The 72,089-nt window shown below is 40.0% G+C and overlaps 2 protein-coding genes across 3 annotated transcripts in view; both read left to right on the top strand.

The window, feature by feature from the left end:
- The first annotated feature begins 18,826 nt into the window (after nt 1-18,826).
- LOC142203348 (uncharacterized) lies at nt 18,827-41,632 on the top strand. 2 transcript variants are annotated; one of them, XM_075273988.1, is made up of 8 exons: nt 18,827-18,904; nt 26,549-26,647; nt 31,639-31,806; nt 32,823-32,862; nt 33,005-33,153; nt 33,560-33,715; nt 36,685-36,802; nt 39,948-41,632. In XM_075273988.1, the coding sequence occupies exons 1-8, from the start codon at nt 18,881-18,883 to the stop codon at nt 41,117-41,119; spliced, it is 1,926 nt and encodes a 641-aa protein (XP_075130089.1). In that variant the 5' UTR covers nt 18,827-18,880; the 3' UTR covers nt 41,120-41,632. The 2 variants fall into 2 exon arrangements, with proteins under 2 accessions (XP_075130089.1, XP_075130088.1); XM_075273987.1 differs by lacking the exon at nt 18,827-18,904 and adding an exon at nt 22,528-22,655.
- Nucleotides 41,633-52,138: 10,506 nt separating this feature from the next.
- The window catches only part of PROSER2 (proline and serine rich 2), a 22,032-nt gene continuing 2,081 nt past the window's right edge, over nt 52,139-72,089 (top strand). The window contains exons 1-2 of the mRNA XM_075274014.1: nt 52,139-52,194; nt 65,683-65,881. Coding sequence (XP_075130115.1) covers nt 65,750-65,881 — 132 coding nt within the window. The 5' untranslated portion in view covers nt 52,139-52,194; nt 65,683-65,749. The remainder of the gene's footprint in view (nt 52,195-65,682; nt 65,882-72,089) is intronic.

Raw genomic sequence — 72,089 nt, forward strand, 5'->3', positions numbered from 1 at the left:
TGTAGGAGGATTGTACTGTGTGGGAGCACATGATAAATGAATGAGAATGGGTGGAATCAACAAAAGTGGGTGGAGCCAAATTTGCCGCGGCGCGCCGCACATTTTGCTCCTCTTTCTTCTCTTTAAAAATTGGGAGGTATGGCGTTGGTGACGCCACACTCCTGCATGACGTCACTCGCTTCATCTGCGACGCACAGTGTCTCGACTCCCCCACCTCCTTTACAAGGGGGCCCACTGAGGCTCTGTCGCCCAAGGGCCCATAAAAACCTGGAGCCGGCCCTGATTATAGGTCTCTAACCTGTCTAGTTCCTGCGTGGGTTTCTGTTTTCTGTCTATTTGTGTATATCCTCTGGCTTGTTCTTTGACTCTGTTCCCGCTTGTTTGCCCTGATTTCTGTGTATGAACTCTGCCTTTCCCTAACCTTTGAACCTGAGCTGCCCATACTGATACTTTGGCTTGTCTTTCGACATTGCACTCCTGCTGCCTGCCACACACTTTTTGATCGAACTCTACCATTCTTTTGCTTGAATCTCTGGGGCGTTCGCAGCGGCTTCTCTCTGGATTCCAGATTTTGGGTCCTGTCCTGCTGTCCCATTCTGCTCCTGTATGCTCTGGCCCCAGAATCTGTAAGCAAGATGTGATGACATTACTTACATCGCGCCTGCAGCTCCCTGAAGCCTCTGAGAAAAAGACATCTCAGACAGAGCAGCAGGGAAGAGAGGAGAGGTGAGTATAAGTGTTTTTTTATGTTAAACTTTCGCAGATGTAACCTTCTTAATAAAACTGGTGTGGCAGATAAAAATATACATTAAACACAGGAGCAAAAGAGGAGGATTTTGAAGTCTAAGATTACCTTGTCCCCCAGAGTGCTCTTCCTGTCTCTGCCCACGTCCTCGTTTAAACCTTCCAAAGATTTACTCGCAGCTCACCTCTTAGCAGCGGCTAAGTCTCTGATACCTAGATTTTGGTTGCAGACTTCACCCCCGGCCATATCCTTATGGTGGGAAAAAGTTTGTGAATTGTCTCGCTTTGAAGAACTCCTCAGCAAATCACGCCGCTGATACGACCTTTATGCTAAGGTCTGGTCACCCCTCAAGGCCTATTTAGATTCCAATTAATCTCAGCCCCCTTCCTCTATTCATTAATATGCCCACTGTTGAACCCACACCCCAGATTTACCTCCTCGATTAGCCTCCCTATACTAACCTAACCTCTTGTCCGCCTGTCTTTTCCTCTCCCCTTCCATTCCCCCTCCCTTCTGCTTCCCCTCTCTTCCTCACCTCTCCTTCTCCGCTATATCTTCTATTTCTTTCCATTCTCTCTCCTAGCCTACTTCTTTCTCCTAGTTCTTGGGTCTCTGGTTTTTTGATGATTACTAGACTATTATTTATCTTTAACCTTTCCATATTTTACCTAACTTACCATTACAAGTACTGTTATGTAGCTAATTCAGAGAGCTATTGGCTTGGTCGACTTACAACCTTTAGTTTTTTGTTATTACCTTTGTTTTGTATCTCAAGCAATTTCAATACTCTTTGGACATTCTTCATCGCCGAGTCGGATGGCGTACAAGTTCTTTAGATATTTGTTTGGACTTTGTTATCACCCATTTGACTCCATGTGTTCAGCAATGCTATGCTACATTGTTGTATTCCTTTGCTGTAAAATGGAAAAGCTCAAATAAAACAATTGAATTAAAAAAAATATATACATTAAACGGGGGGGGGGGGGGGGGCAGATAGAGGGGGGCATTAAACTGTGGTCATTAAAGTCCCCCTCTAATTGCCCCCAGTTTATTGTTCCCCTTCATTAACTTAAAGAGGACCTTTCATAGGTTTGGGGACAGGGAGTTCTGTATACTGGTGGAAAGCCGACAGTGCGCTGAATTCAGCGCACTGTCGGCTTTCCCGATCTGTGACCCGGGTAAAGAGCTATCAGTACTGGTACCATAGCTCTTTACAGTCAGAAGGGTGTTCCTGACAGTCTGTCAGGTACGTCCATCTTCACAGCAGCACCTATCACTCTGTACAGTGTGAGCGGGGAGGAAGGCCTCCTACCTCTGCTCACAGTACCCGTCCATAGACGGCTTTCCAGCAGTATATAGAACTGCCTGTGTCCAAACCCCTCTTTATCTAGGGGACATGAACCAGCAATTCTTTGATTGCTGGATCAGTACTATACACTGCAATATATGTGTATACATGTGTATTGCAGTGTAAGGAGGAAGTATGCAGGCGCATAGGCTGACTTCTTCCCATTCTTCTTCCCTATTATCAGAACCTCCCACGCTCGTATACAAGACTTCTCCCGAGTTGCACCACTTCTCTGGAATGCTCTACCCCGGACAATCAAATTAACTCCCAATTTCTACAGTTTCAAACGCAAACTAAATACACATCTTTTCAGACAGGCCTATCACATGTCCTAATGTAAACCCTTCCGTACTATTATTAGAATCCCCAAAATTTAACCTTCCTCTGTCCCCGCTCCCACATTACCCCACATGATATGATGTCTTTTCAGGCTAACTTTATTTGTCCAAGCTCCATCCACATGTTATAGGACACCACTAGTGATGGCTCATAAAGTTTTGTTTGTGTAATGACAGTAACCTCTATTACAAAATTGTCTGAATACTGTATAAGCAATGCCGCCCCTGCTACCTCTTGTGTCACCCCCTCTACCTCATAGATTGTAAGCTCTTGCGAGCAGGGCCCTCAGTCCCATTGTGTGAAATTACGTTCTTTGTTATGTATCTTTCTGTCTGTATTTGAACTCTACAAATTGTACAGTGCTGCGGAATATGTTGGCGCTATATAAATAAAATTTATTATTATTATCTTGGCAGTATCAACCAGGTGTCCCGAAAATACATATCGGCACCCCTGTATCTCACCATAATCTCACGTTTGAACATGGCATCCAAGAGGTTGAAACTCCCGATCGGAGCTGAGTTCAGACCGGGGGTTATGGAGCAGTGTGTTAGCTGTCAGTTACATCTGAGAAGACGGGAGGCTGCCACTGTAATAGTACGGTGGCTGTCCTCTAGATCTAGACAGCAGCGCTGTAATAGTATGGCATGCACAGTGGTCTCCTTTACATTCTTGGCCACTGTAAGCAGCACCAATGGTATGTCACCCTACTGGTTCTGCAAGGGTTAGCTTTCCAGGCAGTCTGCATCACTTCTCACTGTGTGAATTTGAGGCAGAATCTGCCTTAAATTCTGCCTAAAATCTGCCTTACATTCATTTCAATGGGAAACAGTAGCTGATTTTTTCTGCTAGCTGATATTTTCAGGTAGTGGAAACAATAAGCAGTACTACCCTATAAGGAAAAATCTACAAATATAACAATCCACACATTTTCTTTATAAACAATACATAATTTTATTATTGATATCCAAACATGATCAAAAAGTTTAAAAAACTGGCGATAGAGAACAAACATGTAGTGGTTAACATAAAAAATATGCATCCTGCTCATTGTTCAGGTGGATTTTGTCCGAGAACTCCTACTGAAATGAATGGGTGACAGATATCTTTCTAATGTGGTTTACAATCAATAATCATTGTGATTGACAAACGCACTGTTAAGGTCCCTTTCCACAGGGAGGACTGGCAAGCAATGATCTGGAATGGACATCCCTAGGAGACTTCATTCCAGATCATTCCTAAGCCTCTATTATATTAAAATGCAGCAATCACCAAATACTGTATATGGGTGAACAAATTGTTCCTCCCTGTAACGTTTGCATTAGTTTAAATCATGTCACCCGGTTTACACTAGGTGATGTACTGCCAACATTCTATCATCTTTTTATGTTGCATATAAGTTGAGATCACCCGGCAAACAGGTTTTTGCTTCTTTGTCAGGTTGTCTTATGCATATTTACACATGGGCCAGTTATCTGGAACAACTGTTTCTAGGAGTGGTTATTTCTGATAGCTGACCCCATAATAGGGCCATGTAAAGGGACCTTAAATCACTTCATATCAGTTTTCTAGCAGATGAGGCAATGTCACTCACTTCAGTTAGACATTTACATACACCAGTTCAGTGTCCTTTTAGGTTGATATAGGATGCGGTAGTGGTGAATGCACTGTTCTATCTGATTCCCTATCCACATACAGTGGCCAATGGCTGAATTATGTTGCGAGTAATGAGACCACAACAGTGTACAATCATTTGTTATAACATTTAGGCAGGACTTTGGAGACAATACTGGATAAAAGCTGACTGTATCTCTACCCTTACATATCTTCACTAGAGAATCTCAAGATTCGTTTTGTTTCATGTTTGGATGGCTTTGGTTCCAGATTCAATTTAGGTTGAACAGGTTCAGTACCTTAAATTGGCTTAAGGCTCAGGCCTCGTTCACATCTGGGTTGGTATTCCGTTCGAGGGAGTCCGCATGGGACCCCCCCCCCCCCCCCCCGAATGGAATACTGAACACATTTGCAAGCATCATAGACTATAATCGGGTCTGCGTGCTTGCTGCCAAATCTCCACAGGGAACATGCGGATGGGAAAGTAGTTCACAATCTACTTTCCTGTACACATGATTTGTGTGGGCAGCTTGCGGCAAGCTCACGGACCCTATTATAGTCTATGGGGTCCACGTGCTTTCACTGCACACCACTTGCAAATGAGTTTGGTAGTCCGTTCGGGGGGTCCCCATGCGGACTCCCCGAATGGATTACCAAAGGCAGATGTGAACCAAGCATAAGGCCACAAGTAGCGAAAACGATGAGGAAAAAAATGCAGTGGAAATGCAAACTAAAAAAAAGTATTAAAAGTTCAAATCACCCTTCTTCTCAGAACACATATAAAAGTACTTAAATACTGTGAAACACATATACACTGGGTATGCCTGTGTCCAAAAACGCCCTGTCTACAAATCTATAAAAATATTTTTCCCATACAGTAAACGCTGTAGCGGGACAAAAAAATCAGAAGTGTCAAACCGCTGTTTTTTTTTCACTGTTTTGCCTATGATAAAAATTTGAATAAAAAGTGATCAAAGCAATAGCAATTCCCCAAAATGGTATAACTAAAAAGTACACCTGGTCCTGCAAAAAAAGATGCCCTATGTATCCCCCATATATGGAAGTATAAAAAAGTTATGGATTTCAGAATATGGCAAGTTATATAAAAAAAAAATTGGGGCACAGTTTTGGATTTTTGTTAAGGGGTTAAACTGTAAATAAAATCATATAAATTTGGTATCCTCAGAATCGTACCGAAATATAGAAATACAGATGTCATTTTGGCTGCACAGTGAATGCTGTAAAAACAAAGCCCCTAAGAAAGTTGTACAAATGCACTTTTTATTCAAATCCACCCCATTCTGAATTTTGTCTCCAGCTTCCCATTACATTATACAGAATAATTAATGGTAACAATCATGAAGAAAAATTTGTCCCACAAATATTAAGACCTCATATGGCTCTGAGAGCGAAAAAATAAAAAAAGGTGTCAGGTTTGGAATGGGAGAGGGGGAGGAGTAAAAATTGAAAATCAAAAAAATGCCTGTGGCAGGAAGGGGTTAAAACACTCCAAAAATTACCCTTTTATTAGATTATCCCATCATGAGAGCAGTTGTGAAATTAAGGCTGGGGCCCCACAGGCTGGAAAAATCGCAGCATTTTACAGTACAGGCAAAGTGGATGGGATTCAAGCAAATCCATGCCCACTTCGCGGTAAAAACCACGGTGCGGATACGCCATGATATGCAAAACCAGCATGGTTTTGGAAATCACAGCATGCCAATTATATCTACAGAAACACCAGCGATTTCCCCATATATGTAACTGTAACAGAAAGTCCGCGGAGGAAAACTCTGCAAACTTTCTGTTTAAAGCGCTGCAGGAAGAACCACAATGCGTTGCCACCACGGTTTTTGGCTCCGGGTTGTCCCGTGGGGCCTTAGCCTAAAAGGGTTTTGTTTTTTTTATACCAAAACTGTGGCACCTACAGTGTAGTATAGTGAAATTTGATGAACCAGGCTGTAGGACATGTCTGACTGAATGGTGGCAATGGTGGTAGCTGTTTAGTAGTAGCAGGCAGCATTAGCAGTATAGTCAATGAAACATGATGATAAAAGGAGACAGTAGCACCATTATTTGGAGACATCAGCTGAAGGAGGTAGAGCACTGGCTGCGTGAGATTACATTTTGAAGGGGATCACACTATTTAAATTAAGCCCCAGACATGGTGATCTTAGTAAGGCTGCAGTCACACTAGTGTTCTGGGACTCCATCTCCCGTTCCCACATTTGGGTATAAAAAGTGGTCATTTAAGCCGTCTAGGCTCAAAGATTGTAATCTATATATCATTTAGCTTCTTCTTGTAGAAATTTCTTACGCTAGGTTCATACTAGCATTTGGGTTTCCGTTCTTCGGGTCCGCTTGGGGACCCAAAAAACAGAAACCCTATTCACTTAAAAAGTGGTTACCTGTAGATCCCATAGACTATAATGGGGTACGCCGGGTTTCCATCCAAAATTGGCAGAGAGAAAAGTCTTGCCTGTAGGACTTTTTTCTCCACATATTTTAAGAGGAATGGGGGACAGAGTCCCTGAATGGAAACCGAGTGCTTGTGTGACCGCAGCCTTAGACTCAGGTTGCCTCATGGAAGATGTACCTATGCAGGGGACTACCAGGGGATTCACTTGCTGCCCTGTGGGTCTGTCTGCGATTGTGTGTAAAGCTTTCTGAGAATAACAAGCAGAGATGGAGTGTGACAGTCTTGTGGAGACAGCTGGTGGCACAGTGCAGAATGTACATGTCACTCACAGAATCTGTGCAGGATGCTGGCATCAGGTACAGAATTAGATGACCTGAGGAGTAACATAGAAAAGTTAAGGGATGGCACAAAACAATGTAGTTGTCCTCTTAGCATGGAGCCCTGTGTTGTGTCAGATGACAGGGCGAGTCTCCGTAAGCCTATTGTATGCCTTATAATACTGCCTGACAGTGATTATACAGGGATTATTTTATTATAGTGACAGCAGTTTCCCAGTCATCGGTTGCATTGTAAGGTTATAATCCACAGTAGAAGTGAGTTCATGTGTGAGTCATATCATGGAGGTCACATAGTTTTAGCCATTTTAGGACAATGGCTTGTTACATGAAGGCTAGAAAGTGTGTAATATAATTCTGCTTCCATTGCATGATGCACAGCACAGATAGATGTACCCTTCATGTGTACCAGCTTTGGTGGTATGGTACTGAATTTCTCTATTGCCATTAAAAACTATGCTACTAGCTGACTATAAACACATTTAAAAAAAAAAAAAGCAGCGATATTTTGAGGATCGTGAATCTGGCCATCTCCTGGTTACCATAATTAGAACACAATTGGGCCTGGCTCACATTTTTTGTCTCCAGGAGAACGCTAAGGGAGTACAGTACTACATGACTGATGCTTAATTGTGTGCCGATAGATTTTAGGGAGAGGAGCCAGCCTTGAAGGATTACATAACCCACATTTTTATGTCCAGTCTATCAGAGTCATCCAAGAATAAGCTAGAACAACCATTAACATTAAAGAAACTTAAAGAGGCTCTTCAGGCTCTCGCCATTGAGAAGGCACACAGTCCAGATGGCTTGCCAGACAAATTCTATAGATGCTGGGCCAGTACCCTGCTATCCTACTTACTCAGGGCCTTAAAATGGATTTCATTCTCCAGCTTCCAAAAATAATCCGCAAATACATCTACTGCAGTTCTGCTAAATACTCATTCTTTCCTTGTACATACTTTTTTTTGGCTTTATTTTACTTGAGACCTCTTGTACTACTGTTATTTACATGCAATGAAACTGTGGAAAAACTACATTTCCCATGATTCATCTGCTTGCTCTACGTCTCTGTGTTTACTGCTACAGGGGAGAGAGAACTTCCAAATGAAACATCACAGTATCATGTGACCTCAGATGTGTGAGTGATTTATTACCTGTGATTTCATTGGATGGGAGAACAGACAGGTGCATCACAGGAAACATCGTTTGATCACAGATTCACTGCTTGTAAATAACAGTGATACAAGGAGTCTCAAGTATAATAAAGCCAAGGAACTGCTAAACAAGGGAACAGTGAGTATTTAGCGCTGCAGTGGATGTATTTGCAGATCATTTGTTGGAGCTCAATTACCCGTTTAAGTGTATAAAGGAGAACCAGGAGATCTGTGCACAATGGGACGGATACCCATTACTCGTTTAAAGGAAACATTGGTAGTGAGGATGTTGCCCCTGTCCATGCTAGAAGCTATCATTGTGGTATTGACCACAATCATCAATTGGATTTCATGCCCAACTTGCAGCTCTATAAGATAGACGTGGGGTTTAGGGTCATTCTTTCTCTTGAGGCTACCAAAGTCTTTGCCAGTGAAATTAATGCAAATATTAGAAAGGATGTGATTTGGGTTGGAGCACCTGTATTCTGTACCAATGGCCCAAATATCGGCTAATGGTGGAATCTCAGGCGACAGAGCCATTAATATGCTTGATAAGGACTTCCCCAAATATTAGAGGTTTTTGATGGGGTGTCTTACAAGAGAGAGTTTCAATGTATTAAACTCCCTGCCAAGCCAATAACGAAAGAGTTGGGTGCATCGACTTGCCTCCTTGTAAACTGAGATAATTTGGTTCTTCTACTTGTGGACCCAGTTCCCCAGTCCCTCTCTTTAGAGCACATCCAGTTGTAGGTAGTCAAGGAGTTTAAACATGTTGGTGTACAAGCCCTTGCTGGATTGCTCCCAATCTAAAACCTAAAAGTGGTGTCGCCTTCCAAAGTCAGTGGTGGGTATGAGTAATCTTATTAAAGTGGTATTGATGCCACTGTTGATGTACATATTACACAATACACTAGTATGGATTCCCCTTAAAAGTTAACTATATTTAGATCAATAACTAGCAAAAATCACTGAAGGATCAGGCTAGAGTATTTACAGAGAGATAAAGACGATCAGGGGTTTGGTGATATCAAACCCATGGTTATATTATTTTGCAGCAAAACTTGAGCAGTTTGCTTGAATGGGGTCAGGAGGAGGATTTGGGTTTAATTGTACGGGGAGCCCCTGAAAAATTCCCCCTATGGTATTGGAAGCTCGAGGAGGAGTGCAAGATTGATGAATTTGCCCTAAATTACAGCTTTTATATAACATTTGGAACAGAGGGACATCACAAGGTCATAATAAATTTACTCCCACATGGCATAATTCTTGCCTTCTTGAGTTCCTCATATTGGAGGAGTTTTAATTTTGGGGGAGCAGAGGTATTTGCACATGGACTGACATCCATTGTATAGGATTATATTCATACTTATCCGAGAGAGCAGCATCCATCATGCCTTTATGACACAGACTCAAACACTGCCCCTGACTCATGGTTTTAGAGTGCTTTTCCAGAAAATGAAGTATTTCTCTCAGAAAATTTCAATTATACATGTTTTGTTATAAACATGTTTATTTCCTTTGTGTATATTGGAACAACACAAAACTGAGGAAAAAAAAGGAAAATTGGATATAATTTTTCAGAAAAATCCAAAAATGGACCAGACAACATTGTTGGCACCTTTTCAAAATTGTGGGTAAAAAAAAAAAACAGTTTCAAACATTTGATGTTCATTCAAACTCAGATGTGGCAAGTAACAAGTGTGGGCAATATAAAAGTAACACTTGAAACCTGATAAAAAGGAGAGAAGTTGACGGTTATGGTTTGATGCAGGGCCACAATAAAAGCAATAGCAGGAGCTTGGCTTATAACTGCAAGCAGTAAAGACAACTATTTAAAAGTAGCACACTTCTGTGAGCAAATGCCTTCAACAGAGCTCACCACGAGTTGAGGTGAACTTGCGCTGAATCTGTGAATCTGAATTGTCACCAGTTAGATGTATCAATAATAAATGTACTGCTGCAGAAACCAAAGCAAAGTTAACTAAAATTACACCATGGTGTGGAGACAAGAGAAGTCGTACAAGCAGGGTCAAAACCAGGAGAGGACAAAATAGGCAGAACAGGACACTAAAGCAATATCTGGGAAACAAGCCAAGGGTCACAAATCCAACCGAGGATGTTAATGCAGAATCAGGAGGCAAATAGGGTACCCAGGGAGCAAGCCAAGGGTCAATCAGCAAACAGGTACACACACACGAAATGGACAGACAAGCTAGAAATAGAAAACGAATTAGTCGGTACCTCTGTCAGGAGAGCGAGGTCTTATATAGACCTCCTCAGGTAGTAACTGAACCAAGCCAGGAGGCCTCTGAAAATGCAAAAGTTTCTTAGGATGGCATGGTAATGTTAAAGATGCAGTAGCCAGATAGAGAATCCTGACATTGCTTCAATCTTTGCATTGTCTGTCTATGTGTACCACAGTATTACAGTCATGGATGTAAGTGTTGGCACTCCAGAAAATTATTGCAATTACATGTTTTGTTAGACACATTTATTTCCTTTGTGTGTTTTGGAACAATACAAAAAAAAAAAACTGAGAAAAAAAAAAGCCAAAATTGAAATAGTTTTGTGCAAAAATCTAAATTTGGAGCAGTTTGCAAAAGAGGAATGGTCCAAAATTCCATTTTAGAGTAAGTTCAGACTGAGTTTGTTGGTCTGGAACCTGAGACGGAGGCACTGCAACGGCATCCAGCCAAGCACTACACTCTGGATTAGGTTCAATGAATGGGCCTAGTCCAGAGAAAGGTGTGTCTTCAGGCCGAATCGCGAGGCAAAACGGCCTGAAGAATGAGTATCTTGCTTCTTTTTTCTGGGAGCCAGAAGAAACAGCTCCCAGAAAAAAAACCTGAGCCGCTCCCATTGTGAAATTGCAATAATTTTCTGGGAGAAATACTTCATTTAGGGTGCCAACACTTACAGCCATGACTGTAATAGCGGAGATGACTGCTGCTAAGGGAATTATTTCTTTGATTTATCAAAGGTTGCTCTAGTCTAATAAGTGCAAATTCTAATCTGGTACCTTATTGGCTGGATGTGTTATACTATTATACTCTGGATTTATCCCAGAGTTTGTCTCCTTGGCCTTTTAGAAGATAAAATGAAGCACACCACTAAAGTCACAGGAATATTTTGCATATTGTAACAGGTCAGGAAACTGATAGTGGCCCATTGAATTCACATATTGGCTACCACAAAAAAAACAAACAAAAAAACTATGCACTAGACTCAATTCAATTATTATATACTAAGTTATACACTAAGTGTAAGGTTTTACCTAAGCTTGAATGGGTGTGGGGCTCCTGATTGAATACACCAGGTCTTCCTTAGAACATGATAGACAGAAGCTGCATGTTTACATGGTTTCCGGCTCCCCCCACCCTCCATGTTTGTATTTGCCTTCTCCTCTGTTTTCTTTAATCTGGATTGGAAGTGTATTGTCAGCATTTCCTCCTTGGAGCCTAAAGTTTATTTTCCATACAGGGACCATGATGAACAGAGATGTGGTTTGAGGTTCAATTTTAAAGAAGTGTGGGTTTCAGATTTGGGAGACATTTCTGGAATAGATATATATCAGACATTTATGGTCTAGTCTGTGGATAGGCTGTAAATTTATATCTTGGAACAACCCCTTAATATGCATCCCAAATAAAAGTAGCATAATATAAAACTGCTGTAGTAGGCCTGGGCGATTAATCAAAAAATAACTGAACATCAACCAGAATAGCCAATGTGATTTTCATAACGGTTATTTCGGTTTGATTATTACAGTATTTGCAGTATTGTTCGGACCTTATTAATTATGTAATGTATAGGGAATTACACTGATTGGTGGGGGACCCATCTTCCATATGTACCCTATATAAATGGAACAGCAGGTTGTGTTTGTGTATTACCACTTGTAGATACAGGTGTCACGTTCGTGTCTATGCCCAGACCCAAAATCCGGACTGCAGACTGCACCACTAAGGGAACAGGGGAGGAAAACGTTCCCTGACGCTACGGCGGCTAGTTAGGCCCTGCCTGCGGGTGGTGGTCAGCTGTTCTCAAGCTAGCCTTGGCCCCGACAACTCCTGGCTCTCTAACACGAAGGCCTAGCCGACAGATAGGGCAAGAGCTACAAGAGGGTTAGGGACTGGGGATACCAAGGTGCAGCTGCAAACAACACAAACAGGATGGGAAGTAATGGACAACAGACATGCAGCACAACACAATACGCAACAAGAGAATGAGGAAAGGGAAAATGGAGAGGCAAGGAAAGGGGTTAACACAGGACTGGGGCAAAACAAACTGGAACCCAGAACCTCACAAACAACCAGATAGTGTCAGGCAAACAGAACTGAAGGACAGGGCAGAGTAGAAGTGTGGAGGTGAAAACCACACTCACACACAAGGCAACACTCACACCACTTCCAAGTCAGCTATACAGTCCTATGAAAAAGTTTGGGCACTCCTATTAATCTTAATCATTTTTTGTTCTAAATATTTTGGTGTTTGCAACAGCCATTTCAGTTTGATATATCTAATAACTGATGGACACAGTAATATTTCAGGATTGAAATGAGGTTTATTGTACGAACAGAAAATGTGCAATATGCATTAAACCAAAATTTGACCGGTGCAAAAGTATGGGCACCCTTATCATTTTATTGATTTGAATTCCCCTAACTACTTTTTACTGACTTACTGAAGCACAAAATTGGTTTTGTAACCTCAGTGAGCTTTGAACTTCATAGCCAGATGTATCCAATCATAAGAAAAGGTATTTAAGGTGGCCAATTGCAAGTTGATCTCCTATTTGAATCTCCTCTGAAGAGTGGCATCATGGGCTACTCAAAACAACTCTCAAATGATCTGAAAACAAAGATTGTTCAACATAGTTGTTCAGGGGAAGGATACAAAAAGTTGTCTCAGAGATTTAACCTGTCAGTTTCCACTGTGAGGAACATAGTAAGGAAATGGAAAACCACAGGGACAGTTCTTGTTAAGCCCAGAAGTGGCAGGCCAAGAAAAATATCAGAAAGGCAGCGAAGAAGAATGGTGAGAACAGTCAAGGACAATCCACAGACCACCTCCAAAGAGCTGCAGCATCATCTTGCTGCAGATGGTGTCACTGTGCATCGGTCAACTATACAGCGCACTTTGCACAAATAGAAGCTGTATGGGAGAGTGATGAGAAAGAAGCCGTTTCTGCACGTACGCCACAAATAGAGTTGCCTGAGGTATGAAAAAGCACATTTGGACAAGGCAGCTTCATTTTGGAAACAAAAATTGAGTTGTTTGGTTATAAAAAAAGGCGTTATGCATGGCGTCCAAAAAGAAACAGCATTCCAAGAAAAACACTTGCTACCCACTGTAAAATTTGGTGGAGGTTCCATCATGCTTTGGGGCTGTGTGGCCAATGCCGGCATCGGGAATCTTGTTAAAGTTGAGAGTCGCATGGATTCCACTCAGTATCAGCAGATTCTTGAGAATAATGTTCAAGAATCAGTGACGAAGTTGAAGTTACGCCGGGGATGGATATTTCAGCAAGACAATGATCCAAAACACCGCTCCAAATCCTCAGGCATTCATGCAGAGGAACAATTACAATGTTCTGGAATGGCCATCCCAGTCCCCAGACCTGAATATCATTGAACATCTGTGGGATGATTTGAAGCGGGCTGTCCATGCTCGGCGACCATCTAACTTAACTGAACTTGAATTGTTTGTCCAAAATACCTTTATCCAGGATCCAGGAACTGATTAAAAGCTACAGGAAGCGACTAGAGGCTGTTATCTTTGCAAAAGGAGGATCTACTAAATATTAATGTCACTTTTCTGTTGAGGTGCCCATACTTTTGCACCGGTCAAATTTTGGTTTAATGCATATTGCACATTTTCTGTTAGTACAATAAACCTCATTTCAATCCTGAAATATTACTGTGTCCATCAGTTATTAGATATATCAAACTGAAATGGCTGTTGCAAACACCAAAATATTTAGAACTAAAAATGATTAAGATTAATAGGGGTGCCCAAACTTTTTCATAGGACTGTAGTTCCAAAAACACTCCTCCTCCCTGAGCCACAAATTCTATGTTGGATACAACAAAAATCAGCGACAAGTGAAGCCAGCCCTCCTCCTTATACAGGCCCCAGAAGCGTCCGATAGGGCAATGGTAACGACCAACACCTGAGGCTCAATCTAAAGAACCTCAGGTATACTCCGAAGGCTGATACCAAATGTACAAATAGATGGCCCGATGGCAAGGAAAGCACCAAAAGACCACAGAACACCGAATCAAATCCCAACCAGAAAAACACACAACTTAATCACCAGAATTCAGGTCATGAAAATAGTATAATGAGTAATTACTGGAATACCCCATTAATCTTTACAAGTCCAGAAACTCTACTCTTTGAGGTTTACACTGCCAAATCTTTACCAACCATTGGGGAAAAAAAAGTCTGTGGTATATATTGCTTTATGTCACAAAACAGATCTGGTTTCAGAAAGACAAGAATGACAAAAACATTTCTATATTTTAAGATGTTGCACAAAAATTTTCAAGTAAATGACTTCAGTTTCTATTTTATTGTTAAGGTGATATTAACATAATGTGATATGGCAAAAGCTTAGTTTCCAGAAGTCATCCAAGAATTACATTTTTTTTATGAAATACCCCAGAGTAAACTGTCGTGTCTTCAATAAAACATTATTGCTACCACATACTACTTCTCTTGCTCTCATAGAAAACATAAGTACCGAAAACAGATGAAGATTTGTCCATAGAGTATTTACTAGTTTAATGGAAGTTGCTGAAGAGAAAATGTGGATAGCAAACTAAATTAGACTGAAACATGCTTCTTTCCCATCAACAGTATGAGTACGCCTTTCAGATGTCCATAGCAATTTTCCTTGTTATCAAAGAAATAGTTATAGATCAATCTGAAAACAAAATTTAAAGAGACTGTGATATTTAACCCCTTATCAATCAAACAACTGGAAAATGCCCCAAATTGTCCCTTTTTTATTGTAGAAAGAAGAATTTATTAAGACTGGCACTCCTTACACTAATTTTAAAGGGGTTTTCCTAGAAACATAGCCATATTTTAATATATAGACAATTAAAAGATCAATATTTTGCAAATATAAATAATTAAAACATTTGTAGAGTTTTAGGCTAAAGCCTAAAATTGCGGAAACACAGCATATTTCTTGGTGTTGGGACACTACGTTTCACAGTACCAGCAAAGTGAATGAAATTCTGGCTAATCCCATCCACAAATTGTACAAAAATAAATAAATAAAATGCTACAGAAAAGCTACATTTTCAAAAACACACTTGTTTTTAAAAAAAGGCAACCTGTCAATTAAATGTGTGGAAATGCTAATGTTAACCCTATAGGTTTAATAAAGGACGAAAATCCGCAGACCAAAAAAATCATCAAAAATGCAATGAAAAAGCTTAGAAAAAAATGCAATACATTTCCACTTTCACCCAGTCCCCAGCACTGTTGTCTTTAGGGGGTCCTACCGAATCCCCACTGCTTTTTCAATAGGCAGTGGAGATCCAATAATGCCCTATTAACTTACCTATTCCTGCTCCTGCTCGTGGCCTCCTCTTCCCTTTTCAGCCACAAGGGGGCACCATATGCCATGCACTGTATCATTGCAACCAGATACGCGCTGCACAGGTCCTATTGAAGACTGAAGAGGAGGCTGTGAGCAGGAGCGGGGAGCAGTAAGTGAATGCAGCCTGGTTCTCCTCAGTTCTGCCGATATAGGTGTTAATACCAGATTGATAGAACCAGGAAGAAGTGGTTCCAATGCGCGGCATGTCCTGATATCCACTGATCAATGGGGGTGCTGTTGATAATCTATGCTAAGGATAGTTCAAGAATAGTAATTTGCCAAAACACCCCTTTTGAAATTACTTGTCTATCCATCAATATTAAACCAGTGAGGATCAACCCCTCCACCCCCACCCCCACCCCACTGATCAGCTCATTACGGGGTCTATGCAACGTAATAAATTCCACACATAACTTAATTATAAAAATATAATTCATTAAATATAAAACAAATAATTACAACAATTACATAGAACAGAGACACAAAAATGCTAGTGCATCTCAATAAACTAGAATATCATCAAAAAGTAATTTTTTTTTTAGTAATTCAAAAGTGAAACCCATATATTATATAAGAAAAATGTATCTTTATACCGTATTAGCCAGTGGATATGAAATATAAAGATTGAGAGTTCTCAGTACTTGATACCTTTTTTAATGGCCAACAGAAAATGATGACATATTGCAAGGAGTGTGTCAAAGGTCGTTATTAGTTTATATTCACACATACGCCGATCCTTTTTGCTTTTGAAATTTCATTTCATTTCAAAAGCAAAAAAGATCGGCGTGTGTGTGTGTGTGTTGACCTTTGACATACTTCAAGGGGGGTTAAACCAGTCACACAGTTTTATGTCCTTTTACAACAACTAGTCACCAAGTCAATGATCAAGGGAATCATAAAACTCAGAGAGCCTTCCTCTGAACTGACATATTTTTTGGACTTATGTGTTTATTTGCTTGTACTGCTTTCAATCAACTGTGCATCAAACACTGTATTCCTGTATAAATGTGCTTGCTTTCAGACATTGTGTTATAGCAGCCTGATGAAGGAACCTTATAGCAGTTCCAAAAGCTTGCAATATGTCATAATTTTTTGTTAGCCATTAAAAAAGGTATCAACTACTGAGAACTCTCAATCTTTACATTCCATATATTATATTGAGTCATTACAAACAGAGTGAACTTTTTCAAATGTTTCTTTTTGTTAATGTTGATGATTATGGCTTACAGCCAAGGAAAACCCAAAAGTCGTCATTTCAGATAACTAGAATATTATATAAGACCAACTGTAAAAAAATTATTTAACACAGAAATGTTGGCCGAATGAAAAGTCTGTCCAGTACATGCCTTCAATACTTGTTCGGGGCTCCTTTTGCATAAATGACTGCATCAATGCGGTAGTGTGGCATGGAGGCGATCAGCCTGAGGCACTGCAGAGGTGTTATGGAAGCACAGGTTGCTTTGATAGTAGCCTTCAGCTTGTCTGCATTGTTGGGTCTGGGGTCTCTCATCTTCCTCTTCACAATACCCATAGATTCTCTATGGGGCTAAGGTCAGGCGAGTTTGCTGGCCAATGCAGTGAGGACAGGTGCCTGCTGGAAAATGAAAATTCCATCTCCAAAAAGCTTTTCGGCAGAGGGAAGCATGAAATGCTCTAGAATTTCCTGGTAGACTGCTGCACTGACTTTGGTCTTGTTAAAACACAGTGGACCTACACCAGTAGATGACATGGCTCCCCAAACCATCACTGATTGTGGAAACTTCTCACTAGACCTCAAGCAGCTCTCAAGCAGACCTCACACAGCCTCTCCACTCTTCCTCCAGACTCTGGGGCCTTGATTTCCAAATGAAATGCAAAGTTTACTTTCATCTGAAAACACATTTGACCACTGAGCAACAGTCCAGAACTTTTTGATGATATTATAATTTATTGACATGCACTAATATATCCACATAAAGTATTAACATGGTAGTAGAACTCTGTCTCAAGATAATAGTATAAATGGAATGTGACCAATATATTCAATGTAAAACAGTCATATGTCTGAAAAGTGACCAAGAAAACTTCCTCATATCAAATATCAAGTAATCTTCCTAAAAAGGAGATGTAAACGCTAGTGATAGCCTAATGTGCAATATGATGAAAGGGCAACTGGTCAATGTATTAGTATATAGAAAGACATACCCTAAGCAACATCCCAGCCAAAAAATAAATAGATGAACTATGCTACATACCATGTTGGAACGCGCCCCAACGTGTGTTTTGCCAGAAATGGCTTCATCAAGAGCTTCATCACCTACCCTCTGGTGCCTGTGCAGGCACAGTATGCTCGTGTTAACAGACCACTGCAAAATGGCGGACCGAGCATGAGCAGTCAGCTCTGCCTGAACCCAAAGTGGCAGAGCAGACTGCGCATGTGCAGGATTTCAAACCCGTATAGTGCAGCATCAGATGCCTACGGAAGACAGAAGATCAGCAGAAGATGAAGAGGGGTGAGGAGAAAGAACTAAGGGGCAGGGAGAGGCGATGACACGGCTGTGCTCCCTGAGCATAATTTGCATATTGCAAGAACCAGATTGTTATAAAAACGGTGGGGAGCAGAAGAGTATGTAAGTTAGGAGTAGAATAACCCTTTTAAAGGCTATTCCAATGTGAAATTACTTCAAAAGGTGATTTTCTAATGACAGACTCCCTTTAATGAATTAGAGGATTTTTACTGCTTCTCACTATCCACAGTTGTCAGAAATTTGTAACACACAAGTTGGAGCTGGGGGTTTGGCCTACTGACTCCACAACCCTACTGCGTTGTCAAATTTGTTACTTCTGAGGATGCATGTTGTGCTGCACTGTGGGATATGTTTGGTGTTTCTGACAAGGATTTTATGCTGCACTGGCATTCTTTTAGCATTTTGGGGAGATATTTTATGCTGCACTGTGGTATTCTTTTGGTGGTTTTGAAGAGGTAATTTAAGTCACATTATGGTACGTATTGTTCGGGAGGTATGATGTGTTGCATTCTGGTATATGGTGGTGCTAATATGATGAGTTGTGCTGTCCTGTGGTAAATGATGCTGTTAGGGTGGTATTATGAATACTCCATGGAGGTATTTCGTGCTGCTTGGTAGTAGAATTTTAAGAAGTCCCAATCTATTGAATGCTAAGTTTGTAGGTTGGACTTGACGGACTTGTGTCTTTATCTAACTTTATCAACTATGTTACTACATACTTACTTATACTCCTTGTTCCCTCAGTTCCAAAGAGTCCAGGTTGTAAAGTTTGGCAAGTGCCCGGATTTATGCCACTTGAAAGGTATGAAAAGCCATGGAGAAAGGAGGGTAAGTATTGATCCTGGTCCTAATCTTTTCCTTGGATATTCTCCCTGCTGCTTCTTTGTTCATTAGGCCTAAGGATGAGTCCACATCTGCACTCAGGGATTCTGTTCACCACCCCACTTGTTAAAAAAATGTGGATAAAAAATTCCTGCAAGCAGAACTTTTCTCTCTCAGCATTTTTCAGGCGGAAACCAGGTGGACCCCATTATAGTCTGCAGGGTCTGCGAGTTTTCGCAGGTAACCACTTTGTAAATGGATCAGATTTCTGTTTTTAGGGTCCCCAAGTGGAGCAGAAGAACAGAAACCCGAGCGCAAGTGTGAACTTAGAATAAGAGTACATACAGTTGAGATGGCATAAAATCTCTTTACTTTAAGTGGTATGCTGTCTTTAGGGTTTTTATCTGGGATCAAATTTTTTTTGTGTTGAAGTGATTAGAAGCCATCACAGCAGTCTGGGCTGGGTGGAGATGAAAAGGAAAGACAGGAAAAAGAAAGATCTGGAGTCACAGAATAAGATACAAGATTTATGGAGGAGTGGTCAGCTTTCCTGACATGTCTGTTATGCAACTCTGAAAAATCTTTACTTAGAATTCTGTGCTGTGAACATCTTCTGTTATCACTTCTAGAAATGTATGAATAAGTCCTGAGAGAGAGAGAGAGAGAGAGAGATATTTTGTGAAATGTAGCTAATTCATTTTAACTATGGAGCTACAGTAACCTGTAATACACACCAAATGAGATGTATCAAATTTTGTGGACAACAGTTGTCCCTTGAGTTAAAATCAGTCAGTAGCACTACAGAAAGTGTTTGTGTAGTCCAACCCAGATTAACTTGCTAGCCAGACAAACGGTGTGAAAGTGTGTGTCTGGAAGATCTTCTGGGCATGGACTACATTGGAAACATGAAGTAGTTGGGAGAAAGGCTAAGATTGCACCTATGCTTGCTGCATATTATTATCTGCATATGCCAAAGCGCCCTTGATTCAAATTGTGCTGCCTGTAATTATCACCTAACATCTCTACATTAGGATGGACTCTGAGGTGTACTAAAATCTAGCATAGGGGTTAGCAAACATGACTTTATGATTCTTTACTTGTGAGAATATTGTGATATGAGGGGGTACACAATTTGTAGTATCTTCACTGATCAGCATCTCACCTAGTGGTAGCTCAGTTCTTATGTATGTTCAATGCCATGGTCAATATTTTCAGTTTATTACAATTCTCACTGCATTTCATACTGGGCCAATATGTACCTGCCTAGCATGTACTTATTATTATTGGACCAATCATGCTTGAAAACCTGTGGTGCTATTCAGGCATTATTATTAACACTTTGCTGACTGGGGATGAGTGTGACCTGTTCACAACTGTGTAGAGGAAGATGTAATGTATGTAATGACAACAAATGCATTTCACAGACTCTTTCATGCATTAAATACTAGTTTTGGTAAGGGCTGAGCTGTGTAGAAAAGCGCTGTCCACCATTTAACATTAAATGGAACTGACTACATGTACAAATGTACATTGAAAGTTCTGAAAAGTAAATATATTTCTACGCAAATGAAACTCCACAGAAAAAGGTCTCTTGTATGCCATGGTTACATTGAAAAAAAAAATGGAGGGCTCCTACCCAGATTATTTTAATTTAGCCCTAATCACAGTGCTCAGACCACCATTATGTCATTTTTGGTCTTTTAGGTGACCATATGTTGATGTTCTGGCGGAATCTTTGACCACTCAAAATGTACTGGGAAAATCTGTATTTTACAACAGTATAAGTGAAACCAGGCAAAAAGAGCCAGAAGAGAGCGGTGGCTTGTGCAGTGGCAAGTATGTACAATCTGCATTGACTAGGCTCTAAAGCAGGGGTCTTCAAACTGCGGCCCGGGGGCCACATGCGGCCCACCAAGCACTTCTGTCTGGCCCCGCCAACAACACCGGCAGGCGTGCATTTATAATGAAGCTCATGGGGAGCTCAGGCCAGGCCATGGAGCGCACTTCATTTTACCTGTTGGAGGGCACCGCTCCCGATGTCTGTGCGACCTGCTCTGCCTCCGGCCCACTGTTTAAAAAGTTTGAGGACCCCTGCTCTAAAGAATACTCTCCAGATTATTGTAAGGTTTGTGTTTGTGTAAGTGTTTGGAACAATTGACCATATGATTAATCAGTCTGAAAGCAGATGGCAGTCTAAAATCTAATGTGTATGGCCAGCTTGCATTAGGCTACGGTTACATATATTGGGTCTGTTACAGGATGTTTATAGTGGACCCACCTGCAGAAAAAATTGAATTGGATTGATTTTACAACATAACACAATGCATTAGGATTGCAGTATATTGTACTGGTGATCAGAACCTCTAGGATTCAAAACTCTCAAGGATTTAAAAAAATTAAGAAAAAAAATATCAAATTTCATAATCACCCCACTTTCTCAAGATCAGAAATAAAATAAAAAAAATGCATCTCAAGGCAAGGCCTAGGCAACACGACTGGGACAGAGTATACAATGCTTCAAGCAGTGGTTTTCATCCTCTGGAAATTTGTCTCCTTCATCCTGAGTGGTTACAAGCTTGTAGTTGACGGATTAGCTCCTACAATAGGGAGTTGCTAGGTGGCCCTATTGAGCGCTTTAAATAAATCCTGATGTCAAAATGAGGACTGATGTAGTAATCTTGTCACTGAGGTGATTGTTTCAGCACTCTATTTATGCATTATGACCGATGTATTGTATTACGTGACTGGCCGTATGAGCCATATCTAGAGGTGGGGGTTTTTGATTACACTTAAAAATTCTACTGTGTCAGCTGATACGTGGTGGTTTCTGGCTTCAATAACGAATTCCATCAAAGGTCAAGATGCTGGTGGACTCATGTGCAACATTTCTGGCCAAATTTCAGAAAGGTGCTGCTTAGACTGGAGTTGTGCAAGGGCCAGTAAATGAAGCTGTTTTCTTGTAGGGCTGATCGATTTTCTGATTTTATAGAACATTTGTTTCACCGAATATTTGTTTCATGCTACAGTGTGCTATTTTTTGGATAGCACACTTGCTCTAATGCTAATAAAAAGTGTAACGCTACACAAATAGTGTAAATTAACAATGGCCTATCATTAAACAATCCATTGTCAATGATCTGTTAGAAGACTGTGGCTGCATACATGTACATGTGTGTTATGGGTGCACAGCTGCTGCTTTACACTTTGCACAGGCATTGCTTTTAGTGTTTGCACTATATATAAACATAGCTACAGCTCTCCCGCCTGAGATATATGTATGTATGTATGGCTATATATATATATATATATATATATATATATATATATATATATATATATATATATATATATATATATATATAATTATATCCACTACTAGACAAGCTGCAAAGCTACCAGCCTGACTCCTACTACGTCACTGATCACATGATCACGATGTCACCGAAGGTCCTCTGGCTCACTTGTCTTCAAGCTTGACGTCTCGCTGACATGTGACTGGTCACATGGTTATGCCATCCTCCAAGTCCCTGTGCCTCACTGAGATCTAGGCTGCCTTCTTCACGCATGTGACTGATCACGTGGTCATGACCTCATCGTAGGTCCTTTAGCCTTCTAGTCGGTGTCCAGTATCCTTTGTTTTTCCCCATCACTTCCTGTAGGCTTCCTTTCCATGGTGAAATGTGTTGGTTTCTCCAGTGAGAGGCCCGTACCTGCATCCAGTCCTCAGCCTCAGTGCTCAGCGACGGTCTGCAGCCAGGTACGTGGAAGTGACTGAACTTACTGTGAGGTGACTGAGGCAGCAGAATAAGCCAATGCTGTCCTCTGCTTAGCGAAAGGGTTAACTTACGTCACGGCTGCGAATGAACCGTGCTGTAAATGTCTGGGAATTTACTGCTAGTCAAATCCTTTATTCAGCGCTAGCCATGAATAGTAACCAAGCAAGCGGGAGAAGTGTTCTGTGTGCAGCTCATCCTAGTGCTGGGACTAGCAGCCATCACCCCGAGCTAGGCATGAGGTGGAGGTGGTGCACCCCAGCCTTTCTGACAGAAAAGTTTAGGAATTCCTTCTTAGACTACTGCTCCTGCCGGAACCCTACATATGAGAATGGAAATAAAAGCTGAGGAATTTGTATATTCTTTGCTGTGCTGCTAAAGGCTATTCCCACCTAACACATTATGGCCTGTCATGAATGATAGAGATAGGAATACCCCTTTAATAATTTTCCAAGCAGATTTAAAGGGCAGTTTCAGTCATACACATTTGATAGCAGTCTACTGGATAGGTGGTAAGTGAATATTTCTGACTACTGGAACTGTGTCAATCTTACCTGAAGGTGGAGATTGAAAAGGGGTTTTTCTTCATTTGTTTAGGAAAACAAAAGTGTTTCTGCATCTATTTAAAGAGGACCTCCACCAGTTCAAGTGTTTAGCATTTACTAATAGGTACTGATTCCAGCACAGTTGGAATTTTGTCTCTAGCCCCGACCATTCCTAAGCAACAAGCACAGTTTGGAGTTGCGGCTATTAAATGATGGAAAGTACTGGATTTCTTAGAGGTGGTGAAAGGTCTACTTAGCCCTATTATCTAGAGGTATTTTGCTTTAGACAGGCTTACTTTAAAGTCTGTAAGTAGAAAAAATTAGTGTCAGACTAACAACATTATCTTGTAGGGCGGCTTCTACACTTTCCAAAGATGCGTTTCTTTTTCTACATTGCAGCTCCATATTTGTGAACATCACTGATAATCAGAGTTTTATTTTTATGAAAATTTCCTGCTCAGGCTTTGCTACCCTAGATAATCGCCCATAACCTCAGACAAAGTGGAAGTAATGAGGGCTAGAGCTGGGTGGCAGTTAGGGTTGGTTATTTAGAAAAGAGCGTAAAGCCCCAGCATAACAATAAAATCCTGATTTTCGTGAAAATGGAACGCTACAAGGTACTGTCATTATTCTGCTACAGTTTTGTCTGTTGACAGGCTCTCTTTAATATAGACTTTGTGGAGTATTGCAAAAATATTATATTGTGTCAAACGAAACAGACTTTTGCTCAAAACCTTATTTACCAGTTTTCATATTGGTCAGTCTGGTGGTAACAGATCAGCTCTAAAGTAATTGTCACAGCTGAACAACAACACCTGAATGATGGTGAATGGGCATCATGGTGAAGAGTCCAATGGCAATAACCATTAAGGCTGCATTCACATGGAGTTTTGTGGCGCTGTAAGCCGGCACACATTGAAGTGAATGGGATCTGTTTTCATCGCTCACACTCTGATACGTGTCTGAATGCGCGGCACGTTACTCCGTGGGAACAGAGCCTTAAGGATCATTTGATCCACCAACTAACACGAGCAGCTCCTGTTTCTGTTTCCATTATCAAGACACAGGTGGCACTATCAGGCAAGGTTAACACAGAGGAATCTTGTTTTAGGAATCTTTGTTAGGAGGCAGAGATTGTGACAGGACACTGGGAAAAAGAAAAAAAAATCGGTGCCCTGCCTGATCTTGCCGTGGATTCTGAGTGCTCAAAATCCCATTCACCCAGGCCTAAACAGCAGAGCAAAGCCGCATTCTCTGTTGTGACAATCCTGCAGCCGAATATGGCGGCAGAAAATGAAGAGGAATTTCTTTTCATCTTGTACAATATGAATCTAGCCTTACACATCCCTGTATCTTACAGAACTATTTCCAGGCACTTATCAGAAGGCAATTTGATGTCACGACACATATTCCATGTCCTGCTAATATCCAGCCACCATTGCCTTTCAATGGTTTTGTGTGCAAGAAATCTGAACTGCTACGAACTGGAAGTGTGTTGCCTTTAGCGATGAATTCAGGTTCTGTTTGGGATTTGATGATAGTTGGGCTTGAGTATGGAAGCTTTGTGGTGGGCACTTCAATCCTGCCTTTACTGTGGAGTGATACACTGCCCTATATTCTGATGTGGTGATCTGGAGAGCCATCACATATGATAGTGCTCCTGGCAGTGATATGAGGATATGTAAAGGACATCCTGCAGCCACATGTTTTGCCTCTCATTGCAGGGCTTCCAACTCACATATTTCTTAGGATAATGCTCATCCATACACAGCAAGGGTTTTTCAATGAAGTCTCCATCAGATTGCAACTCTTCCTTACCATGACCCATCACCAGATTTATTGCCAATTGAGCATTTATGCTTAAACGGGTTTTATTAAAGATTTTTCAATAAAATACAAAACGAACAAAAAGAAATAAGTCGAGCAACAATGAAGGAGCATATAAGTCAGCAGGCTGGGAAGCCAAAAAGACCCCCCTCCTCATAAACCAAATACAGCCCAACAGGAAAAAGAAAAGGGAATAAGAAGAGGACACGAAACCATCAAACAAACACAAGACAAGGACGAAGAAACCACAAAGAAGACGCAAGAAACAAGGAAAAAAGAGAGACGAAAACAACACAATTGAGCATTTATGGGGCCAGCTGCTAGCTTTGGCAATCCATGAGTTTACAAGATCTACAGGCTCAGCTGCAACATCTGTGGGCAAATGTGCCTCCATTACCAGCCATATCTCATCTTGTATTTAAGCAGTAAAACCAAAAGGAATTTTGAAAGTGTCACTTTCCACAAAAAGGAGTATCTAAAATATGAGTGTCCAAAAATCAAATAATCTGAATCTTCACCCGAAAAAACCACATAGCGGTTCTTCACATCTACACCCTGCTGTGTGCCCAAACAACAGTTTATGCCCTGGGTACGTATGACACTGTTGTACCCAGAATAATGGTTTTAAAAATCATATGCAGGTATAAACTGCAGTTTGGGAACACAGCCGGGCACAGAAGGGAAAGAGCGCTATTTGGTTTTTGGGGCACAGATTTAGATGGTTTGATTTTTGGACATTATTCCAATTTTGCAGTGTCTGAAATGCCAACAAAGTAGTTTCCTTTGACACATGACCGCATGTTGGAAACTACACCCCTGAAGGAATTTATCCAGTGGTACTGTAAATATTTTTAACCACCAAGTGTTGCATTAATTTATTTTCCAGACATGAATGAGCAGGTGATGGTGAAAAGTAAAAATTGCTCGCTACACCAATTAATTAATTAATCAATCCCTTGAGGGTTGTAATTTCCAAAATAGGCTCACTTTTCTTGCGGATTCCACTTTTCTAGCAATTGAAGGGTTCTGCAAAAGTGGCATAACGTCCAAAAAACAAATGGCTCTCCCTCCCTTCTGTGCCCAGCTGTGGCCAAACATCAGTTTAAATCCACATATGACACTGTTAAATACGTTATTCTGGGTACAACAGTGTCATACATGTGGGCATAAACTGGTGTTTGGGTGCACAGCAGGGAGCAGATGTGAAGGAGCACTATGTAGCTTTTGGATGGTGACGACTAAAAGCAAGCAAAGATCTAGAAAACGGAGAGGAATTGTACAACTTTTTATTGCAAAAAACAATATCTATCTATCTATATATATATATATAGATAGATAGATAGATAGATAGATAGATAGATAGATAGAGAGAGAGAGAGAATATTTTCACGAGTCCATTGGACCTGTGGGTAGGGAGTTGTTATGCTATTTTTCGGCAGTGCAGTATCTGTTTAAATACTAAAGACTTTTTTTTTTTTTTTTTTTTTTTTTTTTTACTTTGTCAGGCTAGCAAGATTAAAGGTGAGATGAACAAGGACTTGGTACAAGTGAATGGTCAGCTCTTAACATACAGCTTGGAGATTATCTGTCTACTGACTGGAGAGGTGAGTCTATATGGTATTCACTAATTCACTTGAAGTTTACCAGCTGTCAAGACAGGTATATCTTATAACTGCTTACAGTGAAGACACACTATGTACCTGGATGTAGTTATAACTACTCTTAGTTATGTGGTCACAGGAGTTGTCACTAATAAGTGACACACTGATTAATTCCAGGCTATTCCTCATTACTGAGGGGGTGACACACTATGTACCTATATATAGTTATAACTGCGCTCCGTTCTGGGGCCATAGGTAGCATAACGGATATATAAGTGACGTAATGATTAATGCCAGGATATTTCTCTTTACCGAGGGGGGGGGGACACACACACACTATGTACCTGTATGTAGTTATAACTGCGCTCCGTTCTGGGGCCATAGGTGGCATAACGGATATATAAGTGACACACTGATTAATTCCAGGTTATTCCTCATTACTGAGGGGGTGACACACTATGTACCTATATATAGTTATAACTGCGCTCCGTTCTGGGGCCATAGGTAGCATAACGGATATATAAGTGACGTAATGATTAATGCCAGGATATTTCTCTTTACCGGGGGGGGGGGGGGGGGACACACACACACACACTATGTACCTGTATGTAGTTATAACTGCGCTCCGTTCTGGGGCCATAGGTAGCATCACTGATATATAAGTGACATAATGATTAATGCCAGGATATTTCTCATTACTGTGGGGGTGACACACTATGTACCTGTATGTAGTTATAACTGCGCTCCGTTCTGGGGCCATAGGTGGCATAATGGATATATAAGTGACACACTGATTAATTCCAGGTTATTCCTCATTACTGAGGGGGTGACACACTATGTACCTGTATGTAGTTATAACTGCGCTCCGTTCTGGGGCCATAGGTGGTATAACGGATATATAAGTGACACACTGATTAATTCCAGGTTATTCCTCATTACTGAGGGGGTGACACACTATGTACCTGTATGTAGTTATAACTGTGCTCCGTTCTGGGGCCATAGGTGGCATAACGGATATATAAGTGACACACTGATTAATTCCAGGTTATTCCTCATTACTGAGGGGGTGACACACTATGTACCTGTATGTAGTTATAACTGTGCTCCGTTCTGGGGCCATAGGTGGCATAACGGATATATAAGTGACACACTGATTAATTCCAGGTTATTCCTCATTACTGAGGGGGTGACACACTATGTACCTGTATGTAGTTATAACTGTGCTCCGTTCTGGGGCCATAGGTGGCATAACGGATATATAAGTGACACACTGATTAATTCCAGGTTATTCCTCATTACTGAGGGGGTGACACACTATGTACCTGTATGTAGTTATAACTGCGCTCCGTTCTGGGGCCATAGGTAGCATCACTGATATATAAGTGACATAATGATTAATGCCAAGATATTCCTCATTACTGAGGGGGTGACACACTATGTACCTGTATGTAGTTATAACTGCGCTCCGTTCTGGGGCCATAGGTGGCATAACGGATATATAAGTGACACACTGATTAATTCCAGGTTATTCCTCATTACTGAGGGGGTGACACACTATGTACCTGTATGTAGTTATAACTGTGCTCCGTTCTGGGGCCATAGGTGGCATAACGGATATATAAGTGACACACTGATTAATTCCAGGTTATTCCTCATTACTGAGGGGGTGACACACTATGTACCTGTATGTAGTTATAACTGTGCTCCGTTCTGGGGCCATAGGTGGCATAACGGATATATAAGTGACACACTGATTAATTCCAGGTTATTCCTCATTACTGAGGGGGTGACACACTATGTACCTGTATGTAGTTATAACTGCGCTCCGTTCTGGGGCCATAGGTAGCATCACTGATATATAAGTGACATAATGATTAATGCCAAGATATTCCTCATTACTGAGGGGGTGACACACTATGTACCTGTATGTAGTTATAACTGCGCTCCGTTCTGGGGCCATAGGTGGCATAACGGATATATAAGTGACACACTGATTAATTCCAGGTTATTCCTCATTACTGAGGGGGTGACACACTATGTACCTGTATGTAGTTATAACTGTGCTCCGTTCTGGGGCCATAGGTGGCATAACGGATATATAAGTGACACACTGATTAATTCCAGGTTATTCCTCATTACTGAGGGGGTGACACACTATGTACCTGTATGTAGTTATAACTGTGCTCCGTTCTGGGGCCATAGGTGGCATAACGGATATATAAGTGACACACTGATTAATTCCAGGTTATTCCTCATTACTGAGGGGGTGACACACTATGTACCTGTATGTAGTTATAACTGTGCTCCGTTCTGGGGCCATAGGTAGCATCACTGATATATAAGTGACATAATGATTAATGCCAAGATATTCCTCATTACTGAGGGGGTGACACACTATGTACCTGGATGTAGTTATAACTGCAGTTACTTCTGGGGTCACAGATGCTGCCACTAATAAGTAAGTGACACACTGATTAACTCCAAGCTATTTCTCATTATTGGCCGCAAAATCATATACAGTGCGGCTGGATTTACACAGCGGGTTTTTTGTTTTTTTTTTGCTGTAGAACATTCTTTGATTGCAATAACACTAAGCGCATGTTACTATGCATCTGTATGCTAAAGATCATTAAGCTGAAAACCTCTGGTTTAATGGCTGTTAGCATACACATGATACACATAATAACATTGCTAGTCATTACTGCAATTATAAACCACATGCAGTTCTTCAGCTAAGAAGTTCTGTAAATCCAGCCTAATGTGAAATAACCTGGAATTAATCAGTGTGTCACTTATCAGTGCAATGCAGTTATAACTACATCCAGGTACACAGTGTGTCACCTCTTAATAACATGACCCGGTTATTGAGTCAGTTATTGAACTGCCACATGGTTCTGGCAACCATGTGGTCAATGACATGTTTATGCTTGAGGTGAAGTGAAATTCTGGGTTTCATGCACACTGTTGTTTGTGATTAATTTGTGAATTGTACATTGCCAGATGTGTTGATTTTTTTTTCTGGTTTATGTTAGTTGTTTTATAAATAAAGGGCTAATTATTTTCTGCTGTTAGACATAGTATCCAAGCATATACAAGGTTTTATGTACCACTGTTATTGGCTTCCTCTGTATAACAAAAATTATCTGTACATGGATGTTTTTCATTGAGAATATATAAGAATATTGATACATATGTAATTACTCAGTCCTTTCGAGTGTACTGATCTGTTTTTTTGTTTTTATTTTTAATTAATATAAATATATATTTAAAAAAAAACAAAAAAAAAACAATTGTTTTTTGCTTTCAATTTTAAGTCCATTACTTATCAATTTGTAGGATTTACATAATGTGTATCTTGGGCCAGTGTAATATGGGTGCTTTATTGCTCACATATTGTGGACGGGGCATCTGAAGTTCCTGCGGTTCATCATTACTGCAGTTAAGAAGTCATAAATCTTTTCTAGATTTGATGACTCACTGGAAGTCTGGCTATTTTGTCTGTATTAGGGGTGAAATAAAAAAAAAAAATTAAAAAAGCCGTTTTTATATCCATCTGAAAACTGCCAAAAACTGTTTTTTGTTTTTTTTTTATGGTGGCGCCTCAGTGGGTGAAAAGGTCTTGTTTGACTGATGGAACTTTTTCTGCCTGTCAGAAATGTTTGATACTTTCATCTCTAGTGATGATTGTTATTGCTCTTATTGTAGATTGTAATGGATATCACTAGAGGGGCAGTCACAATGTTTTACTCTATAAAGATCAGGTATGGCTTGAATAGGGACAGTGTCAAATGTAAACTTTATTAATGATTTTGTGCAAGTGTTTGGTGTAATTCTTTTTGTTCCGTGATCTGGACGCTGATAAACTTCTGGGTCACGGCACCAATAAATGGCTTGATTAGGTTCAAAGGGGTACCGTATAAGACTACCTCTTTGACTAGGCTGAGAGGGGTATTACATTAACCCGCTATGTGACAAGCAGAGATCAAAAGTACAGTATGCTCTCTTGTTTGGTATGAGAGGAAATAACATAAACAGAATTCCATGCTAACCTTCCCCTTGGGGTCGCATACAGTTTTTTTATTGTTTTATGCATTTCAATGGGGACATATTATTATTCTCTGCGCAGTTTGTAGTTCATCTTCTTCTGCCGCCCTCATCCTTCTCACTGTCCCCAGATTCTGTCTTAGGCTGGGGGGGGGAGAGGATGGAAACACTTTATAGCCCAGTATCTCTGGATCTGCAATATTGCACAAAATCACATCACTTATTCGGGTTGATATTCAGCTTTGGTTATTTTTCGATTAATTGCCCAGCCCTAACTCACGGTAGTTCAGGAACTCACAGTATCATAAATCACTGATGTTGTGAGTTAAGTTCTGACTTGTCAAGGTTGGTCCTGCTGGGACTGTGTTTCATGAGCTGAGTATGTTCTTCTGGATTTGTTGATGCAGTTTTGGAAGCCAAAAAAGATTTGCCTTTTATAGTATCTCACTAATATCACATAGACTCTCACCAAGTTGGACTTAAATCAGCAAAATACAGTATACAAGATTCCTGACTGTCACCTAGAACATCTCACTGGAATATTTGGCCCACATTGTATGAAATTGTATAAGGAAGGAATGACGAACCAGTAAAAGGCTAATGCAAATGAGTGCTGATCAACATGTTAGGGTGCATTCACACTGAGTAAACGCAAGCTTATTCTGAACGTAAAACACGTTCAGAATAAGCGGCGTCTAAAGCAGCTCCATTCATTTCTATGGGAGCGGGGATACGAGCGCTCCCCATAGAAATGAATGGGCTGCTTCTTTCACTCCGTGCAGTCCCATTGAAGTGAATGGGGAGTGCCGGCGTATACGCCCCTGCATCAGGCTGCGTAAACAAATCCTAAATTGTTGTAAATTCATTCAGTTTTGAAGAACTTTAGTAGTTACTGACTTATGTTGGACAGGAAGGTTTTCAGTGGATCTTGTAATTTTTCCTTTATTTAGGATTATACAGTTGTGAAGAAACATGGCGAATCAGTTACTGGAGGTGATGCTCCTGCATCTGAACTGTCTGCTGCCAGCATGGTTATGCCACAAATAAACCTTGATCATCAGATGATGAAGAATATGCTAGATTTAGCCAACAAAATAATTCAAGCAGTTAAAGAAGAGGTGAGAATGTTGCTGTATTTACAAAAGTTACTATATATCTTATCACTGTATTGTGCACTGTGAGGCCTGGTTCACATCTGTGTTCAAACGCATCAAAGCGGTGAGCAGTGAAAGCACAGGAACCCCATAGACTATAATGGGGACCATGTGTTTTCCGCGCGGTATCCGCATGAATCATGCAGAGAGAAAAGTAGTTCTTGAAGTACTTTTCTCTCCACATGATTTGTGGGAACACCATGCAGAAAACACACGGACCCCATTATAGTCTATGCAGTCCATGTGCTTTAATTGCTCACCACCTTTTGAATGCGTTCGGTATTCCGTTCAGGGGGTCCCCAAGTGCACTCACCGAACAGAATGCCTTACGCAGATGTGAACCCGCCCTCACATGGTGGTGACTGTTGAATATGCTTGGGGGGAGATGATAGGCGCCCTTCAACTGAGCATGCATGTGTTATTTAAGGAGGGAGGAGAGCAATCCACCACCAGACACCTTAGGCAGTACTTTATGTTTTTCAACATCTGTTGTCAGGAAGAGTATGGAAGCCCCCATACACATTAAATAGTTGGTAGGTTCTGTTGCATTTATTTAATGTGGATGTTCAGCTATTTTTATTATCACATGAAACTGTTCACATACATACATATCTGTCTACAATATATATGCATAAAGGAAAGAGAAAAAAATAAGAAATGGAAGATATTTGACTGTGTTCACATGACTTAATAGCCATGAGGAAAAATCCTATAAGGAATATGCAGCATAAGTTGAGGCTGACCCTCATATTTCTTCTGCAGCTTTACTGTTTCATTTGATGTGGATCCAAACATAGAATAGCCCAGTTCATTGGGGCTTCTCCACAATTTTAGCAAGGAGTATGTGCCGAAATTGGCTGAACAAAATGCACTGTGAACATACCCATACTTTTTATGTCTGAATAGAATTGTTTATATTCATGTCCTTTATTCTTAGAACTTTTTTAAGGCTGAAATTGTTCTTTTTTTCCCCTTAATAGTTCTCTGGAACTTCAGGTTTCCTTGAAGGCAGTTGTGAGGGTAAGTGTATAATATTGTTATGCCATAATATACTATGGTTTATAGCTCGGCTTTCGGAACAGTCTACCCTGAGATAAATGCAACTATACTCTAAAACTTTACCATCATGCAAGTCATTGGTTTTGTATATCGCACTCTTCAGGAAATAACCCTCATGAGGATAACAGTCAAATCTCAGAGCATCTGACTAATTTAGTAAATTTGGTGAACAAGATGTCCAAAGACAAGAGTCAGGTGATTGGAAAGATCTCAAACCATACCTTGGAACTTATCTACCTTCTGATTGGAGAGGTGAGCAGATAGGGAAAGAAGGTATGTACTGCAACCAACTACATTATACAAGAAATGCTGCAAAAGTGACACAATTTACTTTCATTGAAAATTCTAAACTTGTTGTGTCTCTAGTGATGTGTATAGTGAGCATGGCTTAATTTTATTATTCTGTTTTATAATGTAAGAACATGCTTTGCTTCCTGTCAGTGGCCTTAAATGTCTCCTCTTATTAATGTACTGCATTTGAAAAGGTTGCTCACAAAGGAAGAAAAGCTAAAGCTGTAGGTAAACAATCTGCCTGTTGATAGTTAAGTGTGGTGTCTTGTACTCACACACGTGAGGTCTATAGTCCATAGAGACCATTGAATGCTTCATACTGTTGTTTGACATACCAGTGAATTATTTAACCTTTCTCTCTGTTTAGGACTATATTGTTGTAAAAAAGTATAATGATAACACAACTGATAGCAGTACATCCACTGTTTCTGAAGACGACCCTAACCTGGTGATATGCGAGAAAAACAAAGCAAAGAAGGTCTTAGTACTTGCCAATAAAATAATTAAAATATTAACAGATCAGGTAGGTGTTTTGTATTGCACACAAACACAGATATTTGTCTCTAACCCTAAAAGGGCGGCCGCTGGTTTACAGATACAGCTGTAACTTCCGTAGAAATAAATAGAAGTTACAGAGCAACAGAGGACCACAAGCTATGCTCTTTATATAATACCTATTTACTTCTATGGGACCTTTAGAAACAGCATAGAACAGCCATGTAGAACTGTTTCTACAATCATGGCCACCACAGGGAGAAAGGCTGAGATGGTCTTTTATTGTAGCAATGGTACTAAATACTTATAAATACAGTACTGTTAAATGTGTATTTGTTTTGTTCACAGGTTTGTTTATTTTGTGTTTCATGCAGACAAAATTATTTGCGTATACTTTAAGGCTACATTCAAATGGATGCAGCCTTTAACAGTGTTTTCTAGAATACAAGTGAATTTTGTGCTGAGGGCCATTAACCTGGCACAACCACTACACAGTGTACAGAGCGGTCTGCTTCCTGCCTCATACAGTGTGTTAGCTCCGGATGTTTATGTACAATAAGTTAATTTTGACAGAATTGGCATCTTGTTGCTTTCAGTTTCCACGTTGTTTTACTGTAACTACAAAGTGGATGGAATTCTACTGAATCCCATCCACGCATTGCAGAAAAATACATGCAGCGGATACGCTGTGATTTCTAAAACCGCAGCAGTTTTGGAAAATGCAGAATGTCACTTGTACCTACAGAAATGCCAGCGGTTTGCCTATAGGTGTAATGTGAATAGCACTGTGGGAAAAACCGCAATGCATTGCTGTAGTGGCTTTTCTCTCAGCGATTTTTTTATTTTTTTATTTTTTTTTTGCTGCAGCCCGCTACGTGGGGCATTAGCCTTAAACAGGACCTTTCATCAGATTGGGCACAGGCAGTTCTATATACTGCTGGAAAGATGACAGTGCGCTGAATTCAGCGCACTGTCGGCTTTCCCGATCTGTGCCCTGGGTAAAGTGCTATCGGTCCCGGTACTGTATCGCGTTACAGTCAGAAGGGCGTTTCTGACACTTAGCCAGGGACACCCTTCTGCCCAGCAGAAGGCTCACAACGTACATTTTTTTCCCTATTATTTTGTCTTCGGAGTATGGGAGGAAATCCACGCAAACTCGGGGAGAACATACAGACTCCTTGCAGATGTTGTCCTTGGCAGGATTCAAACTCAGGACTCTGTTGCTGCAGGGCTGCAATGCTAACCACCGAGCCACCGTGTTGCCCCTAGCCCTTTTCTAATATGGCCATTATCATGGGATTTTTGGTTTACTATTTGTAATTATTATCAAAAATTTAAAGGGGTTTCCATCATTTAACCCCTTAAGGACCAGGCCATTTTTTGGTTTCGCATTTTCGTTTTTCCCTCCTCAGATTTCAAGAGCCATAACTTTTTCATTTTTCAGTTCACAGAGTCACATGATAGCTTATTGTTTGCGGGACAAATTGTACTTTGTAATGGCACCATTCAATATGCTGTGCAATGTACTGGGAAGCTGGAAAAAAATTCAGAATGAGGCGCAATTGGAGAAAAAATGCATTTGCGCCATTTTCTTATGGGTTTAATTTTTACAGCATTCACTGTTTAGTACAAATGACATGTTACCTGTGTTCTACGTGTCAGTACAAACGCGGTGATACCAAATTTATATAGTATTTGAAATTTTTTGATACTTTTAAAAAAATGATAAACTTTGCAAAATAGAAAAAAAAATTTGTGTCATCATGTTCTAACACCTGTAACTTTTTCATATTTCCATGTATGGAGCTGGTTGTGGTGTCTTTTTATGCGGGACAAGATGACGTTTCTATTGATACCATTTGGGGAAAGATCCGATGGTTTGATCACTTTTTATTCAATTTTTTATAGGAGGCAAAGTGTTGAAAAAAACGCTTTTTGGCTGTTTTTATTTTTTTTGCCGCTACGCCGTTCGCAGTACGGGATAAATGTTTTAATATTCTAATAGTTCAGGCATTTTGGAGCGCAGGGATACCTAATATGTTTATGTTTAATGTTCTTTAATTACTTTTATAGCTGATCTAGGGAAAGGGGGGTGATTTGAACTTTTATATTTTTTTTATTTTTTTAATACTTTTAAAAACTTTTTTTTTTTCTTCTGTTATATTTATGATCAGACCCCTTAGGTACCTTGAAACCTAGGGAGTCTGATCGCTCATACTATTCACTGCAATACTACAGTATTGCAGTGAATAGGAAAATCGCAGCACTTCTATTAGACGATGCCTCTGGCATCGTCTAATAGATCTAGTGCAGAGACAAGCCTGGAAGCCTTCAATAGGCTTCCGGCTGTCATAGCAACCGATCACCGCCCTCTTGTGACGTTCAGGAGGGCGGCGATCGGCAAAACATGGCGGCGCCCATGGCGCCGTTTACACACTGCGGTCACGTTTGACCGCAGTGTGTAAAGGGTTAACAGCAGCGATCGGCTCGGGCACCGACCGCTGCTGTTAGTGGCAGGTCCTGGCTGTATTATACAGCCGGCATCTGCCGTGTATGGAGCGAGCTCAGCGTGTGAGCTCGCTCCATACATCCCCATGCGACCCATGACGTACAGTTACGTCAAGGGTCACTAAGGGGTTAAAGGTCAGTAAGTTTGGGTTAAATTTAAACTCCTGTTATTTTGTCCATACTAATGTGGCACTATAGTGACAATACATAAGATGACAGCATCACAATCGGCAAGGTAGTTATGTGGGGGGGGGGGTGCAGACTTGCGTACATATTTGTGGATTTTTAAATCCTGGGGACCCTTTAAAAATCTGTCAGTGGATCACATTCATATCTCATACTTAGAAACAAATGCTGAGATTCTGTATGCATTTCAGTTGTACGTAGAATAAAAAATATAAATAGATTTTTATTCGTAAAACATTTGCCTGTAGACAAACTGCTTTTCTCAGTCTTGCATGGTTAAGTTGATGGGTTTTTTTTGTTTAGATGCCTATAAAATATGAAGATATTGAAGTATATTCTACAATGGAAGAGTATTTAAAAGGATATAAAGAGTTTTTGAAAGATGTGGTACTGGACAATGATCAAAGCCAACATGGACCTGGTAAGAAGGTATTTTGTATTGCATTTTATAACACAAAAAGACAAATGCACAAAAACTCATTGCATATCCAAAACCAGACCTTTATTGCAGCCAAAAAGAGATTGCAAATATATAAAGTACACCTACGAGTACCACTTAATAACCAAACAGAATCAAAATATCCAACCTGTATAAAGGTAGGGGAAAACCAGCACACCACTCAATAGGTCAAATACCAACAAGTGTGTACAGGATAAAACACATGTAAAGTTTAAAAAAAAAAAAAAATCATCATAATAAAGTATCAAAAATAAATAATAGGAATAGTAGTAATACCAAGGTGAAGAAATGAATCCTGTTTGATAGTGAGTAACTGTGGCTAAAAAATCCTGACACGGTGTGTGGTCATCCGCCTTTCGTGCGTGTCATACTTTCTCCATATCATGTCGGGCGCAGGAGACCAACTTTAAGATACTTTCCAGATGGTATAGGGTTCCGGGCCTCCTACATGATATTTATCCCTCCACCTCTGATAGATGCTGGAGATGTCTCTCCGACCGCGGCACGATGGCCCACATTTGGTGGGGATGTCCTCTCCTTCGTCCCTTTTGGACTGGGGTCAGACAGGTTATTCGGCAGGTGACGGGGATTGACCTGGAAGATGACCCGGCCCCGCTATTTCTTTCCCTATTCTCCCGGATGTTCCGTAAACCCACCCGTAGACTTCTTGGATTTTTATTGGTGGCAGCTCGCTCTGTCATTCCCAGGTTATGGAAGTCCACGACCCCTCCCTCGCTCATTTGTTGGCTGAATGAGGTTCTTGCCTTGCGAACTATGGAGACCCTGGTAGCTGAGCTCCGTCAAGATGATACCAAGCATCAACAGACCTGGCTTCTTTGGAATCATTTTTATTATTCTGCCGACTTCCGTTCCCTCTTTCCTTCTGTGTCCCCTGTGTAATGTCCCCCTGTGCGGTTTGTTTGTCAAATTTTTCCTTATTTCCTCTGTCTACTGATATTCATGTGTTCTGAGGTTCTCGCATATGGTTTGTTTCTCAGCTCTGCTGTGCCAGAGCATTTATCTGTTTTTTTTTTTTTTGCCCATTTCCCACCCTTCACCCCCCCCTCTCCACCCCCTTCTTTCCCCCCCCCACAGTTTTGCCATTATTTGATACTTCTATACATTATTTCCCCCCTTCCTACACCCCCTTTTTCTTTTTCCCCTCCGGTTTTGTGAAAAAATTTTGGAAAAACTTTTAATAAAACTTCTAATGTTGAAAAAAATCCTGACACATATGGCAGTGATGACGCTGGGTTCACACCAGCGTCTGGACTCTGTTATCAGGTTTCCATCTTCTGCATGCAGAAGACGGAAACCTGTCATGCCGAGTCCGGCCGTGAGCGTTTTCAGCTCTCCGCGGCGAAACCGTTTTTTTTTTAAACCAGACACAGACTCTGTATCCGGTTTAAAAGAAAAAAAACGGTTTCGCCGCGGAGAGCTGAAAACACTCACCGGCGCACACGGCTGGAGACTTTTCAAAACCATTCAAATGAATGGGTTTGAAACATGACTGCAGGTTTCCATCTCTTGCCCTGTTTTGTGCAGGAAACGGAAACCTGCAGAACGGAGTACGAGCGCAGATGTGAACGAGCCCTGAGGCAGTAATACATGGTGATATGAATGGCAATTCTGTACCTACAGTTATCAACAGGACTCATTTCTACACTCTGGTATTATCACTGTTTATGTTATTTACTTATTGATACTGCATTATGGTGCTGATTTAATGCAGTTTCTTTTATTATAAATTGATGCACTTTATATGAGTTATCCTGTGTGTGTTTGCTGGTATTTCACCTGTTGGGTATTATGGAGGTTATCCCCTTGCCCCTATATGTACTGGAGATTTTTTATTCTATTTGTTTTTAAGTGATTTTAATTGATGTGTGGTATATATTTCCTATCTCTTTTATCCACAGTATTGATCTGGTTTTGGATGTGCAATCAGTTTTTGCATATGACTTTTTTGGTTATCATGTGTTATTTGTATGTATGGACTTGCACTCTAAATATATTGTATAGTGCCCACCCACTTTTTTTTTTTTTTTTTTTTTTTTTTTTTTATGTAGATTGTGAGCCCCACATAGAGCTCACAATGTACATTTTTCCCTATCCGTATGTCTTTTTTGGAATATGGGATGGAAATCCATGCAAACACGGGGAGAACATACAAACTCCTTGCAGATGGTTTTTTGCCCTTGGTGGGATTTGAACCGAGGACCCCAGCGCTGCAAGGCTGCAGTGCTAACCACTGAGCCACCGTGTGGCCCCTCCACCCACTCTTTTGAATTGTTAGTAGACACACTTTTTTTTTTTTTTTATTTTTCTTCTGTGTTTTAATTTTCTGATTGTAGATTTAGTTTTTTTTTTTTTTTATACTGTTATCTAAACATAGTAAATGCGGTGACTGTCTTGTCTAAGCCACTTTTAATTGCATACAATTATGCTGGAAAGCAGCTCATTAGGACATTTTTATTATACATTCTACGCCAGAGTTCTGGCTTAAAAAGTTGCAGAGCTCGGGTTTACATCTTTTTACATGCTACAATAATTGTCGGAAATGGCATTTTTTGCACTTCCCATACCGCTTTCTTAAAAATGAAAGTTGCATGGGAGTTGTGTTGCATTTAATATAATTTATATCAGTTTACTAGCTGGGGTAGCTTTCAGCACAGACACTTGGCCCAGCGGAGGAACCATCACTTTTATGAAGAGGCGTGTCAGTGCCAGGGATTTGAAGGGATTTCAATACTCGAGTCTTCTTTAATATCTCCCCATTGTCTTCTTTGTGAAAGTGTTCTGGGAACATGACCTGTGCAAAAGATTGTGAATGGTGGATTTTGTGTTACTTATATTACTGTACAGCTATTATCTTCCATTGTAATACTGTCTGTGATGATAATGAGATAACTGTGGAAAAGCAGAGATTACTTTTCAACAGGAAGTGACAGCTAAGTATGAAACTGCTTTGAGTTCTACTCAAAAATACAAATAAATGTGTTCATTCAAAAAAGAAACAAAGAAACCTGTTAAAATTCCACAGCTGCCATTGTCGCTCCAGTTTATTTTAATTTAAAATGCTTTTTGTGTATTTTTTTTTATACAGGTGGTAAATTAAAAATCAAAAATAGTCTTGATGAACCAAACACAGAATCCACAGAGGTAGACACTATTGAAGAAGGCACATCTATCAGACCTGATCTTAATGCAGATTTGCGAACACAAGCTAAAGTAAGCAAGCGAAAAAGTAAACCTGTAAGACTCTTATACACGGAATTCACCCATCGGAAAGAGAAAACTGTTTCTTTTAATACCTCTAAAAAACAGGAGATTTCATATGAGCCATCCTTTACCAATGATAGTGAACAAACTGACTCTAAGGTACAGAAATATGATGATGTAAATTTAACATCAAGTAATGACTCTTTTGATAACACAAGCATCAATGGTTTGTCAGACCCTTCATCTCACGAGTGTAAACCGACAGCAGATGTATTGAAAGCCATAGTAAAAGAAGAGGATATAGGAGCCTTCTCTGAGGATAGTGAAATTGGACCAGCAGAATTCAGTATGAATCCTACACATGCAAAGCCATATGTATGTGGCCTTTGTGGCAAAAACTTTACAAAAAAGTCGCACCTTGTAACACATCGTCGGGTTCACACTGGAGAAAAACCATATGCCTGTCATGACTGTGGAAAACGCTTTACCAGCAACTCAACGCTTGTAGACCATCAAAGAATTCACAGAGGGGAGAAGCCTTTTGTCTGTACAGATTGTGGAAAAAGCTTCACAAAGAACTCTAATCTTATTGACCATCAGAGAACCCACACAGGAGAAAAGCCTTTTGCCTGTACAACCTGTGGAAAGAGTTTTGCCAGAAGCTCAAACCTAGTGGAGCACCAGAAAATCCATACAGGAGAGAAATCATTTATATGTTCTGAATGTGGGAAGGGTTTCTCCAGAAGTTCAAGTCTTGCTGAACACCAGAAGATTCATACAGGAGGAGAGTCTTACATATGCTCAGAATGCGGACAGTGTTTCACAAAGAACTCCAGTCTGGTCAGACATCAGAGCATTCACACGGGAGAGAAGCCCTTTATATGTTCTGAGTGTGGGAAGAGTTTCTCAAACAGTTCAAACCTTGTTAGACATCAGATAACACACACGGGAGAGAAACCTTTTACATGTCCCATCTGTGGACGCAATTTTAACCAGAACTCTAATCTTATTTCTCATCAGAAAACTCATAGACATAAGGTGACAGAAATAAAGTGAATTAGTGGATAAACCTAAACAGTATTATTAATGAACCTGTTATGTTTTATTTCCAGAAAACAAATATGTATTTTATTTAAGATGCAGTGGTGTAAGCAGAGCTTTACATAAACTATGTAATATCTTGAGATAAGATTGGAACCTCTCCACTTTTCCAAGTTGCGTAGAGGAAATAAAATGTTAATGGCTCACATTTGAGCAAGTATCACAAGTATAGAAATGAGTCAAGTTACAGAAGCTTGTGAATAATCACGTTACTAGTGATCTTATTAGATGTGTGTGTTTGTCTTTGTCCTATTGGCTCCCATTACTATTTATTTTGGCAGGCTGACTTAATGTAGGGATAATTTACCAGCACTGTTTGGGGTGGAGAATGTAGAAACAGTGATGTCACACAACCAACAAATTGTTTTGGCATTTAGATACTAAAAAAACAACAAAATTGTGTTTTATAATTGGATATGCATAGAAACTGGTAGCTAAACGATAGTTTTATATACCTTATGCAAATTTTGCACTTTAAAGTGTAACATGATGCTTGTCGCTGCTATGTATGCAGCCATTACAGTGTAAATAATGTATAGAATAGGTGTGTGAACGGTTTATGAATCTTCAATGCTTATAACATTCATATTGGTGTTTATCAGATGTTACCTTTTGTCTTTTTTTTTGTATATTGTGAACCCCATATAGGGATCACAATGTACATTCTTTTGTCCTATCAGTATGTCTTTGTAGAATTGGAGGAAATCCACACAAACACAGGGAGAACATACAAACTCCTTGCAGATGTTGTTCCTGGCGGGATTCGAACCCAGGACTCCAGCACTGGAAAGCTTCAGTGCTTAACCACTGAGCCACCATGCTGCCCCTACCTTTTGTAATTGTAAAAAGTAAGCAATGTGATAACATTAAAATCCAATTCAGTAAGCCTGTGAAGTCCAGGAGTCAACAGAATTTAGGCAGAGATCACATACTTTACAGATTAGTCTCAATTGTACTTTTAACAAAATTAAAGGGATTCTACCATTAAAAATCTTTTTTCTGTGGCTAACACGTCGGAATAGCCTTTAGAAAGGCTATTCGTCTCTTACCTTTAGATGGGATCTCCGCCGCGCCGTTCCTTAGTAATACCGGTTTTTACTGGTATGTAAATTAGTTCTCTGGCAGCGATGAAGGCGGGCCCCAGCGCTGAAAATGCGATGAGGGCGTCCCCACCGCTGCCCGAGAACAGGATCCTGCGCCGCCTCTATCTTCTGCTGGATCCTCCCCTTCTTTCTTCGTCTTTCTTCTGACGCCTGCGCAGTTGGCTCTGCCACTGAGACACTAGTAGAGCCGACTGCGCATGGGCGCAATTGTGGCCTCGGAACTATGGCCGCGCATGAGCAGTTGGCTCTTCTAGTGTCAGAGCCGACAGAGGTGAAGCCGCCGAAGAAAGAAGGGGAGGATCCAGCAGAAGATAGAGGCAGCGCAGGATCCTGTTCTCAGGCAGCGGTGGGGCCTGCCCCCATCGCTGCCAGAGAACTAATTTACATACCGGTAAAAAACCGGTATTACTAAGGAACGGCGCGGCGGAGATCCCATCTAAAGGTAAGAAACGAATAGCCTTTCTAAAGCCATAGGAAAAAGATTTTTAATGGTAGAATCCCTTTAAGTAAAAGGAGCCAGAACTTCCCTTTTTATGCATTTCCTGTGTTTGGAGTCCACAGTAAATTTTGAAGAAATATTTCCAGGTGTTTATTTTACCAGGTTTTCACAATATTAGGGTAACAGTAATTTCTCCCAAACTACAGTTAGCAAACATTTGTATGTAGAAGGTAAGGTGTGCAGAAATGCAACGTTTTTGGCCATGGCAGAAACGCAACAGAAAAAAATGCTATATTTTATAGTCTTTGTTTAATATACTTTGTATCAATCTACCAGTTTCTGCTTGGAATGGAAACATTTTTGGACACTTCCAATAAGGCTAGGTTCATATCTGCATCAGAGTATGCGTACTCTGCCATAGATTAGCAGTGAGGAAAATCATGCATGGACTATATTTATATTCTAGTCTATAGGGTCAACTGTTTTAGCAAACGAGCTCTCTGTTGTTCGAGTCTCCCGGTGGATCTGAATGACCCAGAGCTCAACACTTAGTTTGCTGCAATTGTATCCAGTGTAAGTAATTCTGTGTGTGCGCCATACATCACCATCAGCATAGCTGTCTCTAGTCTACTACAGGATATCCTTGTAGATAGAAAATATGTGCCATATGTGACTGATGCCATATCTCTGTGAAATGTATGACTAATATCAACTTGAGCCTAGGGGGGAAACTAGTAGATCGCAATTTATTGCTAAATTTCTTTAAGGTCCTGAATACATAACAGGCCAGCTATACACTGTTTTCTGTTTTTCATGGTTAGCTTGTATTTTTCTGGATGGCAATGCTATATGTTAAAATAACAAATTGATCACCTGGACTTTTACCTTGATCTTTCATCTGGGCTCTTTTGGTAGGCTGCAAATCTGACAGACACAACTATAGAAGCATTACAATGACCCCAAAAAATTTCAGCACATCAGCTTTTTCACAAAACTGTCTTGTGTTCAGACTTTAGTGGCATGTAAAAATATGAATGGCAAAAATCACTATTGTATGGCAGCCTGTATTATAACTAGGAAAATGTTTGTTTTTGTACCGTGTTAGCCAGTGGGTAGGAAATAAAAAAACAAAACAAAAAAAAACAACTTGAGAGTCTTCAGTAGTTGATACCTTTTTTTAACGGCTAACTAATAATGACGGTAGATTACAACGTTTCAAAGCTCTTGGCTTCTTCTACAGGTATACCTAAAAACAATTTCTGAAGGATGCATATTTATGTACAAGAGGGACACATAGGAATAGAATTCTAGGAGGGAGGTTAGAAGAAGGTTATTGGTTATACAACTAAACAATTCATCAGATTTGCAGTGGAAGAGACGGGCCAGAAGCTTAGAATGAAAATTAATTCACATCACCATAGAATTAGAGAACAAAGAATGGACCTTCCCGTATCAAAACATTTCAGCAGTGAAGATCATAATATCACCAATGACATGAAAATTTTGGTTTTAAGAGGGAACTTTAAATCCAGGAAACAGAGACGGATTTATGAGTACAAGAGCATGACCTTGTTTAACACTCTCCAGAAAGGGATGAATCTCTCACACGGGTTCATGGCATCCTACAGAAATCACTGAACTGAGACAGCCAGCCATAAAGACACTCTGTGAACTGATAAGAACATTACAAACTGATGAATTGTTTAGTTGTATAACCAATAACCTTCTTTTACCCTCCCTCCTAGAATTCTATTCCTATGTGTCCCTCTTGTACATAAATATGCATCCTTCAGAAATTGTTTTTAGATATACCTGAAGAAGAAGCTGAGAGCTTCGAAACATTGTAATCTACCATCATTATTAGTTAGCCATTAAAAAAGGTATAAACTACTGAAGACTCACAAGTTTTTTTGTTTTTGTTTTGTATTATAACTGAGGTCTTCCTGGGTGCCACTTTTTATTTCAGCTATCAAACTGAATCCTTCCCTCTGACTAGAGTTTTTCCATCCCCAAATGAATTTTTTCATACAGATGATCAGTATCTGATCTGCGGGGGTTGAACACTTAGGTTCCACACAGATCAGCTGTTCCAGCAGTAGCACCTTCAGCCCTGTCCACTGCATTGCTGCTCCTATTACTTGAATAGGAGAAGCCTAAACGCATGCCCCATCCATTATAGCAGCTTACAGTGCCTGGACTCCCACCAATCACATACTGATGACTTATTCTGCGGGAAAAGCAGTTGGTATGAAAAATTTGTAGATGGAAAATCTCTCTGATAAATTCATCAATTTTTATCAAAACCTAATGAAACTTAATCCATGATAATGCCACTTTTGATGAATCTCTCCATAACTCCACCATAATGTTGTGTTTCAGTCCACACCTGCTTTCTATTTTAAGCATTGCTACTTACTGCAAAAATAGAATAAGCGCTTATTCACATGTGTGACGGTCATTTTTACAACATCCTCCGCAAGTCCTCTTTGAGTACACATTGATTTCAACACAAAAAAATACATACATTTAGCATCACTGTAATCATACTGGCCTGCAGAATACGAATAACGTGTCATTTATAACACCTATTGAATGCTGTAAAGATGAAGCCTGTAAGAAAATGGTAAAATAATTGCTTTTTAATAATTCCATCCCATTGTGATTTTTTTTTTTCTCCCAGCTTCCCAGTACATTGTACAGAAGGTTAAATGGTGCCATTGTGAAGTACAATTTGTCCAGCAAAATATAAGCCCATATATGGCTCTGTACAAAGATAAAATGGTTATATCTTTGGGACTGGAAGAGGGGCAGAAAGATAAAAACAAAACTTCTTCTGGTCATGAAAGGGTTAAAGTTTTCATCTATAATTCTTGAAGGGGACAGCAATTGCAAATGGATCTTTCATATCGGTGGGATCCCTTGGACCAACAGTTTATACCCCAGCAGAGCCGTGTGCTTTAAGGCCCCAGTGAAAAAGTGCTGCAGGAAAAACCGCCATGGAAACACATGGTGGTTTTTCCCGCAGCACTTTTCACAGAAAATCTGCAGAGGTTTCCTTTGCAGTCTTTGTGCTTCCATTATACCTATAGGGAAAATGCCAGTGTTTCCATAAGTATAATTGTTATGCTGTGATTTCCCAAACCCTGATGGTGTTTGTGCTGCACATATTTTTCTGCAATATGTGGATGGGAGCCATGGCCTGAACTGGTTTTCCAGTTTTCACTATTGATGGCCTGTTATTAGGATAGACTGTCAATATTAGATCTGTGGGAGTCCAACACCAGGGACCCCTGCAAATTACCTATTCTGAGACACCATGGCTTCCGATATTGTTTACACTCCTGGAGCCACACTATCTCACTTTCTGTACAAACTGCATGCTGCAGTACCAAACCCCAGTGCTACAGTTTGTATGGCTAGTGAGCAGTGTGGCTCCAATATCACAAGCAACGCTGTCTCACTATAGGTGATCTGCAGCGGTCCCAGATGTTGGACCCCTACAGCTTTTATAATGTCAGCCTATCCTAAGGATAAGCTATCAGTTATAGAAACTGGATAACCTACAGTGGCTTGCAAAGGTATTCATACCTCTTGAACTTTTTTACATTTTGTCACCTTACAACCTCAAACTTAAATATATTTTATTGAGATTTTAAGTGATAGACTAACACAAAGTAGCAGATAATTGTGAATTGGAATGAAAATGACACCTGGATTTCAAAATTTAATCAAATAAAAAACAGAAAATTTTGATGTGCAAAAGTATTCAGCCCTCTGTACTTTGATGCCCCTAAATAAAATCCAGGGCAATCAACTGTTTTCAGAAGTCACTTAATTAGATAATTAGTCCAGCTTTGTGTAATTTGGCTTCAGTATAAATCTACCTGTTCTGTGAAGGCCTCAATGGTTTGTTAGAGAACACTAGTGAACAAACAGCACCATGAAGATCAAGGAACTCACCAGACAGGTCAGAGATAATGTTGTGGAGAAGTTTAAGGCTAAGGTTCCACGTTGCGGAAACGCAGCTTATTTTGTTGCGGTTTTTTGAGCCAAAGTCAGGAGTGGATTGAGCAAAAGGTAAAAGTATAAATTAGATAGATAGATAGATAATATAATCTCCAACTCCACTTGTTGTCATTCTTGGCTTTGGCCCAAAAAATTGCAACAAATTTTACAACAAGAAAAGCTGCGTTTCCGCAACGTGGGAGCTTAGCCTAAAGCAGGGTTGTTATAAAATCATATCCCAAGCTTTGAGCATCCCAAGGAGCACTGTTCAATCCATCATCCAAAAATGTACAAAGTATTCTACAACTGCAAACCTACCAAGACAGTAATCCACCTAAATTAACAGATTGAGTAAGGAGAGTACTGGTCAGAGAGGCAGCCAAGAGTCCTTTGGGTCACTGGAGGAGCTGCATAAATCCACAGCTCAGGTGGGGCAATCTGTTCACAGGAAAACTATAAGTCGTGCAGTCCACAAATCTGGCAATTATGGAAGAGTGGAAAAATGAAAAACGTTGAAAGAAAGATATAAAATGTGCCATTTGCAATTTGCCACAAGCCATATAGAGGACACCGCAAACGTGAAAGAAGGTGCTCTGGTCAGATGGCAATCATGGAAGAAAACCTGTTGGAGGCTGTAAAAGACTTAAGATTGAGAAGGAGATTCACCTTCCAGCAAGACAATGACCCTAAACATACAGCCAGAGCTACAGTGGAATGGTTTAGATCGAAGAATATTCATGTGTTAGAATGGCCCAGTCAAAGTTCAGACCTAAGTCCCATTGAGTGTCTGTAGCAAGACATGAAAACTGCTGTTCATAGACGCTCTCCATCCAATCTGCTTGAGCTATTTTGCAAAGATGAATGGGCAAAACTCAGTAGATGTGCAAAGCTGGTAGAGACATAGCCCCAAAGACTTGTAGCTGTAATTGCAAAGAAAAGTGGCATTGATATACGGGGGCTGAATACTTTTTACCATCACACTTTTCAGATTTTTATTTGATTAAAATTTTGAAAACCATGTATCAATTTCATTCCACTTCACAATTATCTGCTACTTTGTGTTGGTTTATCACTTAAAATCTCAATAAAATACATTTAAGTTCATGGTTGTAAGGTGACAAAATGTGAAAAAGTTCAAGGGGTGTGAATAGCCACTGTATTTAAGTATCAGAGTAGACTGTGTCTTTAAAGGTTTACTATTAAAGGGTGGACATTAAAAAAAAACAAAAAAAAAACGCTTTCTTCCAGAACCTAAGCTATACCTTTCTATAAGTTGTGTCTGGTATTTTACCTCACCTCCACTGGGGTTGAATTGCAATACTACATTCAACAAAAACAGGAGAAAAAACAATGCAAACAAAGGCACAACTACTGAATTTCAACTATAAAGTGCAAAAAATGTTGTGAAATTCATAAATGAATAAAGTTTATTAGAAGTAATTAATAAAAAACAAACAAAAACAAAGTAACAAAATGAATACAAATAAATTACATATAAGACAGGGGAACCAAAACTACCAGAAAAACAATGTGGAAGGTGCATGGATCATACTGCTGCAGGGTATAAATAAACATACAATGCTGCTCTAAATTATTCAAGAGACAATGTCTCAATATAGCATAACTGTAAAAATAAACTATAAACCCCTCAACCAAAATCATATAATAGGGGTGTAGGGTCTACAATGTAACAAGTACATATATAATGGATATATAGAGCATCAGCCTTTCTGAAACAGATAGGAGTAAAGAAAAGTGACCAAGTGTGTGCATGGTAATGAACAAGGAAGAGTCTAATAGTAAAGCACAAGAAAACCTGGTCAAGTTCCAAACATCACCAAAGTAAACCCGCAGGAAAAAAGCACCTTTAGTAAATCATAATAAGACCTTACCACAAATGTACACGCGCAATTTGTGGTAAGGTCCTATTATGATTTACTAAAGGTGCTTTTTTCCTGCGGGTTAAAAAAAAAAAAAAAAAAAAGTGAAGAGTGGCTTGAAAAGGAATGGCAAGTGTAAAGAAAGTTATACGGTTTAAGCCACTCCTGGCTTTGGCTCAATAAAAATGTAGCAAAATCTGCAACAAAAAAGCTGAATTTCCACAATGTGGGCCCTTAGCCTAAAGGTTTTCAGAAATCAGCCATATTGTTCTATACCTGGACTTCCACTTTAAGGTTGGATTCATATGTAGTGTGCAAGGAACCAGGAATGCCAAATACATTGAATCACCATAAAGAAAATTGTGGACTTCTACGATTACAGGCATGTTTTTTGTACATTTTTTCATTCCATTAAATAGAAAATACACCTCTCAGACTGTGATGAATAATTCTGCATGTTTGTTTGTTTTTTATGCAAGGTTTTCCTATAGAAGTGAATTGCACAAAATACCACAAAATTACTGATTAAAGTCACTTCTCAGTATCTGCATGGCAATGTACATATCAAAGCTAAGGCACAGATTTAACTTGGCGTATCTTTGGAACATTTAGTATGGACTTAAATGTTTTGACTTGCTAGACATAGGGTGGGTGAGGATACCCAGAAAAATGGGACTTGACTTAAATGTGCCAAATTGTCTACTACATTTATATGCAGCAGGTCATTGCTGCTGCATGGGGATGAACAAATAGTTTCCATAAAGTTTGCATCTGTTGGCAGCACATTGCCTATGTAAATAGGGTAGTTTTTTATGCATATATAAACAATCCAGTCACCCAATGATTGAGCGTTTGGGAAGTTAGCCGGGTCAATTATTGGAAACGAGCATTCCTTATAATGTTTGTTCTCAATAAGTGGCCCAATCATTGCCCCTCGTAAAAGGGCCTGTAAGCTAAGGCCATATGTAGTGGACCGCAGCCAAAAAGTGCTGCGGGAAAAAAACATAGCAGAAACACATTGCAGGTTTTCCCATAGAGCTTTTCACAGAAAAACTGTGAAAAGCAATTTCTACTTCCATTATACTTATACAGAAACTGCCTGTGTTTTTGAAATCACACCACTTCTGCTGCGGATTATTTTCTGTAATGTGTGGATGTTTGAATCCCATCCACTTTGCAGGGACTGTAAAACACAAGGTTTTCACTAGGTAGGGCCCCACTCTTAGGCTAGACCAGGGTTAGGCAACCTAAAGCACTCCAGCTGTTATAAAACTACAATTCCCAGCATGCATACTTGCTCTGCTGTTCTGGGAACTCCCATGGAAGTGAATGGAGCATGTTGGGAGTTGTAGTTTCACAGCAGCTGGAGAGCCTAAGGTTGATGACCCCTGGACTAGATAGTCCAAGGGTCCATGCACACAGGGCAAAATGGCGCTGTTTATGAAAACACACGTTTCTTCATTTTTCTGTAGCTTTTTTTTTCCTGCAATTTGTGGATGAGATTAAATACAGAAAAAATGTCATTCACTTTGCTGGGACTGTAGAAAGCAGGGTTTATTTTTCTGCAATTTTTCTGTAACATATGGTTTCAGAATTACATGTAAATCAGCTGCATTTTATCCTCTGCATGATATAATCATCCATCTATGCCAGAAAACTGGTGTAGATGGGTCAATAAATCCACCCAATGTTGTGCTGGTGCTTCTTTGGTTGCACATATTTTGACATTTTTTTTCTATTGAGAATTATATTGGAAAATACAATAAATTCCACACCTAAAACATGGGATAATCCTAAGTGGCAAAGCATAATATGGAAAATGGCATTTGATTTTCTGAGATGCAATATAACACATATCTTTGCAATGTAATCATCAAATGCGTGTTCATATGGCAGTATTTTACATCAGTGTTTACAAGCCAGAACCAGGAATTGAACCTACACCACGATAGTACATTGAGTTATCTTGACAACTTGTCATATACACAGTCCAGTCATATTAATGTGACCACTGCCTACTTTTGACGTCAATGTTAAATAACCAGTCGCAGAATGCACGTGTCATCAGCCATCGAGGTGCACTCATCGTTGTGGAAGGCACGATGCACCTATCCTTGCGGACCATGTTCACCCCTACATGCGAATTGTTTTTCCTCAGGATGATGGTATCTACCATCAGGACAATGCGACATGTCATAAAGCTCGCAGTGTACGTGCGTGGTTCGAGGAGCACCAGGATGAGTTCACCGTACTCCCTTGGCCAGCAAATTCCCCGGACTTGAACCCAAAGAAGAATCTGTGGGACCACCTCGATCGGGTTGTTCGCGCCATGGATGCTCAACCGCATAATCTAGCACAACTGACCATGGCACTGGAGTAGGCATTGCTCAACATCCCAGTGAACATCATCACAACATCCCCTCTCTTCCTGCATGTCTCGCAGCGGTCCGCTCTGCCAAAGGTGGTTATTCTGGATTTTGACAGGTGTCACATTAATGTGACTGGACTGTGTATCTACTTAACAATGATATTTGTTTAAAAAGACAAGATAGAAAATAATGCAAATTCAAGACCAAGGTAGGGTACACACTACCGTTGGATTCCGTTCAGAAGGTGTCCGTATAGAAAAAAAACGGACACTAACTGATAGCTATCAGTTACTGTCCGTTATAAGCTCGTTGCCATTGTCTTCAATGTTAAAAAAAAAATAACGGACACTTGTCCATTTTTTTCAAACGGACAGAAAAGTTCTGCATGTACAATTTTTTTTGTCCGCTTGAAAAAACAGACATGGGTGTAAATGGACACAACATAAAGTCCCATTGAAATGAATGGTAATTACAGAAGGACCAGCTAGTGTCCGTTGCTAAAATCTTGTACGGACAATAGCCACGCACATAGCTGACGGAGTCCAACAGTAGTGTGAACGCCCCCTAACTATTGCATAATAGAGAGCGATGTGGGCTAGTTCACACAAAGTTTTGCGTGTACACATTCCATTGTGGCTGCTGTGACGGGATGCCGGTGCAATGCATTGGCAACCCGTAGCGGCATTCCACTCCGGATTAGGCCCAATTAAAGGGACTGAGCCTCGTGCTGTGGGCCGTGGAATGTGCGGCAAATATAGGGCAGCTCGCTTCCTTTTTCCACTAGTAGCTAGCGGAAAAAAGAAGTGAGCAGCTCCCATTGAAGTCAATAAGAGCCATTTTTGGCAGTGGATTTTGAGGAAGATTCCAAAAGACCCTGTTTCTTCTGGCTGTGATAGGCTCTTGAGCTGTCATTTCAGCAGTACATATAAAGTACCACAAGATGGCAGTAGCGGCCTCCGGGCTCTTGCGCTGTCATTTCTGCAGTATATAGAAAGTACCACTAGATGGCGGGAGCGGCCTCTGACTCCTCGTGCTACCTGTAGTGTGTGGCGGGCAGGTTGTTGTAGGAATGCTGCAGGAGCCACTCCCGTGTAACGCTGTCCCCGCCCTGGCACTTGTCACTATACACCTCACCCGGTTACACCTGTTCCATTCACCTCAAGGTTTTCTCAGCCACAGCACACTGTGATTAACAAGTTCCTGCACGGGCTATCTACCTCCTGGGCTCTCACAGGTAAGTCCACCCTGTGTACTATATGCCCTGGAGTTTTGTCTTCTCCAGCTGTTGTAGCTCTAGCAGTCTGCATAGGCAGGACATGCTGGTTATTGCAGTCCTTCAGGTGCTGCTGAGGAAGCCCTGGTTGCTGGTGAGGTTGCAGCCAGTTCCTTTCCTCACACATATGACTGACAGACAACTTGTTGACGCTGAGCTGGGTGTATTCCATGTATTCCAGCAGTCAGTACATCTCTACATCACCAAGGCGCTTGAGCTGGCTAATCTCTATGGAGTGGGAGAAAGAGTGTGACTATAGTTCTATACTCCAATGTCAGGATGCCAGGCAGCCCTCAGAGTATGGCCTGGCGTTTGCCACCCATTCCCCGGCATGCTGGGGGTGATGGTGCTGATGCCTTGGCACAAGGTGAACCCTACAAGGTTATGGGAATCCTGCGTGGTGATCTCTGGCAGCAGGTTTTTTTAGACGGTCTCCTGAACTTCTCAATATCTGTCCTTCTGCTTACTATTATTGAGTAAGATTTCTTCTTGTGTCTAAGTGCGCAATCATATATACAGATTATGACTGATAATAACTCGACTTTAAGAGGTTTAGGTTGTTTTTTTTTATCTATTATACTTTCCTTAAAGCAGTAGTTTGATAGGAGCATCTCATAGATATACATGTTATGTATAATCGTATGTTCACACATGGCAGGTTTATGCAGACATTTCTGACTGTTATTTCTATGAGGGTTGCAGAAATTCCTATACATGCTGTAGAAACACCATTCAGAGTAATGATACAGATTTTTCAATCATAGAAAGTTCTATAACAAATCTTCTAGGTGTTACCATACCTATAAGGCATTCTCCGCTTCCAGGATCACACATATTATTCAGCATGTTTAGTGTTAAATCATATGGCCCCTATTTCTAGGTACAGGACCATGCCATAATGATAAATACAAGCATATCTTTGACAAATTAGGCTTTGTGCGGGGGCAAGGTGTCAAGGTTGTTGTTTCTATTGTTCTACACTGGAAAAGCTGAACAATAGAAATAACAGTGCCAGATCCATTGCATGGGTCAGCACCACCACCCGGAGAACCCATGAAGCTTACATAAATGTGGCTGTTTACGTGAAAAGGGCCCAGATCGTCGATACTAATTATAGAGAAAATAGTCCAAAACATATTTGGGTAAAAAAATCACAATTTTGTTTTATGCAAAAATTTTATTTAAAAATATGTCAATTGTGCTTTCAGTAAAAAAAATTTTGCTGTTTCGGACAATGTTACACCATAACCGTTACAATGATACCAAGAACTCCATATCGACAGTGTGGGCCCTTTTCACATAAACAGCCACAAATTATAGCTTGAAGTCAGGAGTTAGTGCAGATTTGACACACAGAAGGCCAGAGACGGGCCTGATATATTAAGAAGCTGTCCTTAATAAGTTAGGCTCATCCTACATCATTCTGCAGGGATTCAAGATGGATGAGAACACAAATCATAACAAATTCTCCCATTGCCTGTAATAGGGTGTCATTTCACAAGGCAAAACAGCATGCAGCACTATTTTGTCCAACTTTTTTTTAATGGAATTTTTGACAAAGGCAGATGTGAACACAGTCTTAGTGGACGACTTTAGGTTACATTCACACTGCTGTATTTTTTTGTCCAGGGTTCCTCTTCATTCTGTAGTTGGTACACAGGCTGATAATGCAGCCAAATGAATTTGCCTTTCTTTGCTAGCATATTAGCATTAGTTTGGTATTTTGATTTATTTTTTATTGACAGTTGAGACTCGCAGAAAATATAATAATGTAAAATATTTAATGTATGGGAGTTGTAGTTTTGGAACAACTGCAAGGCCACATTGACAGGTGACCCTGCAGCTGTACGGGGATGTATAGGGCGTTTTTTTTGTGAGGCCAGGTGTACTTTTTAGTTATACCATTTTGGGAAATGTTTATTGCTTAGATCACCTATTATTTAATTCAGAGGCAAAAGAGAGAGAAAAACCCAATGTTATACTTTTATATGTATTCTAGGGAAAGGAGGTGAACTTTTATTTATTTTATTTTTTATTATATTTTTTTTTGTGGTGGTTTTTTTTTTTTTTTTTTTTTTTTTTTTTTATATTTTATTATCCCCCGCCTAGGGGGCTTGAACCTGCAATCATTTGATTGCAAGTCCCATAGACGGCAATACAAGTGTATTGCCGTCTATGGGAGATTCTATACATTACTATCGCGGAGTGTCATAGACCAGCCGTGATAGTAATATATAGCTATGACAGGCCTGGGAGCCGTCATTAGGCTCCCAGCTGTCATCGGAACAGGTCGGCTCCTGCGGCCTCGCCGTGCAGGAGCCGGCCTGCATCACTAAAGGTATGGGGCCGGTGGGGACCGGCCCCGGGGCTAACTAACTGCCGGGACCTGCGGAGGAGGAGCGGATTTACAGCATGGCCGCGCTACTGCCACCGCTGGTTTTCTTCAGCGGCAGGAGCGTGGCAATCTAGAGGCCCCGGCAGCTAAGACACTCCCCGGCATCTGCCGGTCTATTACAGCAGATGCCGGGGAGTGTCTTAGCTGCCGGGGGCCTGCAGATTGTCACGCTCCTGCCGCTGCAGAAAACCAGCGGTGGCAGTAGCGCGGCCATGCTGCAAATCCGCACCTCCCCCCACATTCGGACTATAAGACGTACCCTCATTTTCCTCCGAAATTTGGGGGGGGGGAAAAGTGCGTCTTATAGTCCGAAAAATACGGGTCTAGGGTCTATCTACCTATCTATGTGTCCTATCTATCTATCTATCAATCATAAAACATATTTGTTATCTACGTTGATTGAACATGATGCTAAAACAAACAGTTATAATAATACATTTTACCAATTGTATTGTACATTCGTTCCAATGCTGTTAGTTCTCTAGTACTTATTATGTACACACAAACATCATGTAACTGCTTATGGATCAAGGCAATAATAGCTGATAATACAGTAATAGGATCTAGCACTTGCAATGTAAGGGATGCTATGCCATGCTAATGTGGCCAGATTCTCAGTATATTAATTATAATAGATTTATATATTATATATCTCAGTAAAGGGTGCCAGCAGGGTAAAGAGTAAGTGCTTATTCACAAAGCAGGCTTTCAGACTAAGGCCCCACATAGAAGGCTGCAGCCAAAATGCGCTGCATGAAAAACCATGGCAGAAATGCATTTTTCCCACATCACTTTTCTCAGAAAGTCTGCAAGGTTTTGCTCTGTGCACTTTCTTCTTCAGTTATATCTATAGTGAAACCACCAGCATTTCAGTAAGTCTAATTGACATGATATGATTTGCAAAAAAGGGTATGTCATTACTTGGGCTGTTTTCACAGATCCCTCAGTAGATTCAAGTCTGTGAGGGATCAGTGAAAATGAATTACCCTCACATGTACACTTGGCTATGAAAAACGTACTGGCCCTTGCATGTGAATAAGCACAACATTTAAAGGGCATCTCCTAACAAAACAAGCACAAGATTGTGGGTGTAGTTGGATGAGCAATAATCGCCTCTAATCCTGTGAAAGATCTTATGTTAGTTGACCCTGAAAACCAAATAACAGTAGTAAAATGGCTTTATGTAGAATCAGGATAGTAAAGATCATATTAGAGGTCAAGAATTTACAGAGAAGTTATTACAGTTTTTGTTACTTTTAATTAAAGGATAAGATTTACTATTAATGAGTTAAAACTGGAGGTTACCCCTGTAGTTAGTATTAGGGATATTGCCTTTTTTTTCCCACAATGCTTTTCACAGAAAGTCCGCAGGGTTTTCCCTCTAAAGACTTTCTGTCCCTATTGTACCTATAATTTCACAGCGTTTTCACACTGAGGAGCCCCGGCCTAGAGAGGTTTTCTGTTCACAACTCGCCTAGTTACATATTCTGTAAAGTTTTGCTACATGTAGACACTGTTCTTGCAGGACTACTCCTTTCATTCAGATTGTGCAGAGTGAATTTTTACCTGAGGGTGAATCGCACTTACAGTGTGAAATGCAGAAGAGGCAGAGATGATAAAATACAGACTAGTCTGTCAAACACTAATTCAATATCCACATTGTTCTATGCTTTGTTTTCAACCGAAAAACTGGAAAATTCAGTTTCTTCTGTTTCCTGTTATCTATACATGAATTGATGTATTACTCCTGAACAAACAAGATAAAGGGATTAGAATTATTCTGCAATTGACCTTCCAACCTGTAGAAGATAGATGTGTCTGGTGTTTCTGGGGTCAGTCTTACATACACTTTATCTATTACTTCCCATTCACCCAGGACAAAAGGTGTCAAGTGTACCCATAGCAGGTGTTTATTACGATGCTTAAGCAGCACCCCTTTCACCCTGTAGCATGATATCATACTGTTATTTGTTTGGCAAGGTCCAGGCGGCTAAGTATACTTCAATTCCCCGGATAACCTAGATGTTCATTCCAACAAAATCTTTAGCTCTCAAGATTCTTCTAGAATTTACAGTTACCTAAAAACAAACAATGGTAATTTCATATCAATATTTAATATCATATAAATATAGTATTACATCAGTAGAGCAGGGCATCAGTGGTAGAATTAATAGATTCTTTCATGGTAATCTCTTGTGTACTGTGAGAGACACAATGTAGCCTTCTGTGCAGATTATCTGAAAAGTGAAATTTTATTTCCTATGACCCTGCAAACATCAAGATTATATACTTAAAGGGAATGTGTCACCAGAAAATCACCTATTTTGTAAGCCAAATTTTTATGTTCAACATATTTTTGAAGATTTTATGATATTTTATTTGCATTTCCCATGTTACTATGTATGTTTAAAATGAAGTACTAAATCTCTGGGCACAATGTCTAATAATAGACTGACAATTCTGTAGGCGTTTTCATTACAGCAGTGTTATCAGAAATCTTACTGCAGGAATGACTGACTTCTATCACATCAGATGACAGCGCAGAGCTGCCACTGAGAAATAATTTAAAAAACAGTTGTCCTGCCAATCCAACTTCACAATGATGGATTACTGTACTAATGTTTCTGTTAAATAAAAGCACCATAGTACTATTATTTTTTTTATTTTTAGTTATTTATGTAACTGAAGATCAGTTGGATTTATTGGAACAGGATTGTTTTGGTGGCAAGCATTTGGATTTCTGCAAGCTATGTTCAGATGAACAGAATTCACCCTTATGGCATTCTACATGTAGTGCTACAGCTTCAAATTAGAGGTAGCACAGCACATTGATTCATTCTGAGGGTCACACATTAGATTCAAAGGCCACAAGTCAGGTCCTCAATATGGGATAGGTTGTAGATACACAAATCATGTGTGAACAGAGGGCCGATGTTCAGAAAGATGCAGATCCCAGAGACCCACATCTGTAAGGTATATATGGCATATACTATGGCTATAGCCATAAATGCAGAGATGGGAATACCACAAAGTGTCATACAAATGGTAACTTATACAAACCAACCCCTAAATAATCAGTTATAAGGAACAGCAAACAAACCAGATTTTTATGCTAGATTCACTCTAGCGTTGTGCTCTTCATCGTTCAGGTCTACCTGGGGAACGACTGTTTCATCGGCTACACATGGACACCGGCAGACCCTATTGACTATAATGAGGTCTGCTGGGTGACCGTCATTTCAAAACTGAAACCGGTGGAGAGAAAAGTCCTCTGTGCAGGAGTTATCTCTCTGACGATTTTCGTTGGTATCTGCAATGGAGACTCTGACGCAGATGTGAACCCAGCCTTACCATTTACATGGTCCCAGGCAATGTTCCAGGTTCTGTCAAGGAGAGGTCCGTTTTCAGGTTATCCTTCTGATATGCCAGTGGACTAGAAGGGTTAAAGAACTTTTAACCTAAGATTATTTGGGATTATACTTTTATGATTTCAACTTTAATAAAGGTTAAGTTTTAGTTTGTTCACCCTTTGGATTGTGGCCGGTGATAGTTGGTGAATTAGATAGCTGTTACAGCAGCTTTTGTACTATTATTTTTTGTTTCCTATTAAACATACCAGCTGTATATTGGACAGTATAGAAATCTCTGCGGTACTGAATAATTCTGACAGTGTAGTGCTGATGCCATCTGTCACAGTGCCCATGAGCACGTGTCAGTATTGCCATGAAATGTCAGAATAACAGCTGCTATAAAGGGTATGTGGTTTATGACTCTGACGGTAACTACGAATATTCCTGGAGTATTATCAGAACACTTGTGAATGTGGCGGCACCAATGATAATATTTCTCGTTATTCTAGTTAAGGCAATCTCCAATATAAGTGTTTAATTATTAAATATGCTCAGTGATGGTGGCATTTGGTACTTGAGCTACCATAAAGAGTGTTTAAGTCAGCCCTCTCTTGCATCTGTCTTATATTAAAAAATTATCTATATATTTCATTAAAGAAATATTACATATTTCTGCTTGTGCATCTAACATGCTTGACTTACAATAGTTACTTCTATTGTTTGTAGTTGTGGCCTTAGAAAAACTGAGGTGACATTTCTGCCAATACATAGAAACACATGTTGACTTTGTATACATGACATTGTGTACGTGTGGAGGCAGGGTTCATGAACAGCCATCTTCTAACCTTTTGTAAGAAAGGACATAAGTCATATATCTCTACATTATTTTCCAGTGTTTGGATAACTAGTCTACAGGAATTTAACCCAGTAGTGACAGGTTTGTTTGTTTAAGACATTCATTTTGAAGGTATCTGAAGTTCTGCTTGAAAATCCAGTATGACCAGTTGGTGAAGAGATCAGATCCACTGTACACTAGTTTTTATTCATGTGTGACTCAACTAGTTGTCAGCTAATAGAAACGCAAGCTAACATACCAATATATACAGTATATAATAATGTTTAGGAGTGGTGCCACAAACAAATTGCTGGTCACAGAGAAGTCCATTGAATAGTTGATGTCAGGTAGGCTTTTGTATTCACCTCAAATGGCGGTGGACCAAAACCTTTAAAGCTGCTTATGTGTTGTTTTTATTCAAGGCATTAATCTGAGCAATATGTGGTTTGTCTGTACAGTAACATACAGAATTATTGCTATTACTTCACAAGACATGACTGAGAATTGCAAGAATAAATTACATTTTAGCAGTATGTGTACACATGAAGATATTGTGTAGATAAAGAACATACTGTAAATGGACAGGTAGCCATTGTGTAATATTTTACATTACTAGGGTATGTTCACAAGGCAGAAAATGAAGAGGAATTCCTCAGATAAAGTAGAAAGTCTTGAGCTGCAGAATCCACTGCAAGATCGAGCAGAACAACTTCATTTTTCCGCATCCTGCTGTGATCTCTGCCTCTCATTGAAAACAATGAGATGCAGATTCCGGACTGAATTTTCTGTGGAATCCACCCCCAAAACCTCAGCAATTTCCACCATGTGAACATACTCTAAGGCTAGGTTCACATGGAGGAAAATAAAGATATATTCTTCTTCATTTTCTGCCACCGTTTACGGCTGCGGGATTGCCAAGCATCAGCATTCTATTGCTTCTTTCCTTTGCTGATTAGGCCCAGATGAAGAGAGTCCTGTGCTGGGGAATCCGTGACAAGGTTGAGCAGGGTGCTTATTTTTTCCAGCATCCTGCTGCCATCTCTGTCAGGCAGATTCGGGGGTGGAATCTCTTAAGCTCCAAACAGTGAAACTCTGCAAAAAAAAAAAAACCCTATTGCGCTTCATTGCACTTTCACAGAGTTTTCTTCTGCAGGTTATACCTATACAGAGAATTACAGCATTTCTGCAGGTATAACTGACATGCTGTGATTTTCAAAAACATGGGTGTTTTTTTTTAAATTAAAAAAAACAAAACAACAAAAAAACAGCTTCTTCACTGCTGATATTTTCTGCAATGTGTCAAAATCCAATCCACTTTGCAGTTACTGTAAAACACAGCGTCTTTGAGACATGGGGCGCCAACCTTATAGTTGTTACTTTATTATGTCGAGAACAGCAAGACTATACTACACATAGTGCAGATCAACTATGTGCAGTATAACCAACAGAGAAGCAGCTCCTATATTGTTATTATCCCTACATTTTATGTCAAGTGCAAACTTACTAGTACTGTGGTAAAGGCAAATGTATTTTACAGTATTTTGTTAGGCGTTCTTCCCTTTGGCTTGCATGATATCAGTTTTCTCTCATGTCTTACCTAGTACAAAAAAGTACAATCTATAACAAAGTAGTATTGCTAATACAGTTTTGTATTTCAGTATGTTTGTATTCTAAGTTGTGGACAACAATTGGCCAAAAGTGAATTTTCATTTGAAATGTTACTTTCAGAGACAACATTGAGTCAAAGAAACAGCATGGCAGCTGGTGGAAAATAATAGTGGGTATTTCAGCAGAATGGTCTGCGATAACAGACTTCACGGCTATGACCTTCTGGCAAGTCCTTTAGGCTGTGGCTGCACAAATTTACTTCAAGGAAATTTGGTAGTGTGTTCCCCTGAACACTGTAGCAGATAAAAGGGATTATAGGAAAGTCTGTAATATATCTTCTCAAATAAAATCCTTCTTTCTGTTCTTAGAGGCACTGCATCCAGCGCTGTAACTAAAGCCTTGTGTGCCCCTCTATCTACAGCATATTCTTGATAGCAACAGTTATGGATGCTGCCACAGTATCTCGAATTCTGAAAAGGGATACAACTATAGTACCCACCACTTCCATTATCAAGAGTTTGGTGAGTGAGCAATGCTGCACCTGGTATGTAAACAATGCTGGGAGCTGCATGCCCACGGAAACAGCTGATATGCACTGGTCATAACAATCTAAGATCTAAAAGATCAGTGGGGGTCCAACACCAGGACCTCTGCTGATCAGATGTTTGAAGAGACCTCGTATTGTGATCCTTTCACTATGTATATCATACAGTTTTATAGTGACTGTGCAATGTTTAGCCTGTAATAACATTGCACAGCTGCTGTAAAACAGATACTGTGCGCTGTAAATGGTGAAGCGGCATCACACAATATATTATGTTCCCCAGAGCCCACGCATAATATAATGCTCCACAGTGGTCCCACACAGTATAATATACTCCCCAGAGCCCACCCATATTATAATGTTCTGCAGTGGTCTCACACAGTAAATTATGCTCCCCAGAGGCCCACCAGTATAATGCTCCACAGCGACTCAATACAATATAATATGCTCCTCAGATTCCCCCACACACACTATATAATGCTCCACAATAGCCCACACAGTATAATACGTTCCCCGAAGTGGCCACACACATTCCCCTTTCCCCACTATAATGTGCACAAGAGCCCTCAAACTGCGGCAGACAAACCCATAAAGATATAACTCAGATTACACATGTTGCATAAGTTTATAGAGAGGGGAGATGTGAGTAGAGGGAGAACACAGCTAAAGTATAGGTTTAGTGTGGTATTGGAGACAAGTAGAGCTTTCTATTATAACCAAGGTATCTCCTTCATGATCCTGGGTGCTTTTTATGTGTAAAGGAGACAATTCTACTCTACTTACTGTGTGCTGTGCATTGCAGCTAGTCTCCATCTACATGCTAAGAGAAAAATGTGAACTACAGATAAAGCCTGCAAAGTCTTGTAATAGAGCATAGAGCAAGTAATATAATGGCCAAAAATAGTGTTACTCCCTATGTACACACACAGTATTATTGATTTATTCATGCTTAGATACTCACCTCACCCCATTCCCTTACAGTCCCCTCCAGTCTCTGCTACCAGTAGCTTCAGGGAGTAGTAGGTATGGTGTCACAATATTGCTTGTTCTTGCTTCCAAGCAGGCAGGAACAGAAACAGGGGCTGAAGGCCTCAACTCCATAGGTGCTGACAGTTATCAGACATTGTTAGAACATTGAGTTAATACTGTATACATGAATATACACACTGTTGTTCTCTGTTATCAGACATTATAAGTGCTTTGTATTCAGAGGATACATTGTTGTATATAATGTTACTTCATGTCCTCATATTTTACAATGCGTTGCCATAAAATGGCCTATATTATATCAAAAATGGCCTTCATCTGGTGCAGCGTCCAGGATCCAAATCTTCTAATTTGAAAGGTTTTAATTTATTTATTTATTTTTTTTTTATCTTACAGTCGCAGGTTGGACACTTAATAAACCTTCATGGGAAGACAGAGTGGAGTGGTTTTCTATACCAACCAATTAGATTAGTGCTTTTATTTGCAAAGGGACCTTGGACAGATGACACCGAGATTGATTACATCATCTCCCATTGGATTTCATGCCGTTTGGATACATATTAAAGTTTTCTGTCATAATTCTGAAAGAGGACCTTTCAACACCTCTGCAAAGTCCAGTTCTCTGTATCATTTAATAAGGGCTACTCCACTGATTCTAGCACAGTTGAAACCCGGCTCTAAAGCACCCAATCAACGTGGAGCATTGCTACCACGCATGGCCCACCAAAGTTTAGAATAAATAAATCCCCCAGGGGGCGCACCTTACTGTTTGCAGGCCAGCTCATGCGCAGATTGCTGACCTGTTCTTATGACAGCCAGGAGCCTTATGAAGACTCCCAGGCTTGTCATAGGTATACTACTATTGAGGCTGTAGACTAGTACTGGGGGGCGATCCTCACAGGTTAGCATCATCGCTGTGTGAAAAGGAACGCCCCCTCTGACTGTACAAAACTATGAACAGTACTGTTAAAAGGGGCGTTCCTCAGAGCACAGCTAGACTGTCAGAAACGCCCTTCTGACAGTGAAGAGGTATCTGTAAATGCACTGATATCTCTTGCCCCAGGGCACATAATGAGAAAGCCGACAGCACGCTGAATTCAGCGCCCTGTCAGTTTTCTAGCGGTATATAAAATCGCATGTGCCGGAGAACCTGAAAGGTCCTCTTTAAGTGAGTACCTGTAGACTTGCCATTTTGGATTATCACATTTGTATCTTATACACTATAGAATAGATCATTTGGTGTAAATACATGCTAAGAAGAAATGTTTCCCATTTTAATAATCACAATATATTACTTGCTGCTGTGTGTGCAGAAGTAGAATTCTATTCTTATGATTGTTACATCTGACGTTCCATCTATAAATCAACTGATTTCCTTTCCAACATCATTAGTAATAATATAATACCCATGTGTGCCAACTACGCTGATCTGGGCACCACCATATAAAGGGTTGTCTACAAATGGTTTTGAATGGCCAGAGAATTGAGGCGTTCCTGTTTCTGCTCTTTAATGCTTTGTAATAGAAGAGAGAGGGCAATGCTATTTGTGGTAGTTATGAAAGCTTTCCAGTTAGAGGAACATGTGAACCATTGTGTACTATGAAGCATCTGACTCTTGGGCTTTATTATTGCTGACAGGTATATGCACTTCCTATTCATGGTTATAATTAAATACATTCTCTTGTTCTATCAATAAACACACCTGCCTATTAATCTGTTATTTATATACTATTGAAGTCTGAATCGTTTATGGACATTCACTATAAACAATGGCTTGTGTTTATAAGCAAATTCATATAGGCTTTACTGTATTAGATAGTAAGCGGATAAGGCTTTTTGTAATGTTAAACTTTAGTTTAATCCCAATGAGCAATAGTTGAGGAAACGTGCTTTATATAGAGAACTGAATGCATAGCTTTCTCTTAGTTTTTTTGGCTACTTTTCCTATTATAGCAATGAAATTCCATCAAATTATATCATAAATTAGGTTTTCTACCAACTGACCTTTGTGAAATATCATACCTTAAAGGCTCCACACTATTTATCGTAACGTTGGCTGAACCTACCAACAGAACCAACCAATTATCTATGGTGGATGGGGCTTTTCCATCTCTTCCCCCACAGATCCTGTCAGGGAAGAGAATAATTGGCTAGGTGTAGTGTGATTGATCCTTTGTTTTCAGGGAATATAAAACTCTGCCAGATGTGACTGCCAACAGCTTATTCCCCCTCACCCCATGCCCACTCGCCCAAAATTGAGCACGCAAATGTATGAGAGAGTCGGAAAACATGGCTGTCAGTGAGTGCTTGACTGACAACACTAGCATATCCAAATATCCTGAAGACAAGCAGATTTCTATCTCATTTTGGGTAGCCAATAATGTGAGAATGAGCTAGATCCTAAGAGGCTACAGATTTTTATGGAAACTCTATGCTCTTGTTCATAAAGGAGTCCTTAAAATTAATATAGCATCATAACTAATGAGGTACGCTTGCCTATATTCTGTAGTATGTTCTGATGCATTCTAACTTTTTTTTGCATGTTTTTATTGTAATACAATAAAGTTACAAAATCCCTATGCCATAGTTTCCCATATCCAACCCACCTGATGCAGGAGAAAAGAAAATTGCAGTTTAAAAAAAAAAAAAAAAAAACAAACTGTAATGGGGCCTGTTAGTTTTTATACTGAAACTGACAGAGAGAAAACTCCTCCTTGCAGGACTTTGATTATTTTAGGTGGACTCTCCGCAGATGTGAACCTAGCCTTAGGTGTGTTTTGTAAATTAATGATAAAAAGGTTACCTAAAAACTCTGCAGTTGAAGACCAGTATCCGTGTATTTACGGCTTTGCCAGATCAAGTGTATAAAGTATCGCGTCTAGGACAATGGAAATGGTCATTGTAATACAAATGGTGAATGAACAGCTATGAGAAACAGAGGTGAATTAGTGAAACTGTTTTAATCCCTTTGTATATTAATGACCAATAAATCAGCAAATCCACCTTCAGATCTCTATCCCACTTATCTCCAGAACCTTATCTGAAACAAAGTGCTTATATAATACACAAGAAATAATACACAAATTGTGACAAATGAAAACTTCTCTTTCAGTTGTTGTTTTATTCCCAAACTCTTGTTTCATTATGAATAGATTCAGTATAACTTGAATGTCCAAGATACAGTGTTTTGAGATTACTTTAAAGGAGTCTGCCAACTCCCCCAGTCATACTCATGTGTCACCACCATGTCAAGAGAAAATTACACTGATAAACATCATGCCTTTGTTACATGTGTCACTTTTGTAGAAAAACGAGCATTTAATGAACTGGGGATGGGCCTTCAGCTCCCAGACTACTGTTTTTGATACCCTACCTCCGCTACTTCCTGCAGTGATCCTCACACTGCTATGACATCACCCATCCTACTTAAGCAGTAGGAGCAGTAACCTAGGGTGAAGAAAGCCTGTCCCCATTGCACCAAATGCCTCGTTTGCCTTATATTTCAAGGTTGTTTTTCTCCAAATCTACAAAAAGTACACGAATAACAAAAGTATGTTGTTTCTCAGTGTAATGTGCTTTGTACCATGGTAGTGACAGTTGAATATGCTTGGGAGAGGTGGTAAACTCCAATTAAAATATGAGAAAACTAAGAACCAAACATGCATGGCAAAACTAGCAAATTGCATTGTCAATATACATTCTTCCCTTTATTTCTTTTCTCTGTTTTTAGTGGAAGGGCATGGTTCATTGTGAAGAAACACAGTTCCTCTGAAAGAAAACCTATATCTTTTGAGAGAATGCCGAGCAACCTGATGAAACTGAGCTCTTCAAGCATGGAGTCCGAGTTCCATAACAACAGTGACTTTGAGAGAAGTGGAAGTTTTGATAGTCAAAGTAGCCAATGTTCAAGGAATAGAAGCTCTGACTTTGTAAGTATTCATCTATCTCTTCTTATACTATAACTCCCTTTTACAGGTACTCTATTCAGCTGGTAAAGTAACTAACATTAGTAACACCACTGTACTCTGTGATGAGTTTAGGCGGACTCTGACTATATTGAGGGCCACCCATTTTCTGCAGTTTTTATACTGAAACTGGCAGAGAGAAAAGTCCTCCTTACAAGACCTTTCTCTCTGATTTTAAGCGGAATTTCGGACGGAGTCTCCTATAGGGACTCTAACACTAGTCTGAACGTAGCGTTAAACTGATAAACAGCAGAGTTTTACCAACATATGATAAACCACATTCCTTTGTTATATATGTCACAAACTTTGGCCTCAGCTTTAGGTATACTGCAATGATTGTATTTGATGTCAACAATAAAAATAAAAAAAATCTAAGAAAATTACATAGATTTTCATTATTCTAAAGTATTTAGATAAAAAGGAGAATCTATTTTAAAGATCCTGCAACCCAAAAAATAGCTAATTGACAATAGCAAATATGGTAATTATAACAAAACCAGAACATGGAAATTCTACAGCTCAGTCTCATTCAAATGAGTGGGATTGGGCTACAATATAGCCATGTAACCAAAGGACACAATGTTACTTTCTGAGGGGGAAAAAAAACAGCCATTCTAAGCATGAATAACCAATACAGTAATGGACAATATTTACACTATGCACTGAAACACATTGGTCTGGTTAATTTTAGTGTAGCGGTTTATGTTTCTTAGTGCTATCCCATAAACATTATTTATTTAGTTGAAAGGTGGATTGGCAATGATTTTCAAGCAGCTAGTCACTACAATTTGTTTTATTAAAATCATTGGTGTTAGTTTTGGTGCCTGATGTGCTATTTAGGCTCTGTACGGTCAGGAGGGTGGTGTCAGGTCAGAGAAGGCAAGGGGTGGGATTCTGAGTCTGAAAATGGCTGCCTCTGATTGGAACTCGGAATCGCGCCCCCTGCCTGACACTGCCCTTCTGATGTTACAACCTTATATTTGTGGAGGTGGTGAAAGGTCCTTTTTAAGTAGTATTTAGAGCTGGCGAGAGAAGGTGCCAGTTGTCAGACCCTCACCAGTCTGATAGAATCCTTACGATAGGTCATCAACGCTTTTATCCAGAAAATATTTTTCATGATTTGTAATAGAGTAAAGGAAATGATCATCTTAGATCCACATAATTAGTTCATGAACCACATGCCATACCACAAGGATTACATACCTATGTCTATAGCATCTGACATCAGCTATGTCCTAGGATACTAATAGGCAGGAATGTTACATAGAGGTAAAGTAGTAGTTATGTATGTATTAGTACTCCAGGCACTTTCTGCATCCTACGTGCTGGCAAGGAAATGTGTGTACTGTCCTCTGTTGTCATGATTTCTTTGCATTCTATGACACAAGGAAAGTGCAGGCTGTCAAAACCTATAAACAAGACAGTGAAGGATGGTCATTAGTATCTCGCTGTGAATTAGATTCTTAATAAAGCGCTTGAAATCTCTTATGGTAAACTGTATGCTTGTTAATGTCCTAACAAGATTCTATCTGTCTGTTCGTCTGCCTATCTGTGTTCTGGAAAAAGAATCTTGTGGTCTATTTATAGCTTTATGACTAACACCATACAAACATGCGTGATTACATATGGGTGGATACAGTAATCTAAGGTGTCATAGTATAATGTAATCTAATACAAATTGTTCAATTTATACATTTTTCTCAACTCTCACAATTGAGCTAGCTGCTATTAGAAACGGGCTTGAGGAGGTGTTTAAACAAAACTTGGTTAATATTAATAGTAGTAACATCACTGGTAGAGAGAAATAACTGAATTAGTCTCTGCTCCGTACATTATGCTGAATTCTGATTGAACTCTACAGCTGTCAGTCTGAGCAGAGAAAGGGTTTGTGGAGCAGATTATGGCAATGAGCCTGGTCAAAACTGCTATCAGGCCTTTTTTTAATATAGGAAAGCACATTTTTATTCTTTTCCAAGGGGCTTATTTTCAGATTCTATTTTTCCTATGGGCCACAATAAAATAAGACATTTAGGGCTTATTGTACTCAAAAATGTCTGATAGGTGGGTGTTCCACTTTTGAGACTTTATCAATATGAAGCTCCTGGGGAAAAAAATCTTTTAAGCTACTTCAAATCTTCCATGTAAGTGTGCCATTCATTCAGTGGCTGCTGTAACAGTGCCGACAGTATATTACATATTATCACAAGTTCTTTAAGTCCAACATATAAACCTAACATTTTTATCCAGAGAAGGCAAAAACACCCCATGTGGCGGACACCAAATGCCTACCAGGGCAAGAAATTCCTTGCCAACTCTGAATATGGCAACTGGCCTAAATCCATGGATCAGCATCCTATCTCAAAAATTCTAGTTCTCATAATCTAGTATTTTAGTTTTAACAAGGTCATCTAGGACTCTATTGAACTTATACGAGTTAACAGTCACCACCCACATCCTGTGGCAGTGAGTTCCATAGTCTCCATATTGTTCAACCATATTGGTACCTGCCCCACACTACCCCAATAACACTGACACACAGTGCCCATTCTTAGTAGTGCCAGCCACTTAGTGTCAGCCACAAGTATCGTCTATTATTGACACTCGGGGTCCCATTAGTACTTCCATCTGCCCTCTGCTTTACTGACATGTTTGTGTTCTGATGTTTGTGGCCTACACATTGCATGTGCACCTCTGGCTTAAGCTACTATAAACGCTAGTTTAAAAAAATCACAAATGACAAGTAGATTTCCAGCTTGCAAAGCACATAAACTTCCGATAGAAGGAAACTGGGGTTAATAGGTACAATTGTCCAAGGCTGCTCACCAACCAGTTTCCTCTAGTGTTTCCTGGACAATACCTTAAACGGAACCTGGGTATTTAAAATATAAGATTTATTAATATTTAAGTTTTAATATATAATAGAAGATCTGATAATGTGGCTTTTATTGCCAAGGTTTAGAATTTAGTTCTCTGATGCTGCATCTGACAATACAGTACATATAACCAGTTTCTGGATAGGATAATATAAGGACAGCATTTTAGTAATGATGTGACTTTTCTGCAGTTGAGAAATACAAATAAGTTTTGGGTCTAGAACAAGTAGAAAATCAGGCTACAAAAGATACCCAGAAGTGTGTACAATAGCTACCTACATAATATATAAAAGTACCTAAAGTATTTGTACTGAAGAGAAAATTTTATACAAAAAGTAAATTGCCACATCAGTATAGAAAGCCTTACATATATCAAAGCTGTAAATGCAAGCTTCTTGTTTTAGCCTTATATAGGAGCCTCAGAAGGATCTTGAAAAGGCTTTTACATCTTATGGATTTTTTTTTTTTTTTTTTTGGTGTTCATTTAAAGTAGTTAAATATGACATTTACAATTCAGCTCATTACACTTGTGCAATTCTTGGCAATGTTTTTTTCTAAATCATTTGGCAATCATTGGCTTACTCATAATAAGAATAATGAAACTGTTAGTTATGTCATTGTTCTTAACCTATGCATGGAATTTAGTTGTAAGTAACCAGTGATGGCCAGATTGCATGTACGTGATAACATCCCAGTTCCTAGTGTAACAACAAAGCCTTAAAAGGAATGTGTAACTTTAGCCACTAATTAACCAAACGGACTACCTAACTTGTATTGTGTTGTAAAACTCTCTTGTCTTCCACTGGTCACGGACTGGGTATTACTCTAGCGTGTCTCTATCTTGGCAAAAGTGCAGCCACGTTACTCTAGCATGTCTCCACCTGGCCAACGCACAGCTTTGATCGTAACGTTGGTGAGAGATTTGCCATCTGTTGCGACTGTGGCAAAAAAAACGAACGCAACTGCTCATCCTGCGAGGCGCCGCGAATTTCTCTCTCAGTTATAGCATTTTTGGCTGCCCTCCAGTTCTTGCACTTGCTACAACGGAAACCTTCGTAATTTTTCTGACGCATACGCTTGGATTGCTTGCTAGCTGTTCCGGTGCAACAAGGGGTGCCAAGAAAGCACTGTTTTTGTGGTTGTTGTTGTTGCTGTAGCTGTTGCTCAGAAAGAAGTAAGCCATTTTTGACGAGCAGCGTATTCAGAAGCTAGTTCCTCAGTGGATATGAGAGCACAAATCTCGAACGTAATAGGATCTTGCAACGCCATTTCGTCTGATTCACAAAACGGTATAAGCCACTAAACACAATATTGTACTATCTGAGGTTATCTGTTGTTCATCTGTTAATTATTATGGTATGTAAACACCATAAATTATCAGAACACAGCTACCTCCGTAAGTAACATACATTTTGTAAACATCATAAATGGCCGAACTTTATTTTAGCATTATTGATAGGTATGTACATACCTACCAACATGTTTCCCCGAAAATAAGGCAGTGTCTTATATTAAATTCTCGTCCTAAATATAGGACCTGTCTTATTATGGAGTGGCTGCCGGCTGACAACCAGCAGTCATGCTGGCACTTCCTTAGCAGAGAGCCGGAATGACTGCCGGTCGTAGGTAGTGAGGGGGGGGGGGGGGGAGGTATCCTACTTACCTTTCCCATCTTCGTAGCAGCAATGGTGCTGCTGTTCGTCCCAGGGCAGCGGAAGTGGTGGGTGGGGCTAAGCGAGGCTTCCGACGGTTGTGCCGGAGAGCCTCACTTCATGGGCATTGCAGCCGGCTGGATACTTTGCTCCGTGTGCACAGGAAAGCTGGCTGCTGCCATTGCTGTATACTGGCTGCTGCCTCTGCCTCTGGGATGAGCTTGGAGAATGAACTCCCCGCAGCGTATGCACATCTCCCAGCTCATCCTCCAGCAGCCAGAACAGTGGATACAACAGCAGAGGCAGCAGCCGGCATACCTGTGCATGCAGAACATCGCGCACAGTTTCAGCCGGCTGCAATAATTTGTGGGGATGCCTTATTTTCGGTGGGTGCCTTATATGAGGCAATTCTACAAAAAAAAACAAAAAAAAAACAACATGCCTTACTTTCGAGGGTGTCCTATTTTCGGGGAAACACTGTATTAAATCCTTCTGTTAAATATGATACACTAACGTGAATACATTTTTGTCAAGGTGGAGACATGCTAGAGTAACGGGGCTTCACTTTTGCCAAGGTGAATACGTGCTAGAGTAATACCCACGGCCTAGAGTCCTAGACAGACCAATTCCTGCACTCAGCCCTTGGAGCACTAACTTATTATAAAGAACTTGAGTATTAACAAAGGCAGGACTGCTTTAAAGGAAATTCCAGGTTTAGGATTTTATGGCCTATCCTTAGGACAAGTCATAAATATCTGTTGAGTTGACAGCTGGATCTGCTTACAACACCTATACTATACACAATACAGGAATTGAAGTAGATATATCTGGTACCTTTGTAGGAGCTGGGCCACCAGTGTCCGGCTACTATACAGGGCACCAAGCTGATTGCTTCCATCCCCGTTTTGTTTATATCTTAGGCTTCAGAAGCGGGCCTGATAGGCTATAAAACCTAGAACCAGGACAACACCTACAAGTGAAGTTTTCACAAGAAGAAAATTTGTAAAAATGATAGCATACCAACATTTAACACGAACGTCATTAACGCCCAAATTACATTAATTTATATGTACCCGCGATCTATGTTCTTCAGAAATTTCAGATAGCTTCAGCATTTGCACATTTCCTTTTTTTTTTTTTTTTTTCTTTAATGCAATAAGCATGCCTCAGAAAAACCTCATTGGCTACGATACCGCCACTGCAAAAAGCTACAATTCCTTTCTTGTCTAGCAATTAGCTGATGTCCTTAATAATTTTTACATAAGCTTATCTTATCTAAGGTTTAGAAGTAAGCAAGCACTTGTTGCACTGATTTCATTGGCTCGCAATTGAGAACTTCTAGTCAATATGAAATGTTCTACACTAATTGGCATGCGTGAAAGGCTTTCTTATTGAAAAGAGCGCTCTGTTTTACCACTTATGCATTTGTGCATATAATCCCATTAAGCTGTGAATTTCCATACGAGAACCATCTCCTTTGTTAAAAAAAAAAAATGTTTTGTACCACCCATTGCATGTTGTGTGTACAATAGACTGACTTAGTTGCATTATTGTGTTTTATAAGGAAACATTCAAAAGCTGAAATTACAAGCTATAATAGTGACCATCATTAGAAATGTCATGACAAGAAGGTGTGTGCTTTCACCA

The sequence above is a fragment of the Leptodactylus fuscus genome, chromosome 5 (genome assembly GCF_031893055.1).
Source record: "Leptodactylus fuscus isolate aLepFus1 chromosome 5, aLepFus1.hap2, whole genome shotgun sequence".
Lineage (NCBI taxonomy): Eukaryota > Metazoa > Chordata > Amphibia > Anura > Leptodactylidae > Leptodactylus > Leptodactylus fuscus.

Coding starts and splice junctions, on each gene's coding strand:
- LOC142203348 (XM_075273987.1), top strand. CDS start 22,569: ATGGTGAAATGTGTTGGTTTCTCCAGTGAGAGGCCCGTACCTGCATCC. Junction 32,863..33,004: donor CCTTGAAGGCAGTTGTGAGG/GTAAGTGTATAA, acceptor CGCACTCTTCAG/GAAATAACCCTCATGAGGAT. Junction 36,803..39,947: donor TCAAAGCCAACATGGACCTG/GTAAGAAGGTAT, acceptor TTTTTTATACAG/GTGGTAAATTAAAAATCAAA.